Genomic DNA, 70961 nt, shown 5'->3' on the forward strand with positions numbered 1-70961 from the left:
AGGCCTAGTTAACATATTACTCAAGTTAGCTCTAACTGTGGCAGATATGCCAGTTTGTACGTTTTCAGTACAAACTGGCAGTTTATCAGTTTATCATAAACAATGTGACACGAGAAGTAAAAGAAATGCTCAACTATTTTGGCCTGATAACTTTGACTAACCTTATCCATTCAATGTTTATCACTTGCGCCTTTTATTTTGCAAGACTGAATTACTGCTACGTCCCCTTTAACTGGCGTTGGGTGGAGCTCAGAGGAAGTGAAGTGTCAAGTCTCGCCAAAATAGAAAGAACCACACAAACTCCCCTGATGAAACAACACACCACACAGCCATAGAAGGCGAAGAACACATTCCAATCTGAGGTATGCCATGTGTAATTGTGCCCAGCGCTCGGATTTGCCACTTATTTGGTAAAGAGTGGGTTCATATCCGCATAATATGAGTTTGGAGGGGTTGATACAACCAGAGTTGTACTCTACGTACGGTTGTGGGTGGGGTGGATTGTTTATCCTAGCAACGAACGGGTGCCTTGACAAAAGTATAGGGGACATGATCTACTCATGATCTGGCTCAAGACTAGTGAAACTACACACAGTTTTACGAATTAACCTGTTGATTCTGATTTGGAAAAGTATGACTGATCAGTCTAGTTGAGCACCGCTGCATTGAGTCTGTTAGCTAGTCAGTCTCTTATCCAGGAAAGTGTTTTGCAGAGGATGGGAGATATTGTCCATGATGGCTATGGTACTGTAGCCACAATTTTACTCAGTGACTATGATGACATATGATGTGGTTATGTATGTTACAAGCAAGACTGCTGTCTGCAGGGGAGCAGGGAGGCTGGAAGGGAGAAGATCTGGTGGAGTCATGTTGAAGAATGTTCCGGAAGGTCAAAAAGCGCCACAGCAGCAGCAGCTCCCAAAGTAGTGAGATCAGCACCAAGAGCAAGGTAGACCTTCCAGCACTAAACACACACACTTACTTCATCTGTCCCATATGAATCACAGGTCACAGTTGGTCTAGAGACAAAATAATCATAGTACAAAAAATACAATAAAAATGTGATATCACATATTAGTATTGGTCTTCTGTCTGTTTTTTTCCCCCTCAGTCTGTGGATTCCAGTCTGGGAGGTCTGTCCAGGTCCAGCACCGTCGCCAGCCTCGACACAGACTCCACCAAGAGCTCAGGTCAGAATATCTGCTTTAACACTATGTATACCTACATTTATGTAGTGTTGACAGACCTCTTACCCCTGACCTTTGACCTCTGGGTCCTGTAGGTAACAGTGTCTCAGAGGCATGTGCAGAGTTCAGGGTCAAGTATGTGGGTGCCATTGAGAAGCTGCAGTTTGACATGAGTAAGGTCCTCCAGGAACCGCTGGATCTCATCAACTACATTGATGCAGCCCAGGTTAGAAACAGACTAAAAAACATTAGCTTGTGCCATTGTTCCTTAATCTATTACATTTCAGCATTATGCTTTATTGGGATTCATGTGATTCTATCTAAGTGCTATCTTTTATTGACCAACCAGTGGTATTCTCTCTCACAGCAAGATGGTAAGCTGCCGTTTGTTCCTGGAGATGAGGACATGGTATTGGTAGTGTCCAAGTACGGCGTCAAAGTGGCCTCCATGGACCAGTGTGTAAGGGACTGTCTTCCGTGTCTTTATTACTAGCAAACAAAATGTTCTCAAGGGTACAAAATGTGAAAGTGACAAACTGATACTGTATGTGTATGTATTGATCTAGGATTACCATTGTTATACGATCTAGTGATCTGAAGCTGTTCCCTGTAGGATGTTCTGCATCGCCACCCACTCTACCTGATCGTGCGCATGCTGTGCTATGATGACGGCCTGGGCGCCGGCAAGAACCTGCTGGCTCTGAAGACCACAGACACCAAGCAGCAAGAGTGCTGCATCTGGGTCTACCAGTGTAGCACGGCGGTGAGCTTGTGTGGGTTAGAAAGGGAGACTAAACTGTGGGAAGCATGCTAATCAAATGCAGGCTCCTCCACAGGTAGAGCAGGAATGCAAGACTGCTGGTCAGGATATAAAATAATGACTGTAACTGAAGTAGTCCTTCTCCCCCGTCCTCTGTTTGTGCAGGAGCAGGCCCAGGCCATCTGCAAGGTACTATCCGCCTCCTTTGACTGCGCTCTGACCTCAGACAAGCCTTGAGGTGGCAGATCGCCCATTTTAAGGTACTCAACCTTCGACCTGCCTCAAGAGAGGACCTCAGCTGCCGCATTAGCAGCAAATCAGGAGCCTGGGCTGCAGTTTACAGAATAGTCAAATGACTTACCCAGCATGCCCTGCACCACATTTCCATGCACCGTCATCCATCAATCACAAACACACCCCAAAGTACAGTTGTTTTAATTTAACAAAACATAATTTAATGTAAATACAATGTGGTAACCAAGGATGTATCTTATGAGGTTGGGCTTGGGAAGTGACTGTTTGGGATTGAGGTATTTTTGATAATAATAGTTAGATCTTTACTGACCTCCTTTGTAGAAGGAAGGCAGCAGGAACAGTAGTACACTGCAGTCACTCCACCCACCAGTGAGTACACACAACCAAGATCAAGATGCTGTAGAACCCCACAAATATTGTGTTTACGACACCTCTCCTCGTCATACTCATTGGTACAGATGGGAGTGAATCATTCAAGTACGGTACAATAAAGACATGGCATTTTAATTGACCATGACTGTGTCTATTATTTGACCAGACAGCCTGTCTGGTTGTCTCTTTACTGTAGTCCCACCAGGCTGACTCTGGGGGCCCCTGCCTCCTTATCTATCCCAGCTGTGAGGGACAAGACTGGCGCCTCAAACTCTTTCTCTCCTGGTTTATGAAGTCTGCCCAGTGGGAGGAGGGTGCTGTGTGTGTGTGTGTGTAGGAGGGGGATATGGGCTACTGGCTGGCCGTATTAGTCACTGTTAGTCCTATCAAAGGAACACTCTCTCCCATACTGACCCCAACATTTCTGAGCTGCAGGAGGGCTGTTGATCCTGATGACTTTATAGGGAATTGTGGTTTTATAGCCTCAGACCTGTATTGTGATACTGTGTTGATGGATGTAGACTAAATTGAACTATAGTATCTAAATTGAAATACATAGTCAGATTCAATGTGGCCTACCTAAGTGAAGTACAGTAAGTAGTTGTGAGATGCAGTTTATTAAAGGAAAGCTAGTCTTTAATGTTTTACAGTAAATACATGGTTACTCATGTATCTTCATTTCCTGAAGTTGTCCATTAGAGGGAGCTCTTGCTGCATTACTAAATACTGGATGAGTCTGCAGGTTAGCTGAACGCCTAGGCTACAAACTTGATGTTAGGTGGGGGCCCTAGATGCTGCATTCAAACTTCAGGTGAAAAGAAAGACCACAAGCGATCAATCCTTTCATAGTTTATTATTCCAGTTTCAGTTTCCCATTTCTATGCAACCTAACAGGTTAAGAGTTAATGCTGCATTAGCTGCAGTTATTTGTGTGTGAATTGGTGTGTGCAGGCTTACACTACCAAGACTAGTCAATCCACACAGAGGAGCAGCTGGAGAAAACCAATGACCCTGCACTGAATCAAAAGACAGTTACAGCAAAATGTTAACTTCTCTTTAATTAAATATCGACAAACAAAAAAACGTAATCTATTTACATAAAGAGTAACCATCCTTTTTCCAGTGAGTTATTAGATGGAGAAATAGTGTGTGTCAGATTCAGGTATGATTCACATGCTTTGTCTCCTTTAGTCTTAAGTCTAGTGGAGTTCATTCACAATCACAACCCAAGTTAAACATGTCCAACATACTGTACATACATACATACATAGAGTTGCTCTGCAACCAAGTCAAGATATTTACATAGAAGCCTCTGTAACAATCATTTAGAAACATGATAAACACCATTTTCTTCAGTATGAGGTCTACAAAATACACTGCAGGAGGTGAGGAGCTCTGGTAGAAGCAGGGAAAGGCTCATTTGGGGTCTCTTACTGTGCATCTTCCTCATTGGATGGGGACTGCTGCCATACACATTTCTTGGCTGATATAAAAAAGTATGATTTATCTAACTCCTGTCATGCAGTGTGCTTTTACAGTCATTATTGACCACTGCACAGAAAGACAGTTTCCTGATCTCCAATAAACTGTAGTCACTCACCGAGGCGGAGGTTAAAACCCAAAACACCACGCACAGGAACAGAAATGTTTGAATGTGAGCCAGCTGGCTGGTCTCTCTCTCCTTTAGTCATTTTCTCCCACTCTCCCCCTTCATAGACAAACAGACTGTGAAAGGCTGGGTTCTCCCAGGTGTGATCTACTGAGGCCTATTTATACCCACCAGCAACCCCCTTTCACTGCCACATGTTGCCTGGTAATGGGGACAGTTGAGCGCCCCCTAGGGGATAGCACCTAGCATATTCCTGGGTTAGCACCATTTCCAACTATTGGCCTCCACTTCGGAGAACTGGAACTATAACATATTACAACATTTATATGTGTTCCTTTGAAAACCATGCATGTAGATGGAATGTAAGCACTGACCATAATATTCACATAAGTGTTTGAGGCTCTAGATTGTTATTGTTATTGTAAAAACTGTACAATTCACTCCAAGAGAAAACAATGGGCAGAGATAGGAATGACATACTGTGTGGAAGCTTCATTATATCTTCATGTCTTCTTATGTCATGATAACCATGATAAATTAGCAGAAAGTGCATTTTATTGCAAGAGGTTATTTACTACACATTCATGTTTTTTTGTGTTTTTTAAAACTAAATGTCTTTTTCTAAACATCTAAAAATAGTTCCCATGAGCCTTTGGGGCCTGGCCTTTAAGACTGCTATTCCCAGAAAGGGTCAGTTGTCACAACAACATTCATCCTGTGCTGCATCCAGGGCATTGGGACGACATACTTCTCTGTCCTGTTTCAGTTCGGGCTTGATGATGACAGTGATGATGAAGATCCCGATGAAACCACACAATCTAATGCGCACAGAGATGGTGTTTACATCCTTGGTCTCCCAGTGTGACCTCTGATAATCTTTGACCCCAATTCAGTCCACAATGAAGTGCACAAAGGTGACAGGGAATGCTCCTCTCCTCATTGGTTCTCCTTCGATGTGGCCCAACTAGGAAACAGGACAGAGGGAATGTTAGCTGACAGAACTTAGTATGAGTGACATGCACAAACAGTACTGGACGAACCGCAAAACTTGTTGAATACACAATGGTGCAGCAGGAGCAGCATGCAGTGCAGTAATGCTGGCAGTTTTTCCTGGTCAAGCTTGGCTTTGTTTCTGCCTCAGATACGCTTTTTCATCTCTACTCATGCTTACGTACGACAGAGGCATGCAGAGATCCTGATTCCTAAGACAGGAAGGCTTAGGTCTGGGATTTGAACACACATACACACACACACACTCAGTACAGCCATGTTAGCAGGAATGAGTTAGGGGGAAACAAGTTGCAGCTGGTCTGTATTCAGACATGGGGTTCGGTAGAGGAAGGAAGGCAGTCAGGGGTGGAGCTGGCCAGAATGAAGTCATCATTAGCGCTCAGGCCACCATGGTTATTGGCACAGCAGACGCTACTCTGAATGGACGAGATCTGGACTGGACCAGGCTGGACTTCTGTCATTACTCTCCAGTCTACACACAATGCACAACAAATCCGTCCTTCTTAATATCTAAACACACACGGTACTCACCCACCACTCCTGGTCCTCCTCCCCGTCCACCACGATGACCTCCCCCTCTGAGAAGGTCAGCTCATCCGGGTTGTCTGCTATGCAGTTGTAGATGGCTTTCACCCTCTTAGGCCTCTGCTTCTGACACACACACACACACACACACACAGTCACTCATATGACAGTCAAAAACAGACAAGCAAGCGACTAGAGTTCACTCTGATAATCCTCACTGCTATGGAATGTTCAGAACGCCCACATCAGGACACTCCTCTGTTATGGACATGTGGCAAAACTGCAGTCATCCACTGTAGGTATCCGGTATAGACAACCGCTCAAGTGACAAAAAATCCACCTCCTCCACACACACACACACTCACGTTCTATATGGGTTAGAGGAAGGAAACGCAGAGCCTAGCAGGACAGAGAAAACATTCAGACAATGGAGAGATACTGCTGACTGTCCGTGGGACAGTGGGACCGCACAGGATACCCAGACTGACTGGAACTCAACAGACCCAGATATCGCACAGCAGGAGGGCTCCAACATTATCCTCAACAACAGAAGAAGAAGCACGTGTCCAGGGGTTTAGGCAGGACTTACAGGATACGCCTTCCTAGGTACGGTAGCGGGGGGTAGAGATTGACCTGCCGAGTTCTGGGGGCGGCCCGGTACTTCCTTAGCTAGAGGAGGAACAGGAAATTACATTGAATGGAAACAAGCGTTCTTTTGACGCAGCACTTCCTAAGCTGAAATTTATTAATTATGCATACACTATACTGACATACAAAAAAAGAAAAAAATTATACATTGACATTACTTAGACACTACACGACACGTTTACAGAAGGAGTAATGCTGGCGTTTCATGCTCACCTGGCCGTTCAATGGACCCAGTCCTATTAGGAGGGCGATGGTTGAAGCTTTTGTCTGGGCTGAAAACCACAATCAAAGTCTTTCATTTAGCTGCTGATTGGCAGGGTCTCTCACATTCACATAAACACCCAGTCATCTACGCTTCAGTCTATCTGCATCATCCCTGCTGGACCTGTGGGATCTCACTCTGCATGGTGAGGAGCAGGGCTGAAGCTCAAGCTGACAGCTGCAGATGAATCAAGCCAAGCTCATAGTGTTAGTTCAGTGTGTGTGTGTGTAAGTGTGTGAGTTGGCTCACCCTGATGGAGATTTGGGTTGTGGGCCTCTGTGGTGTCCCTGTGTGCTCCCAGGCGGTCCGGTCTTAGACTGCAGATTCATGGCTTCCATCACACTGGCCGTCTTAGCCACGGGGGGAGGCGGGTTCAACACGCCCCCAACTGGCGGTCCCAGACCTGGCTGGGTTAGGCCCTGGGAGGCTAGTCCCAGTGGACCTAGACCTGGAGAACAAAGGACCAAAACAAGCTCACAGACTGTACTTGCTAATACCCTCAGATAACAGCGTTGTCTCCATTTGTGTGTGTACATGCCTGTGGTTGAGGTGATCCTCATAGGGGGGACTGGGGGGTGCATGTTGGGGGGGTCGGAGGAGGACCTCTGTCGACCCCCCAGGTCTATTGAGCCAGGCTTCCAACCTGAGGACCCAGAGGACTGGACTATCCCCCCCAGACCAGCCAACTGAACTACAACAGAGGAAGAGAGAGAGAGAGAGAGAGGCAGGGGGGAGTTATGCTTTGACAGTGAACATGTGGTTAGAAAGTGGACCCACCTTTATTGAATGTAACTGAAACAAGACAGAGAGGAAGAATGTGTAGAATGCTGGCTGCAGTGTGACCTCTAGTGCTGTTTTGGCTAAGCGAATGAGCAGGAGGATAAGGAGCAGGAGGAAGAGGAGCAGGAAGAAGAGCAGGAGCAGGACCAAGAGGAGGGGGAAGAACAGCAGGAGCAGCAGGAGGAGGAGAAGGAGAGAAGTTGAAAAAGCAGAGAGCAGATCTGGAGATAAAACGAGTGAAGCCTTCCTAATGCATATTGAAGGTCCAGGACAGTCAGGGCCAGAGGGGCTAGCATCACTAGCCTGATGAAGGCTGCAGAGTTTAGTTTTCTAAAGGAAATTGACTAATTCAGACCATGAACTGTAAAATGTCTCTCATGTCTAGGGGCTAATCTAGTCTAATTAACTAGGTTGCAATGGAAGAGTAGAATTTTTGTACGGCAGGGGTTCTGAACTTTCTGGAAAAGTAGCTCACCCCCCCCACTCACATTGGTGTGTGACCACACACACACACATCAGAGCCCTCTACAGCTCATATAGGTCAGAGCACCACACCAGTCATTCCGGGCCCAGGCGCTAATTAGAGAAGAGCCATCGTTATCAAAGACACGTGGCCCAACATGCGTTCTCCTTCTGACACGGTCCTAGTGGGCTGCTGTTATAAATATGACTCCTAAAGCCAGCCTGAAGGAGGGAGAGTATGGACCGAGAGCTTCCATCCTTTCAATAACCATCATCTCCCATCATATTTATTTCCCAGTAATGTGCGCTACCCAATAATGTTTTGCTAAAAGCGTGGGCTAAGCCCTACCTATATTGCGGGGAGGTAAGGGGGGTGCAGAGGTGTTGTTGGGCCCCCCGGTCTGGGCTGAGGAGGGTGCGGTGGCGTTGAGGATGGTGCCATAGGTCTCGTTGTTCACCAGGTTGGGGATGTACGCCCGCTGCTTGTCCTTGCCCTGGCTGGGGGCGTCCCGGGACAGGGATGCCGGGCTGGGCTGGAGGTGTGTGCTGCTGCCAGGGGTGTAGCAGCTGACTGGACGCTCCTCTCGCCGGTGGGGGCTGGGCTGGAGGGGACCATACCGATAGGGTCAAATGGTCATGTTCTGGACCTGCGTTGCTGCCCTAGGTGACTTTATGCATTGTAAAGAACTGAGAAGCATAGGTGTGCATGTGTGTGATGTGAAGGGTCTTCACCCTCACTTTCTCATCCAGGTCCTCGTCACTCTCGTCCATATCTTCATGCCGCAAACACCACTCGTACTCCACGTGCACGTGGACATTGAACTTCCCTGCCAGGGCCTGGTTCAGCTGCACGCACACATACACACACACACACACACACACACACACACACACACACACACACACACACACACAAGCGCAGACACAAAAGGTCAGTAGGATGTGGAGGAGTAATAACAGAGTGACAGTGACGGACAGAGTGACTGACAGTGACAGACGTCAGATAGACAGCGAGACAGAACTCACCAGTTCTTCACACTGCAGGTGCTTTAGTCTCCTCGCAATGTCCAATGGTGTCTCCCCAGATTCATTAGCTGCAGGGAGACCATGTTTCCTGTTATGGACTTGATATAAAGTAACACCTCCAGACATAACCCCAGTCCAGAGGCCTCCACACAGCCCCTCTCCTGAAGCACAGCGAGACCCACTGGGTCAGGCTCTGTCGGCATCCAACAATAACATCGCAATTCATCTCTGTGGCTGTGTTTGTTCCTTACCGATCTCTATGGAGGCCTTGCCCCTCAGCAGCAGTTTGAGGCACTCACTGTTGTCTGTCAGACAGCAGTAGTGGAGGGCTGTGCTGCCTTTAGCTGTTTGCTTGTCCAGGTTTACACTGGTAGAGGTGGGGAGAGGAGAGGTTTATTACTGATATACTGTAGTTGGTCCAGGTCACATCTTAGGCTCTTTGTTGTGGCTTCTGCTACAGGGGCCAGTGGAAGGTTCCCAGTGTTACTGAGCAGTTTTGTCCCTCCTGTCTCTCCGTACCTGTTCTGAGTGAGGAAGTCCACTATGTGCAGTGAGGTCCTGTCCACCAGGCGGACAGCCAGGTGCAGAGCGGTCTCTCCATGCTCCTGTAACCACGACGACACAACAAACACTTAACATGTAACCAGTCCATGAAAGGGACCTCTCACGCTACACTGTGTGTGCGTGTACATGTCGGGGTGCGTGTGTGTGTGTGTGTGTGGTACTGACGTGACCGTTGGCCAGTGGGATGGGCTCCATCAGGTCCACCCCCTCTGCGTAGACCTGGATGAGGGAGAAGATGTCTCGAGCCTTGACGGCATCGCACAGCGTGTGCAGCTTGGACGCCCCGTCTGGACACTTCCTCCTGGCGAAGCGCTTCTCTGTGTACTTAGCAAGGATGAAGTCCTTCCTGGCCAGCCTGCACGCAGAGGGGGAGAGAGACTTACTGACTACATGGCACACAGGAGAGAGAGAGAGAGAGAGAGAGAGAGAGAGACAGAGAGAGAGACTTGGAGCCTACATTACATTTCAGTGTTTCCGTATGAACCTTGTAACATGTAAAAGGAAACGATCAGTCCAGGAGAGAAAGGGAATAAAGTCTAGGGTAGGAGAAGATGAAGACAAAAGAAGAGGAAGGAAGAGGGGGAAGTTGAGGGAGGTGGAGATAACTTACATGTCACTAGCAGGGTTGGGTTTGACCACATTTTCAGCCGTCAGACAAGCCTCCATGATCTCGTTAAAGCCTGCATTCCCCACGTTCTTGGCCAGCTGCATGACAGCAACACATGCACACACACAAAACGGTCAATCCATCAAAGTGTAAATGAGTCTTGTCTCTGAGAGGTTTTCTGTGAGTATAACTCCGGCACATTTCCCCATTCGCTACTTCAGCAGATCTTACAGTCAATGGAGTGGAGAGTCACTGATTCTGTGTATGAAACTGCCTCAGTGGGAGAACTATGTGGATGACACCCATTTCACTGTGGCCAGCACAGCTCAAACATTACAACGCATAATGAAGCCAATCACTCAGAATTAGCCACAAAAACAGTTCAGCCCAGATCATTGAGTGGTGATAAATCTCTATACCAAACGGCTATTAAAGAGACCAATAAAATGTGGAGGATTTAGAGTGGAGCCAGTTCCAGTCCCACAACCCTTCATCCCGGGGGGGAGGATAGGGAGAGGCTGAAGGAGAGGCTGAAGGAGAGGCTGAAGGAGAGGCTGAAGGAGAGGCTGAAGGAGAGGCTGAAGGAGAGGCTGAAGGAGAGGCTGAAGGAGAGGCTGAAGGAGAGGCTGAAGGAGAGGCTGAAGGAGAGGCTTAAGGAGAGCAGGGTTTTAAAGAATGAGGCCAAGGGTGCTGGGAGGTCTGTCTGAGGCCTCCTCTCCTGTCCAGAATGTGGGTTACCTCCTCTCAGTGGACCTTCCCCAGCAAAAACACAGAGGCCGAACATGTAGGAGGGTTTGCTCACCAAGAGCTCGGAGGTACTGAGGACGTCCAGAGTGAGGGACTGGATCCTGGAGTAATGGACACCCAGCTCTCTGTGGATCCCTGAACACTCGATACAGGTGAGGATGCCCAAATTGGTGGACAGCCAGGTAGGGTCTGGGAAAGGGGGAAAGAGAAGAGAGGGAGGAGGGAGAAAGGAAGAAAGAGGGAGGGAGGGGAGAGATGGAGAGAGAGGACAGTGAGGGAAAAAAACGAAAGAACAGGTAAATAAAGAGGTTCCGCAACGTCCTTGAGAATGAAGTGCTGGAGGGTGCAAGCTATTTTTTAATACACATTAGTAATGTAATGTCCTCTGCAGGGTTGAGGCTCTGCAGATCTGGAACCTTTATAGCTAGGCCCAGAGGCAACTCTGCTTCCCGGTACGTCCAACTGACCACTAGGAACTGTTAATCAAGTCCTCAAACAATCATATGGGGAGTCATTTTCTTGAAACAAAAAGGTGTGTGCATGTGTGTGCAGGCATGCTTCTCCTCTAGGTGACCCGTGCTGCAAGTGAATTTCTTATAAATGTGTGTGTGTTTGTGTCTACATGTTTTTCCGTGAGGTGACTCACTGGGAGCGCCGCAGTCGCAGCAGACATCGTTACCGGTCATCCTCTTGACCTCTCCAAGGATGGCCTTGGTCAGTTCCTGGACTATGTTGTTTTCCCCAACATGCTGGTCGCCTTTGAAGGCGTTGTTCAGCGCTTCCTCCTTGCTGTTCTGCAGTACTGAGATCCAACTGCAAGGGGGAGGGTGTGTGTGGGGTGTGTGGGGTCAACATTGGGTGAGAGGAGGAGGGAGGTGTGAGGAAGGAGGTAGAAGGCAGAGGATACAAATGCAGGAAGCACACTAGCATATTTGCCTGCGCGTACACACGCACAACAAACACACACACACACACACCCACACACCACAAACACAAATCACGAAAGGAAGGAACTGAACACTTACATCTGACAATCGGGGTCGTCCTCAGCTTGAAAGTGATAAGTTCTGTCGTCTACAAAAGAAATGGAGCAAAGGAGAGAGGGAGAGGGTGTGAGAGGGGGGATGGGGAGAGGACAGGAAGAGGGGAGTGATTGGGGTGGGTCAGAGACAGACAGAAGCATTTGAAGTCCTCAAAGGAATAAGAGCAAAGCTTTGAGCCTATCAAAGCAGCAATCTGACAAGCCTGTGTGTATGTGTGTGTGTGTGTGTGTGTGTACAAGCATAAGAAAGTGGAAAGAAAGAGATGGAAGGGGTGGAGTGAAGAGATGAAGAGAGAGAGACAGTGAGAGTGAAGGAGGGGAGGAGTAGGAAGGTGAACCTACGAGAGATGAGGTCAAAGCTTTTCTTCTCCTCAGGGTTGTGTTTCACCTGACAGGTGAGGAGGTTGAGTTTAGCTGGTGGCCGATTTGCCTGAGGGAAGAAAGGAGGCAGAGGAAGAGAGATAGAAAAGAGAGGAAAGAATAAGAGATGAGAGGAATACCATTAAATAGGAAGACAGTGAAAACAAGCATCCAGCTGCATTGCAGAATGACAGAACTGTAGAAAACATACATGGATTTACTCTCCAACATCACATATCTATGCCCATCAGTCAGTGAAACAAACACCACGAACAAACATAAAGACAACATTTGTTTTAATTTCTCTGCTAAGTAGTAAACTATGATATACTGTATGTGAGAAAGAGGGTCAATGTGTTTGACTGAGCAAATCTACACTAATGGGGGTTCTTAACAGAAAGAGAGGGGATCGATACTGTATTATGACCCTGGAGGTTGTAGAAGGTCTGACTGGTGGAGATAGACAGTGCAGACACACACACACACACACACACACACACACACACACACACACACACACACACACACACACACACACACACACACACACACACACTAATGAACATAGAGGTGTTGGGATGTCTCCTGTTACCACTCCAGAAGCATCTCCTCAGCCTAGGAAGAGACTGAGAGCTCAGATAAACCGCTTTGTATCTGATTTGTGTCTGAACATTGTCAGTGAGGAGGGGGGGGGGGGTTAAATCTCCATTCGGAGAGAGCAGCAGCCAGGGTGAGACCTGCCCGAGTGGATGTTAGCTGGCAGGGCTAGCTGAACGCTAACTGCTTGGCTTCTCTCCTCGTCTCCTTGTGTGACTGTGAGCAGAGATAATGAAGGGGAAGCTGATGGACAGGATGCTAGGAGGTGACAGATGGCGGGCTGGTGGGAATGACGCTCAGAGTCATGACATATTTGTATACAAGGTAATGAGGGAAAGATGTGAATGCTTGTGTGTGTGTGTGTGCACTCCAGATGACTCACAGTCCCATGTGATATGGTGAGGTATCCATTCTTCACTGTACACTTTCTCTTCTGCCATACCTTCCTCAGCCTGGAGAAACACAGAGTACAGTGAGACACAAAACAGATATGGGTGATCAAATATTAAAGATGACCTGACTACTGTGTATTCTCATTAATGACATGCATTAGTAATGACCACCTAGTCTTGTCTGCCTGCTGTGTAAGGGATTACAGTTATAATGGGCAGACTGGTTTAATAATGACAGCAGCGTGTGTGTTTGTGTGTGTGAGAGAGATTGCAGGAAAACCCACCCATCACTCTTCTTGTAGAGGTTCCCACAGCGCTCGGTCCCGTGTTCCTTGTTGCCCTGCGGCTGGTGCAGACTGTAGGTGGCGCTCTGGCGCACCTGGGAGTCCTTCAACAGCAGCACACCCACACACACCCACCCAATCATAAGCATCTAAACAGGTCTGGTGTGTTAGATATCAAAGGGGCTCCTCTCTTCTCCGTAACTACTCTACACCTGATGCAAATCTGAACCGACAGGAGAGAACTGTTGACCCTTTCGGCCGTGTTTTCATCTGGGCTTTACTGGGAGTGGAATGTGAAGGAGAGGAGACACACACAGGGAAGGGAGGTGGTTCTAACTCCTGAGATGACTCCATGGTGTCATCACACACAGTGAGAAGGAAATGCTGGGATGGTGCATTCAAGGACGTCACATCCACACAGGAAGTGGTATGGAACGGTGAAGGGGGCAGCAACAGGAGGGAGGGGGCACATTTAAAAGGAATAGCTTGAGAGGTTGAATATTTTCCAGCTACCGGACAAACTAGACCTTCATATGACACATTCTGTCCAAATGTTATCTCCTTTTGAGACGGTCTACAATGCTTCTCATGGCCATCGTTCCTATCTGTAGTGTCTGACAATTATAAAAACAGCAGGACAGACAGTAGCAGACAGACAGGGTGAAGTGTAAACCACTTACTCTCCTAGACTTGGTTCACAAAGTAGTGGACGCAGCAAGGAAGAGAGGAGAATGCGGCACAAATAAGACAGTGTTCTTACACTGCCGACCCAGAAGACGCTTTAAACAGTGTTTAATCAAACTGAACTGTACAGAGGCACAGACACAAGCCCTCCATTAATGAGCTTAATTCTCAGAGAGCATGCGATTAGATGGTTTACATCAGGGCTTTATGCCTGTAATCTGATCCCAAAGCAGGATCAGAGGAAGGCTGATTTTAGATTGCCACCAGGGTGTCACATGTGTGTTTGTAAGCGCGTGTGTATGTGCATATACTTCTGTGTGTATGTGCGTGGGAGTGTGTTACCTCCTTCTGCTCCACCTGCAGGGCCGTCTTCAGGACGTCACGTAGCTGAGTCAGCTGTTTCCTCTCCTCGTCCTGGACCTGCTTGATCTGGAGTCAGAGGAAAGTGGCAGTGTTTAGATCCAATCTGCCCACAGAACGGCATGTCGAGATCCTATCTACCCAGGGAACAGGACATCTACATCCTATCTACCCAGAGGACAGAATATCTAGATCCAGTGTTTACAGAGGGCAGATCCAATGAGGACAGGACATCTAGATCCAGTGTTTACAGAGGACAGATCCAATGAGGACAGGACATCTAGATCCAATGTTTACAGAGGACAGGAGTGCCATCTCACCGTGTGTAGGTCTGTGGCCAGCTTCTCTATGGAAGGTTTCAGGTTGTCTACGGCCTTCAGGCCGTCCTGGAAGAAACTGTACAAGTAGAGATACATAAATAAGAAATCTTTCACTGCTGACTGTGTTATTAATTACTGTGTGAGTGTGTGTGTGGCCACTCACTTGCACTGTGCGTGGAAGTATTTAATTAGGTTCTGTAGCAGATCCACACCTTTCTTGATCTTGATTTCATTCACTTTCAGCAGATACTGGAGAAGGAAGTCAAACCAATTACCGTTACACACAGTCAGTTTCTAACAGGTGTTCACCCAACCTGGCAACCCTGGCCTGATTAATATATGAAGCATGAGACACATCTAATTACCCACGAGTCTCTGCATATTTTGCTCATTGACATTGACATGGGGCCAGCTTTGGCTAACTGAATGCATTACGGTGGATGGCAAGATTAGCTATATTTGGCCCAGTGTATTTACCACATAGTTGGTTGTCATAATGTAGAATTTTACAAGTGACAATTCTCACTGGATTACAGTAATTCTTTATAATATATTGTGTGATATCTCGCATATCTTTCTTAAGTGAGGACAGTTAGCAACCGGTTTTAGCTAACGGTTTAGGTTTGCGTTGCTATAGGTGACAGGTGAGTTACAGCTGGTCTCATGAAATCCGAACTTCTCCATTGTGATGAAGTTGTTGTCTCAACTCCCCCCCCGCCCCCCCCCCCCCCTCCACACACACACACACACTTCCTGTGTTGTAGCTCCCCCCCTGACTGACCTCACACATCTGCAGCTGGAAGAAGCGCCTCTCCTTCTCCATCTCCTCGGCCACCTCCGCTCCGCTGATCTCTGTGCGGATCATGCCGTGCTGCCGGGCGTGCTCCTTCTTCTCCTTCTCTATCTTGGTGCTGGCAGGAAGTGACATCACAGCCAGGGGTCAAAGTGTGTTTTTATATAGGGGTGGGGTTGGCGTATACGCACACGACACGCAAAACAGGAAACACACAGAGGGGGCACCATTCCATGCACGGCATTCTTTTCCATATGCTGGAGCTGCAGCATATATCCCCCTTGACAGACGTACAGACAGACACAGATGCAGCATTTCCCTCTTCTGTAGGAAGAGAGGGACTCCTGACTGTCTCCAATAAGGTCAGAGGCTAGGCCAGGCCAGACTAAGGCAGGCCAGGCCAGACTAGGGCAGACCAGGCCAGGTTGGTTGTGTAACCAAGGTTACAGAAACCAAAGTTGATCATTCCCTCCAGTTGTCTGCACCTCTGAGCCTGCAGCCTGGCTCAGAAGAATCAACACACTGAATCAAGGTCATTCCAAATCAAAACAGAACAACAGAACTGGAGCAAACCAAAACAGACACGCAGGGGGTGCGGTGGTCAAGCTGAGAAAGTGATGCGTATGCATGAGCCAGCACTGTGGTCTGCTCTGCTCTTCAAAAGGCCTGAGTAGGCCACAGGGGGAACATGGTCCTCCAACATCATCAGTGGGCCTCAAATCTCCCATCAGCCTAGTGACTCATGGTACGACACCACTTTGATTAAAACAGGTTCTCAGAATAAGAAGAGGTCACAGTTCCTGTCTAATCTCCTTCCAGCAAAGTCCTTTAAGCGTGACCGTTCAGACAGCGTTTATCTGCTCATTCCTGGGGTCGGAGCCGCCTCTGCTGGCACAAGGAGCTGCGGAGAGTGATTTAGTAGGGGGGCATGTGCCTCGCTAGCTTGTGTTAGTCCTCAGCCAAGAAGCAATAGTCTGACTGAGACAACGGCCACATGAAGCAGACACTAGCCTGGAGCCTACCAGAGAGTGCTGTACAAAGACAGGCAGAGAAATACATCTACAGAGAGCAAGAAAAGATGTAATAGAACTTAAACTGTGTCAGTAGTGAGGACGACGTGGACAGAGAGCTGGTGAACCAGTTCAGGGCGGTCGGGGCGAGGGCTGCTGCTGTGTTTGGGCCAAACTGTCTCATCTCTCTCTGTCTGCAAATATGAAAGGACTGGTTATGAATGTGAAAAGAGATGGGAGATAGGACTGGTCATTTAACTAGGGTCAGAGCAGCAGGCCAGCCAGGAGAAGTTAGGCCCCAGCTTGTGTGTGTGTGTGTGGAGGGAGGGGGGGGTACAGATGGTCTTGGATCACGCGGAGTAACTGGACCCCATTGATAGCTCGGCAGACAGAGAACATCAATGGAGGGTAAATTAAAGGGTTTGGCATGGGGCAAAGGGGGGCAGGAGCAGTCACATGGCATCCGGTTGAACTTTGTAGTACAAAGTCAGCACTGTCTCTCAGCAGACTGGTTCAGAGAAGAAAATGCATTACCCTTTCAGTAAAGAATGTCCTTTGCAGCTTGTAAAATATATATCACAGTCCTATGACATTTCATCAATCTTTACATGTACAGCCACAATAGTGAGGGGTGTGGAGTAAAGGTGAGGTGGTGTTGATACAAAAAATGTATGGATGAACCCTGAACGGGGGTTGGAGTAACAGTGAACAGAGAGACAACAGTCAAGACTTGTCACAAATATCACACCGCAAATATTAGTTCAAATGCAAATTAATTGTCATGTAGTACATCACTCACAAGCTTTGACAGCATTACCAAAATAGCCTTAAGGCCACAGAATTTAATTAGGTTCTGTAGCAACACAGAATATGAGGATGGGCCAAATTATTATGGGAAGACTTTATGGCAATATGAAGCCACAACATAACAAGCAAGGATCTGAACTTCAACAAAGTTCCGTTCACAGAAATATATTTTTTGTAATACTTACACTTTAGTTTCATAATCCTTCCATGCCTTATCAAAGGGCTTCTTCAGGTCCTGAGTTGGAGAGAGAGAGATAGACAGAGAGAGAGTGAGATAAGAAAGATGGGAATGAGACTATTGTGTGAGACCACATCTGAGGATCTCTATAAGAGACCACAGAACAGCATCAAGCTGGCTCGCATCATCATGGATGTACATCAAAACATCCAACCCCTCTAAACCTAGTGTAACTATTTTATTTGTATCAAGGGGTGATGGGAAATATCCCACACGACAGGGAAAATGATGACTTTTAAATTGGCCATCTTACCCTAAGCTAGCTAAGCATGTACACACAAAGCATGTTGTCAGCATAAGTGTGACCGTGTGTGTGTTTGAGAGAAAGACAGTGTGTGTGTTTGAGAGAAAGACAGTGTGTGTGTTTGAGAGAAAGACAGTGTATGTGTTTGAGAGAAAGACAGTGTGTGTGTTTGAGAGAAAGACAGTGTGTGTGTTTGAGAGAAAGACAGTGTGTGTGTTTGAGAGAAAGACAGTGTGTGTGTTTGAGAGAAAGACCGTGTGTGTGTTTGAGAGAAAGACAGTGTGTGTGTTTGAGAGAAAGACAGTGTGTGTGTTTGAGAGAAAGACCGTGTGTGTGTTTGAGAGAAAGACAGTGTGTGTGTTTGAGAGAAAGACAGTGTGTGTGTTTGAGAGAAAGACAGTGTGTGTGTTTGAGAGAAAGACAGTGTGTGTGTTTGAGAGAAAGACCGTGTGTGTGTTTGAGAGAAAGACAGTGTGTGTGTTTGAGAGAAAGACAGTGTGTGTGTTTGAGAGAAAGACAGTGTGTGTGTTTGAGAGAAAGACAGTGTGTGTGTTTGAGAGAAAGGCAGTGTGTGTGTGTTTGAGAGAAAGACAGTGTGTGTGTTTGAGAGAAAGACATTGTGTGTGTTTGAGAGAAAGACAGTGTGTGTGTTTGAGAGAAAGACAGTGTGTGTGTTTGAGAGAAAGACAGTGTGTGTGTTTGAGAGAAAGACAGTGTATGTGTTTGAGAGAAAGACAGTGTGTGTGTTTGAGAGAAAGAAAGTGTGTGTGTGTGTGTTTGTTGATTCAGAAATGTTTATAGTGCTACTGCCGTCTCTCTGGGGAGCTGACGAGGTTCTGCCTCAGGCTCTGGACAGAGATCTTGCTCTGTTTACTATCAGAACACGATCTCATTGGCCGCTTCGCTGAGCAGATTAATACATTGCCCATCATTATGGGGGTGCGTTCAACAGCTGCTTCATTGAACGCTTAGATTATGCAACTCCTTTCAACCCCTGTCCCACTGATTAAACAGTGATTAGGACAAACAAAAACAGACATTAACTGGTGCAATTGTCCGTGTCGTTCTCTAAAAACACCACAACAGCCATCATTGCCAGTGCCAGGGACAGGGGCTAGGGAAAAGGGAGAGGGACAGACAGAGGAACAGGGAAAGGGAACAGGGGCACGACACAAACATTTGGTTTTACTGTAAATTAGCAGTTGATTTAGTGTTCATTCTCTGCTTATGTGCCAGTCACAAATTGCAGGGGACATCTGTTGCCAGGTCTGAAACTGCTGTTAAAACAGGTTTGTTTTAATTTACACAATCATTGGGTAGAACAGATCTGCAGTCTGGTTCTGAAAACATCTAACAGATATGGTCGCTCTCGTGTTCTCCGACAACATGACTGAGTGACAGGCAGGTAGGGGGAGCTGGGTAAGGGGGGACTGGCAGGCAGGCAGGCAGGGGGCAGTCAGGCAGATGGAAGTCCCATTGGATGATGGTGTGAACCAGTGTCCAGGAGAAGAACCAGTCAGCCTTTAACTAGACAGGCAGTGGCGAGAGATGGAGGCCAGGGAGGAGACAGAAAGGAAGCATGAGAGGGAATAGACAGGGAGATAGAGGAAGGAAGCATGAGAGGGAATAGACAGGGAGATAGAGGAAGGAAGCATGAGAGGGAATAGACAGGGAGATAGAGGAAGGAAGCATGAGAGGAAATAGACAGGGAGATAGAGGAAGGAAGCATGAGAGGGAATAGACAGGGAGATAGAGGAAGGAAGCATGAGAGGGAATAGACAGGGAGATAGAGGAAGGAAGCATGAGAGGGAATAGACAGGGAGATAGAGGAAGAAACAAAGAGAGGGAAAGGCAGGCGAAGCATGAGGCAGAGAAGAAGCCATGGAAAAAAGGAGAGGGATGGCTAAATATACAAGGTCAGGGTAGAGACAGGCAGGGAGACATACAGACAGGCAGGCAGACAGACAGACAGAAAGGTAGGCAGACAAGCAGACAAGCAGGCAAAGTGGTGGCTGTGTCATGCCCTACACAATGGCCAGTCCTCAACAAAGAGCCACTTTCATCTGCATTTGCCTCAATTAAGTTGTCTTTCAATTGGTTCGTGTCTGCATATAATTGTATGTATTTGAATTCTGAGCACATTTCTAGTAGCTATGTAGTTTCTGAGCTGTTTCCTGTGGTAGGGAGTCGTCCTTCTGTGTGAGTGGGTAGGTTTCACACCTCACTGAGCCACTGTGGGGAGGCTATACTGGGCTCACACTACACTGCAAGTGCACCAGACCATCCTGAAACACATTATATACACAGACACAGGCCCAACACACACACACGTGCAAACACACACACACATTGTTTCACACACACACAGAATACAGATGGGTTGATATGACTCATAGTTGGTAAAACAGGGGGGGGGGGTTGTGAGACAAGGAAGAGAGGGGGGGATATATAGACAGGATGAGAAGGTCCAGGGCTGGAGAGAATGACATCATAGCCGCTGTGTAAATCCCCTGGCTGGCCAATCTGGTGGGCTCAGCACTTTCCAACCCTCTGTTGACGATGGTGTGTGTTTTATAATAACACAGGGCTAACAGGGTCATAATGGTCTTGCGGAGATAGACAGGGACACTGTTGTCATAATCAAACCAGACCTCCCTAAGTTAAGATAAATGGTGTTTCAGCTAATCATAACAGACACAGTGGTTTCCACGGATAAATGCAGCACTGGGTCACTGCAGCGTTAGTTACTTTCCTCTATCCTGTACCAGTCACAGAGCACAGGAAGTTCACACAAAATGACAGGAAGTGAAGAGGAAACTTCAATTGACCGGGTCATTTTGTGCCATAACCTTGCAAAACAACTTTTTTACCTTTTCCTCTCTTTTCCTCACCTGTCAAGGTCAAATAGTTGGAAGTGACAAGTGGGGCGTGAAATGACCGTTTCTAGTGACAGGTCTGGTTTTCAGAGGTATGTGATCTTACAGCTATTAGCATCAGCCTTTCACAAGGCTCTTGGTGTGCACACACCACACACTTGCATGAACACATACAATTATAGCCATAGTTACCTTAGACAGTAATAGCTCCCTCAGACATAAACCCAGTCAGACATTATTTTTACTGAATATCAGCATTTACTGGAACAGTGAAATGTAATATCTCACCTCCATTATGCAGGAGTATAGAGTTCCCCATATAGAGGGAAACAATAGGTAATAGTGGGGAGGCAGGGTGGGGAATTTGGGGAAATGTTTAATTCAGCTACTAGCTTGATGTGTCTGGAACCGGAGCTCCATTTCAATCCCTTCCTCTCTCCCTTTATCTCTCTCTCTCTACACATCTCTCTCCCAAAGTAGATGAGTGACCTTAGGGTGTTCAAAGAATCTCCAGCCACTCTAGTGGGGTCTAGACCCCCCCTGGTTCCTCCTCTCCAGGAAGAGGAGGGAAAGGAGCAGGAGAAAGGGGAGGAGGACTAGGGGAAAGGGAGGAATAATAAGAAAGTGCCTGAGGCTTTGTAGGTGAGATAGTGGTGTGCAGTACTGTGTGTGCACACGTATGTGTGTGTGTGTATCTGGTAGAGGGTGCCCTGACTAGAGCCTCATTAGGAGGAAATCAGCAGTGTGATTGGCGTTGGTTGTGGGGTAATGAGCTGATCTACAGCCTCACTACAACTGGTATTCCCATGATGCATCACATCTCCCCTGGTACAGCACTGCCTGAGGAGCAGGGAAGAGAACTGGCAGGGAGGGAGGGAGGGAGAGAAGAGAGGATAGAGAGAGTTAGTAGAGATAAAGCTATGGTCTCCATAAAGACACTTGGCACATGGAGAGCGAGACGGAGAGAGACCCACACACAGAAACAGAGGGAGACAGAGAAAAAGTCTCATTAGAAAATGGTAAAACACCTCGGGCAACAGCAGCAGCTCTGACCAACCCTGTATCAGGGAGGAAAGGTTAGCGCTCTGAGTGGCAGGACTGGGACTGATGGGCATGGTATCTAGATTTGGCTGACGGCACTGACTGATTCCGTAAGAAAGTCTTGGTCTAGGAGTGACGCCGTATTAGTGGTTCTTTCCACCTCCAAGAACATCTACGAACACCCAGATTGTTACGACAGATGATCTTTAATCACCCAGACTCAACATCTCCTCGTCTCTAAAGTCAGGCTGGCTAAGGGGGAGGCAGGTTAGGCTGAGAGGTCATGCTTCTTACCCCTTTTACTCCCTTCAGGTCTCCTTTCAACAGGCTGTCCAGGGGAAAGGTGATGATGTTGTTCATGTTCTGGAACTGCGGACAAGCGAGCGAGAGAGAGAGGGGGGGGGGGAGTGGGGTAGAGAGAGGGGGAAAGAGAGAGAGAGCGAGAGAGAGAGAGAGAGTGGGAGTGGGGTAGAGAGAGGGGGAAAGAGAGAGAGAGAGAGAGAGAGAGAGAGAGAGAGAGAGAGAGAGAGAGAGGGGGGGGTAGAGAGAGGGAGAGGGAGAGGGGGACAGAGAAGACAGGAGGTTACATCACAGGGTTTAACACTGAGCCCGAGTAACAGACAGAAATGATAGGTGGTAGCTGAGGAAATGTGATACCCTCTGCTGCAGGGATGTGTGTGTGCCCATGTGTGTGTACTGTATGCATGTAGCTTTACAAAGACACACACAATTCCTGTAATAACATAGTTATGTCCTTTCCGTAGCATTCAGTACGTTCTATATGGGGCAGGAAGGAAATACAGATCCTAGCTGGACAGAGAAACCACTCAGACAAGATGGCCGCTCACGATACAATCTCTAATCACTGAGCCCTGAGTGTTCATGGACATGATTTCTGTGGGGTAGCAGGTGGTTCTAATAAAGCTTGGGGATTGTTTCAACGTGGGCTGGATTCAGAGTGGGAGCCTGATCAGAGTAAAGTAGATCCAGCTGAGATGCTGGTGGTGGAGGAGCATGCTAGTCGCAGCAGTGGGGAAGTGATTTGGCCCTGAGGATGGGTTTCCAGAGTGTTCTGACCCATTGGGATGGACACATTCAGGACGGGACGGAAAATCCAATCTGCCGTCACACGTACGTGCCTAGTACACACACACACACCACTTATGCCATCTCACCAGATTCTTGAAGAGGGCAGTAAGCTCTTTGGTGAAGACTGAGAACTTGAGGAAGGCAGAACCCAGGTCAGGGTCATCTCTGTAGACACAGTTCTCCCCAAACTTCTCCAGAGCCTGCGTGTACTGCTCCTCGTTCTCCACATGAGCTATGGGACAGAGAGACAGGCAGGCAGACAGACAGGACAGACAGGTCAGACAGACAGGTCAGAACATGGGAGACCAAGACAGAGAGACAGACACAGGGCATGGCAGCCAGTTGATGTGTCATGGTGACAGTAACATTTCACCACTTTCACAGCTTTAGGCGAGAGCAGTCAGCAAAGCACATACTGTCTTACTGCACACCAATCACACACACAGTACCCACACACACACACCAAACACGTACACACATACCCAGATACACACAGACAGGCCTTTTCTGATCTTTACAAGGTTAAAATCAATCCTCCTGATAAATAATAAATGATGGCCTTCGTTAGAGTGCAGTGTACGTGATATGAGATCCAGCTCTTCCTTTCCCTTTCTTCCCCCCCTTTCCCTCTCTCTTTCCCTTCCGCACCCTCTCCTCTAAGCCTCATTTCTGCCTGCAAAGGACACAGGGAAGGACAGGAAGAGGGCTGCAGTGTCAGAATAGCGCAACTCCAGAACAGAAGGATGAGACAGAGAGAGAAAGAGAAACAGAGAGAGAGATAAAGAGAGACACAGAGAGATACAGAAAGAGAGACAGAGAGATAAAGAAAGACAGAGCAGTCATTCTCTGTCTAGGTCAAGTAAAAAACTGTCTCATGAAGTCAAACGTTGAGCAACACTGAAGGTATGACTCACCATGGCTCTGTGTGTGTGTGTGTGTGTGTGTGTGTGTGTGTGTGTGTGCAGTGTGCGTGTGTGCATGCTATCACGTGCTTCTCATCGAAGTGAGACTAAAGCTGCAGAATATGGGCGCGGTTCTGTTACAAATACAATCACAGAGAAAGGAAAGGCTCCATTCTAGCATGCACCAGACCAGTGTACACCAGATCACCCCACAGCAGCCAGCCAACCAGCCCTCTAGTCCAACAGCCAGCCAGTCATCAAGTTGTCAGCCAGCCATCCAGCCAGTCACCCAGCCAGCCAGCAGGGGACAGATGCTCGAGTCACACAGCAGCTGATGCATGTTAAGCAGGGGAGGACTGGGGGGACCACCGACCACAGCAGCTCGTTTAGACACCAACGGGCGTTACCATGACGACCCTGCACCCTCCCCTCCTCTGAGAACTGTGTGGGGACGACAGCGTGTGTGTGTGTGTGTGTGAGTGTGTGTGCGTGTGTGTGAGAGCCTGCTTCATTAGAACCCAGCTCAGCTCCAGCGAGCCAAGCGTCTAGGGAGCAGCTTGACACCAGAGACACACCGCGCTCAGAGAGACACAGCGCTCACACAGGGAGAGAGAGACGATGGCCAGGGCACTAGTGGAGTGTGTGTGTGTGTGCGTGTGAGTTTGTCATAACTGAAGGAGTGTGAAGAAGACAGACACCCCCAGACACCTGCCACCAGAGAATGATTCATCGCACGCACGCCCGTACGCACGCGTTCACACACACACACACACACACAGGTACAGAGCAGAGAGAGAGAGGCGAGAGAAGGTAATGATTGGGAGCTGGAGGTGGAGAAGGTTAGGGCTGGAGCCAGCAGCTAGAGGGGAGGTTTGGGGAGGAGGAGCCGAGAGCTCACGACCTGCAGGAGCCTTCTGGAGATGAAACGCTACAGCTACTCTGTAGGGAGGGGCTGTTGCTCACTGTGTAATAGGCTGCAATGCTGCCATGTCAACAGGACACACACACACACACACACTCTGCTTTGACATCACACACAGCTGCCTTATCTGTGGCACATGGCCAGGGGGGGTGCTTTTTGTTTTGAAGAGAAACAGGAGCTCAGGAACGTACCTATTCACCTGTGACTGGCATCATGCAAGACTGCACACACACACACACACACACACACACAGCATAAACCCCCTGTAGTTAGAGAGATCAGCATCACATAACTCTTTCACTGTCTGCCTCTCTTTGATAGCAGGGCACTGTGACAGCAAAGGCGGTGTGTGAGTGTGCGTGTGTGTGTGTGTGTGTGTGTGTGTGTGTGTGTGTGTGTGTGTGTGTGTGTGTGTGTGTGTGTGTGTAGTGATGTGGATAGAGCGAAGTGGAGGGGTTCCATCCTGTCACTGTCCCTCAGGAAACACTGTCCCTGTGTTCTGTGTTTAGAGCAACAAATGGAGACACGCACACACACACACACACACACACACACTCTTGCTTGCTGTGTATTATCTAAGAGCCCAGGGGGTGATGGAGGTTGTTATTGCAGCCCTCCCCGTCCCTCACGCACATACTGTTTAATCACCAGATAGCACACACAACTGCTGTTTCCTCTCTGCCATGCCTCCAAATGTCTCTTTATCTCCCTTACACAGTCAAGCACACTCACACACACACAATTCATTCCTGGGCCTACTAGCAGTGGCTAATGTCAACACCCCTATCGATTTACCAACCTAAGGCCGCTCTCTTTCCGGTAAACACTGGAGTTACATCGCTTTAACAAGATGGCCGCCCGCGGTCCTCAGGGTTGTAAAAGTTTACCCAGAGGACAGAGTGGTGGAGGGGTAGATATGGGCCATCGTTAAATTCCGCCGCATGATGAGGTATGGGAGATGTACTTAGTGAGGCTTGGCTCGCCTCTCTCTGTGGTCTCTCTCTCTGTGGTCTCTCTGCTGCCTCTCTCACAGACACATATACATCCACTGGGTAATTACATTAGTGCTTATGGGAGCCTCATTCTCTTGGTTACCTGGCAGCAGCAAGAATGCCTGTTTTGTGATTGTGTGTGTGTGCGTGCGTGTGTCGTGACTTGTGATGGAAAACTACAAATCTGGAACAGAGAGGCAGGGGAATAACATCCGAGAGATCTTCATGTCTATGCGTGAGCAGACAATGTGTGTGCGTGTGCGCATGTGTGTCCCTTGTGTGTGTGTGTGTGTGTGTGTGTGTGTGTGTGTGTGTGTGTGTGTGTGTGTGGGCATGTATCATACGTGGGGTGGCTCAGATTCACAGCAGCAGGGCACCCGCGCAAACACAGAAACAGCCCAGCCCATCCACCAGGCTGGAACCTGGGTGCTGCTGGGCTGCAGCTTGGATGCTGCAGCCTTGTTAGAGGACAGAAGACTGCAGAGTGAGACAGCAAGAGAGAAATAGAGAGAGACATGGAGATTTATCAGGGCTCTGTTGAATAATGCAGTGATATGCCAACATCTCCCTTCCACTGGCATAGAAAAACGAACACTCACCCCAGCAACTACACCACGCACCCCAGCAACTACACCACGCACCCCAGCAACTATACCCCTCACCCCAGCAACTACACCACTCACCCCATTAACTACACCACTCACCCCAACAACTACACCACGCACCCCATTAACTACACCACGCACCCCAGCAACTATACCCCTCACCCCAGCAACTACACCACTCACCCCATTAACTATACTCCTCACCCCAGCAACTATACTCACCGCAGCAACTATACTCCTCACCCCAGCAACTATACCCCTCGCCCCAGCAACTATACCCACCACAGCAACTATACCCCTCACCCCAGCAAAATGAGCTGTTCTCTTTAGACCTCAGCATATCCAGTATTTGTTATAATAATATAGACATTAAGGGATCAGTTAGGTTGTTTCCACACCAAATAAAGCTAGAGACAAGCTTGTCCACCACCGCAGATAAGAGAAGGCTGCTTTGACAGTGTGATAAAGCGGTTAGAACCATTGTCAATGGCTTCCAGATCCCCCGCTGGCCTCCCCTTCTACACCCTAACCAGGGCCTGCTCTGTCCACCTACCTGGAGCCCATCAGCCTCCTGTCCCTCCACACACACACACCTCTATGATGGAGTTCAGTCTGTGTCTGTGAGAGGAGCACAGACAGGTGTGGAAGCTGTCACACACAAACCAGGACAGTATCAACCTCCAGTATCTGTCTGTTAGGGAAATACTCCCAAACCTTAGATGTTATCAAGGAAACGGCCCATCAAATGCAAATAGGTGGATTTGTACTGCAAGCAGGCTTAATTTGTTATGGAGACACACACACAGAAGCAGTTGGAGAGGCCTTCACACCGGTGTCCACTGCAGTTATGTTGTGTAAGGTGACAACTATTCCAGTTCTTCAGAATGAAAGGAAGGAGATGGGGTCAATGCTGGGAACTTCTAGGAACTTCATTAGAACTAAGTATAAAGGAAAACACACACATACACAGAGACACACACACACACAGGCAGGCAGGCAGGCAGGGCGTGCCCTGAGACAGCTGTTCCTCTATGGGGGTCTGGAGCAGACAGCTGTCCCCCTGAACAGAGGAGCACTGTTCCCAAAAAAGACCAGCTCAGCATTATGTTCCCCTCCCTGCTCTCTCCCCCTCTCCCTTTCTTTCTCTATCACTCTTTCCATATTATGTCTTCTCTCCTTTTATCTTGTTCCTCTCTTTCAATCTCTCTTTTCTTCTCTCTCTCAGCAGGGTTCTGTCAGACAGGCCAAACATTAAGCAGCCCAACAGTCAGAGCCAGCCGCAGTGACATACACACACGTGCTACTCACCCAGACCAGAGGTGTAGATGGCTTTGACAGACTTCTTCATCTTGTAGAGGACACTACGATCCACATCCAAAGCCTGCACAAAGGGAGGGAAAGAGGGAAGCAAGGGAAGGAAGGAGAAGGACGGAGGGTTAATAAGCAGTTCACCGTTTCTCATAACAAAGCACAGGGGAACACCCACGGTTCATTAGGCTGCCTGATACTTCTCAGCAGTGTCTGAGAGGAAAACTGGACCGAGGCTGTCACCGCCTGAGACCACTTTTCCTGTTCTATAAACCTTAGGAATATCTAAGGGATGGAGAGAAAGAGGGATGGAGAGACGAAGGGGATCTCTTCTCCCAGGAACATTGGCAGGCATCTCCCACCACTGGCCTCAGTGGACTCGGGTGTGTGTGGCACGGTCTGCGGGTAGCAGGTGTGTGTTTATGTGTGTGTTGAAGCTGGCAGCATCCATTCTGTCTGCTGCAATTCATTATTCAGGGCAATGCTATAAATAGATTTGCTACACTCCCTTCTCCATCAGAACCAGGAAGCCTACAGTACAGTGTTTGTGTGGGTGGGTGTGCGTGTGTGTGTTAGTGTAACAAAGAGAGCGACAGCAGGGTGGCAGGCTGTCTGAAGAGGCCAGAAGGTGCACATATCCATGCTCATATAGCTTTAAAAACATACACAGGCAAACATTCACTTAGTGACTCCCTCACACAAACATCCACACACACACGCACCATGCTGAGACAATGCACCACTGTACTACCAACTGATGATTGGAGGGGATCTTTGGGGATTTGGGAAATGAGTCCGGTTGATGATTAAGTAGCCCACCCCCTCCCTGGTTTCGGCGCCAGTCCACTCTACCCTCCTTCCTTCCCAACCTCAACACATCAGATCAGACCCCCCCCCCCCCCCACCAACTTACTGAAAACAAAACCAGACATCTACAAAGGCTTCCTTTCATCAAATACAGTACACACACATCCCCACACTAGTTCCAATGCCAAACAAGTAGCCATGTTACAGAAAATACCAAAACATCGAAAACCCCCAGTGCTAATGAGTCAGTATGCTGCGATGTTGTCCGTCGCCGGGCTGCAGTGTCTGCGCGGCCCTCGCTGTTCTGTGGTGTGCTGTTACACACAGCGCCCGAGCAGCCAGCTGACAATGTACTTCTTCATGTTGACCAGGCCTGGCCCCTGGCTGACACACACAGGCCCACCTACAGGAGCGAGGAATGAGACGGCGAGCCGTTATTAAAAAGAGGTGGGAGAACAAAGTGACACTTATCTGGGTGTCACTGGCACTTAGGAGCTCCCATGCGCTTCCCTGGCAAGGTTCCCAACGTGTGGAAGAACCCTGAGAGCATGGGAGGCTTCTTTAGTGTCGTTTCGGTGGAAGAACTCGTAAAGAAAAGATGAATCACAGGGCCGGTGCCTTGTTCTTGTGAGAGTTCTTTTTTCAGAAGAACCAGAAAGACCTCCTCTTCTGACCTGAACTTGCGTCAGCCAATCAGAAGCGGTGCAGCGGTGCCAGGGATAGGGACCCTAGCCGGCCTATTGTGTGAGAGCTTATTCCCTTTCCTTTCACAGCCCCAGTCCGGACATGTTTGGTTCCCCGTGCCGGGTGGCTGAGATGTGGTGACTTTGCAGTGTGGCTAGTACAGACCATTCCTTAAATCTGACCACAGCAAATACTGTTAGAACTCTGCACTTCTGATCAGTGATATTCTGCTGTATTTTCCATATACACTTTGTATAAAGTGTCAGATAAATCGATAAAATGTATGTAATGTATGTAAGAGCAAGAGAGAGGAGTGAGAAATTCGCCATCTTCTCTCGTTAGCCAAGCGCGCTTAGTCATCGTTAGCGCAGACGTTAACAAGATCTCCACCTGGCCCATCCCACTCAGTCAGCTGGGCTGTGTCACAAAAACAACAACAACAGACAGCATACTTCTGTTATCTATTAACATCCAATTTACAGAGTACCGGTACTACAAGTTAAATGTGCAGTGGGTTCCGGCGCTGGTGTTCAGGATGACTGACTTTGGTGTAAACTAGGTAGACAAGCACGCACGCGCACGCATGCACACACTCACGCTCCTCTTAGCTGTTCAGTCCTGGAGAACCTGTGGGTTTAGGCGAACAGTTCTAAAAGCTTCTTTGCTGACATCACATTTCTCCCAGGGTAGACCGGCTAATCTCTACAGCAGATCTCTAATTGATCTAGCCTACAGCTTTACCTCTCCTCTGCACCTCGCTCCCTCTTTCTGTCCGTCTTCCTGTCTCTGTCGTCTGTGTCTCTCTCACACTCTCTCTCTCTTCCTGAAGGACAGGAGCCCTGAGCCTGGGCAACAGTGATGTCACACTGCAGCAGCAGCATTCATTAAATACAAACTAAGCTTCAGGAATCGTCTTTCTGGTCCTGGAGAGGGAGAGTTCATCTGAGGCGGAGACAGAGGAACCGATCCTTCTACATCAGAGCGGTCTTGGTCTCTGCTGCTCACCCTGCAGACGCCATGCCTCGTGTTCAGAAGAGAGGACCAGGGGCTCAGGAGGACAGCCCTACAACACCCTGGACTGGACAGAGAGGGAGCCCAGGGAATGCTGACCTGAGTGACAGCCCTCCTCCTCCTCCTCCCAGCCAGACAGTCTTCCAGCCAGCCAGCCAGCCAGCCTCCCATCCAGCGGACAAACTGACATCTGCAGCAGGAGCTGACCACCAGAGCACTGCTGCTTTGCTGGACAGGTAGTCTACGTGGAGAGAGGATTTATAATGTTTGGACTTCTGATTCTGGCATACACACATATGATCAGAGGTGCTGATGTTCTCAACGCTGCAATCTTCTAGTCAAGAAGCAGTCAAGCTAGACATCTTGGAAAAGGTGTGATTGGGATGTTTTACTGTGATCGGTCCAACACACATACACACACATGCATACACACACACACACACACACACAGGCACGCACACCACGCCTCAGCAGACCCCTTCAATCTGAGGAGAGTGCTCTGTCAGGGAGCTGGATGAGAAGGGGACAGACGGAGGTTGTAAACCAGACCCAGCTGAACACACACACACACTCCTACTCCTATAAGTCATTGTCACACATTCTCTCTCTCCTACTCTTTTAGTTACTCAGCCAAGCATTCAGTCTCAGACAGGCTTTCACTCATCCAGTAAGTCACATACAGACAACCACACACACACACACACACACACACACACACACATACATTCACTCTCCATTTAGTATTCAGGGTTTTGCTGACTCAACTCCAAGAACCAGGCCAGCCTATTGTGTGCCTTCTTGTTTGAAGAGTAACCATTCTAAAATTAAACACTTTTGACCCAAAACTACTTAGAAAAACAAGGGGGGACTTCCAGGGCGGTGAGGCTGCAGGGCACTGCCTCTCTCTCTCTTTCACACACACACACACACACACACACACAACAACAACATAATAGATGGCCTGAAAGCATGAAGGAAATACATTACAATTCACTGCACACAGCCATGTCCAATCAGCATTTTGTTTGGTTTCCTAGAAGACGATGTTCCAAGACTCACTGGTACTTAGAATGACCCTGCTTAGGCGAGATGCCGGTCCAGCAAATTAATGAGTCCTTTTAACACATGACATCATCAGTGGGCACCAGCTGGCTCTGTCTGGAGGTACAAGAGCACGATCGAGGATGCTGGGGCAAGTCCTAATCCGCTCGCTATCCTTTAGTCATCATCCCTCAGACTGGCTGACCAGGGTCAATGGCGTAGGCTAACCCTCTGCTGTGCTGTCTGTCTGGGCAGCTAGCTGAGCCTCGCCCAGGCCTGGTCACGCCCACACCCAGGCCTAATACCCCAGGGCACTTGGCCCCGCATTTGCCAAGGTCTTTCAAACCAAAACAAGAGCGGAAATGAGCGAGGGGACGAGGGAGGGCCATCCATATTTCATGAGCTTTTCATAGCACGCCCATTGTTCCTCTCTCCTGGTGGACTGCACTGCTTTTCAATGCTTCTTTCTCCCTCTGGGACGCGTGCAAAGAATGAAGGGGGGAAATCTAGTAATAACAAGACAGGCAGATTTGTTTAAACTTTTCCCCTAAAAAGAAAGTGGTATTTTTAGGCCCTGGAGTAGCCTAACTGGATGGAGAGAGAGTGGAGCTGGTCCCACCCACAGCCCTGAGGCCCTGGGTATCTGCTGCCTCCAGGAACGTACTGGAAGACATTCCTGGATGATTGCATGCTACACGTTGGACTGACAGGGACGTCTCTGCTTCTGGACTAGTCATGGAGCCGTCATGCGATGACAGCATGTCTCGCGTGACTGCCGCCCCCCTAACCTCTGCCTTCAGCACGTACACGCGCGGTCCAACACAGGCGCGGTCTAACATGCACAGACGCATTGGTGTGGCACGGGCTGGGCTGCTCTCTTCGTGACATTCGGGAAGCTAATGTGCACTCTCAACGCCTCTCTTCCAATCTCTTTGAACCGCAGAGGATCATGGGAGGCAGGAACACCCATGGTTCACAAGTCTGGTTCCTTTTTGGTGTCACTTTAGAACACTTCGCCCCCCTTACCTCCCCCTCCTCCCACCCCCAGCCTCCCACCTTGATTAGAGTCTGTGCCACACGTTGGATCTCGGCCAGCAAGAATGAGGCAGTCTGGGATATAATTATCCACTTGAATTGGGAAAGGGGTGTGTGGTGGTGGTGGTGGTGTGTGTGTGTGTGTGTGTGTGTGTGTGTGTGTGCAGGGGAGGCCTGATTCTAATCTAAGTTTCACAGAGACACCAGATGTTGTAGTTAAAGCAAACAAACACTCCATGAAGACAGAGAAAGATGGAGAGAGTGAGAGAGAAACAGCAACAAAAAGAAAGAGAGAGAGAGAGAGAAAGAGTGAAAGAGAGATGGAGAGGGGCAGAGCTCTGGTGTGGTGGCAGCTCTAATCCATCTGCAGGGTTTCTTCTTCATCACCCCGGTCTGGTCTGATGTGAAAGAAGGAGACCTTCTCTCCGTCATGGGAGAGAGCGCTCTCGACCTCCCACACACATGCTCACTTGGCTACTGTGTGTAAAACACTCCCTCAGAAAGACAGGAAAATGACTTGTTATGTGGTAAGGGGCTGCTGCAGTGCACTGCAGCACAACACCTATGGGAAGACCCACAGGCAAGCACTTATCCCACACACACCCACACCCACACCCACACCCACACCCACACACACACACACACACACACACACACACACACACACACACACACACACACACACACACACACACACACACACACACACACACACACACACACACACACACACACACACAGTTAGTAGCCCTCAACAAGACCAAAAAAAGTGAGGTCGGAAATGTTGATTCTAAAAATACAAGTCAACCCCCTTTGAAACACCCCATTGACACATATGAGCCATTTTGAGCTACAGAGTCAACATTAGAATAAGGCTATGTGCCGTTAAGCAGACCGCTAACTAGCCGTGGTTCCAGTATTTGACTCTGAGCAGTAATTCATGCAGCTATGCTGACTAGCCCTGGGGCAGAGTGGAACCTTTAGCCGGCCCTGACTCATGGTCCTGGAGTACAGTATGAAGGGTTAGGAGAGCCATGAGGAGGGAGACCTCTCTTTCCTGGTACCATGAGAGTAGCCCCTGTAGCTTTGGTCCAGTCTGAAGTAAACGGACACAAACACATGAAAAAACAAAAGCTCTAAACTGTAGACCTATACAGTCTTTTACATAAGTGTCCTTGACTGAACACGAGCGCAATGACGAACGCAGCACATTTCCCTTTGTCAGAGACCGAGACAATCTCAAAGACAACATTCTTTCTCCCTCTCTCTGACAATCTGGTGAAATATACAAGGTACCGCCTGACTTCTTTAAACACACACCTCTTCACCCTGTCCATGCCGTGTTGCTCAGAGTGGTTAGGCCTCTTTACTGCTCCTCAGATAGAGGGGAAACAGCAGCCCTGGACCACAGCCCTCCCTCCCCACCTGCCAACTCACACTCACACTGGGCTAACGACTTCAACCCAGGTACTTAAACTGCTCAAGAAAACAATCTAGGGTTTAATTGAGAAAGTCACGCAGTGCCTTAACCATGCTAGATCTACAGGCTTCCCACATGCTCTTTTAGGCTGTATACATCAATGGTTTATATATGGCTCCATTTGTGACCAGAGGAAGGCAACCATCTGACTACCCCTGCTACCGACCACTTCAAAGACCTGTCTTGTCTGAGTCCTTCTTTTGTTTTTGAAGGCTGTTTATGACACTAGGACCAAGATTTTTAGTCACTGGGGGAGGGGGGGCATCAACATTAACCCTTGTGTTATCTTCGGATCATTCTGACCCATCAGTCATTGTGACCCACCGTCGTATTGCGACAAATTTACCTCATACCCAAACAAAGTGAAGCATTTTCTTTTAACCGTTGGGCTGTCTCAGACCCCCCACATTGCAAAGGTTAAAAGAAAATTATTTTTATTTGTTTTTGTATTGGGTAAAATTGGGTAAACACAACAATGGTTCGTTATGAACCTTTGGGTCATGTGACCCGAAGGCAGCACAAGGGTTAAGACATCAACTCACTTTCAAGTTGTTTAAAGGGTAAATTAACAGGTTGATTTGTGCTGGATGGGGTTTAAGTTTGTTCTTAGAAGTCTGTATGATAAAATAAATTATTGACGTAGAGGTTAGCTTTTTGGTTTTATATGCTGCACAGCATGGGCTACAGTACACAGATAAGGGCAACTTCTTTCAAAGAATATCTTTTAAGGGAAACTTAAGGGATGAATAACTGAAAAGACCCAGAGGCACCAATTTAAAGACTGTCTGAGTTGTTAAGTGGAGTACTACTTAATGAAATAAGTAAATTAGCAGGGGAATGAGGAAAGGGGGCTGGGGAAATGAAGACCAAATGTGGCTTGGTTTCTTCACTGTAGTCACTCCTGTCTGAAGATTCTGGCGTCTTGCGTCTGCAAGCATGTGTAAGCATCATGAGTACAGTAGAGTTTAGTCGAGTCCTCATCAAGTACTCATCAATGATGCAATCCTATTTTTGAATCGGTTTTCAACTTTTCAAACCTTTCAAATCTTTTTTCGAAACTTTTATATTGAAAATATTTTTTTCAATAGAAAGCGAAAGGAGGAGAGGGGAGAACAGAGAAGCGTAGAACAGACTAAAGCAGAGCACAAGAGTCACGGCGGAAACGTAGCCATGCCAAGGGTACAATGCTAGAGGTGCGCACAAGAAGCAATCTGCAGACAGTTTGAGGGAGAGAGAGACATACGTTCACCTGGAAATGATCATCTGGAGAATGTGGAAAACATGTGTGCTATATGGAGGGACGTGTGTGTGTGTTCTATAAGACTGTGTGTGTGTGTGTGTGTGTAAGGGGAACGGAATACCCTTCTAGTACATGGCTCCTTTGAAGTCCTCTGAAACTTTGATTATTTCTACCGAGTCTCCTCCTGTGTGAATCCTGTCTCCAGAAGAGGCAGATGAGCTGTGAGAGGAGTCCCTGTATTACTGCCCCACAGCAGGTTAGACTACTGTACCAAGGCATGAAACATTCAGCGTGGTAAAGGTAAAAGAAAATAGAGCTTATGCTCACACAGCTGAGGTCAACCAGCAGCATCATATTTTTGTAAGGTTTTCAGCACCCGTCAGTAAAGTTTTCCAGCTCTGGACTGAGTTGAGAGAGAAGGGCTACTTTGTGCCTTTCCTGCTCCTCCAGGGGCCTCCCAAGCCTGCCTACTGGAACTAGTCAGAGGACAGACTTCGAAACAGGCTGCAGGTGAACTATATGGTATGAAACAGAAAAACTGAGATCGATCATACCTGCCATGTTTGTTACATGATACATGCTCCCATTTTTATAATCAATGAGTCATGCATGACATGAGTCCTGACTTTGAATCTCGCCCATCTGCTCCGACATCAATCTTGTTAGATGGCTTACGGTTACATTAAGCTTATAAGAACCTGACTAAAGCTCCCCTGAGAGTCTTAAGGAACACATCTGAGGGCTGGTCCTCTGAGGGAGGAGGGATGCCAGCAGCAACTCTTAAGTAAAAGTGACGGCCCAGCAACGTTATTAGGAGGATTCCTGAGGAGCCTGCTGTCGTCATGAACAGAGGCCAGCGCTGCAAATCAATGAGGGAGTTCATTAATGAGGAGGCATAGCCTGTCGTGGAACAAAGACACTGAACAGAAGATGTCCCAGGCAATCTGGGGCAGGGCTTCAGATGGGGCACCTCCACACCCCCCACCCTGGACCCCAGACTCCCAGCTAAACAAAGGCCAGTGCACTCTTGACCTCCTCCTCAATAAATGCCCCCTCCAGTCCTCTGACATCGTTTTTAGCATACTTCTTCATTCCGATGTCTTGCATTGACGGCATGTGTGTGTGTGTGATCATACTGTAACATAGCCCAACAGTCAAGTAGCATCACACGGAACCCACTCGATTGGGACAGGACTCCCCACCCCCACCCCACCCCACCCTCCAAACACAACACACCCTTCCATCAGCAAGCTCCATGGGGAAGCCTTTTCATATGCGTGGGAGCCCAGTCTTAACCTGGCTGATACAGAAAGGGCTTGTAGCCCCTAGATCATTGGAGGGGCACACCTCATGCTTCAAAGATAAATCCTGAAGGAAAACACTGAGGGAATTCCATCTCCCAGACAGGAAGAAAGGATTTTAGTTTTTATAGTAGGGTTAGTGTGACATCTAATACGCTGAGAGGACATGACAGCACTATGCCCAGTTTTATACGTCTCTCTTACCAAATGAAAGAAGAAAAAAAATATTTTGTAAAGAGAACAAAAAAAAACTGCATACATTTGCATCTATTAAAGTCTGACAGCAGACCTCTAAGGAGTACACCAGAAGAGAGGACAGACTAGGACACTGTTGATCCTACCAGCGACCTCATTTCAATTACAGAGAGTACATTAAGCCTCTTAGGACAAAAAAACAGGCCAAGGTGGCCGGCAAACAGGCCAGATCAGGCTAATAGGTCAACGCCCTCATAATGTATGTGAGTGTACGTCTGTGTGTGTCCACACATTAGGGTCCTAAAGCCATTATGCCTTGATTGTCATAGCATCTAATCCCTATGAGGGCTTGTTAAAACTTCCCTCCATCCAAACCACCTGTTCCAGAGGGCAGCTGTTCCCTCCAGCCTGGCCATAACCCCATCTTATTGGAGATAAAAAACTATTACTCTTAGTGAAAGGGAGAAAATGAGTTGAAGTGTAGGAAGGCTACTGCTGTTTCAGCTCATTCACTCTGATAACAAACTCTTGTCTGTTGGATAGGCCAGTTGGAAACTAAACTACTGATATCATCATCAGTTTACACAAGATAAGGCAGGGATCCAATTCTCTGAGCTGGGGCAAAGAAAGAAACAGAACAGCACCAACAACAAATGGTTGGGTTTTAGATTTAAAGTTCCGCCGAGTGTTTCCGAGAGCATGACAGAGTGTCTTAATTGGTAACATTCTCACAATGCAGCCAGCCTTGACATTCACCCAAGCTTTGCCCCATTTCTTTTCTAAACTCCTGAGTTTCTGTGAGAATCCACTTGAGTATTCTAGTGGAGGCTCATCCTTATTGTGTAACGAAGCCAGGAATCAGTCCCTGAGAACCAGTCCTATAGAGAGGGTGCAGGGAGGGCATGGCTAAAGCTAGCGCCAACAGTTGCCACGGATTCTAGGAATGCCAGCACGATCCCCTTGATACTTCCCAATAATCTCCCTCCAGAATCATGCAGTCTTGGACAACATGCCTTAACAGCACATTGCTGGAATACCAACGTGAAGGACTTCAGTTAGGGTGGGATTAAATACCCCCCCCAAAAAAAATACAGGACAAAAATGTCCCTTGCAGAGCACCGCCTATAAATAACCCTGATTCAACAGTAAAAAATGAGGAGAGTGAATGAAGGGAAGCTAAGGCCTGGTGTGCCTGGTGTTGGCCTGGTTATGGGGGTGGTGTTTTTGTCGGAGGGATGTGTGAAGAGGCTGGGGCCCCTGGGATGCTCACAGTCCTGGAATGTCTCCCTGTGAAAGGAAGGCCTGTGGTGGTTCGGTTTGGTCGGTTCAGAGAATCATTCAAAAGCCAGCACAATGGAAATCCTGGGTGGCATCTTGACAGCACACTGTGCCTTTACATTCTCATGGGCTACCATGTACAGCATAAATTCATTTGTTCAAACTACATTGGGAACTTTATGAATAACCGCAATGATGGAGTTATAACTTGGGAAAAAACATGGTGATGTAGCCTTCTTCCCTGTATCCCAGCAGTACCACACTGGCTAGACAGAATGCTGGCGTCACAACAACAGTAATTACACACACCTGTTAGGCCATGCTGACAGTAAACCAAACCAGTCATCTACTAACTGAGTCATAGGAGGCTTCGTTCAAAAAATGACAAGACTGGCGATGTTGTTTCTGAACTGTATAGAGACGCCATGAAACAGACCTAGTATTGACTTAATACTGCCAATGTTGCAGCCAACAGGGAGGGTGATAGGAGCACAGCTATTAGTGAAGTAGAACATTAAGGGGTCAGGGGAATACATCTCCTGTTTCACTAGGCTCTGCTCTGAGCCAGATCTGGAAGTGGATGTGGCAGATTAAGGAATATTGATTCCATTCAGATCCCCCATTTAGCTCTTCATCTTCCCTTTGGCAGAGACTTACAGAACCATGGGTAATGCCAGTGCTTGGCAGCTCCATAGCCTAGAGAAGGAGGGCTCAGGTGAGGGTCATTCTCAGCTAGGAGTATGAGGGACTACCTTCACCTGGGGTTTCCTGATGTCAACAAAGGGATGGAAGTACTTTTACTTGAACTATTACTACTCTAAGGGTCGGTTTGACCTTGGTGTTAAGTGCATTGTCTTGAGCTTTGAGGTTTCCTGGTAATCCCAGACAATGCAACACTGTACTGCACTGGCATCACCAGTCACATGTGGAGCCAGGGTCTTATAAAATGAGGTAAGTGCTGAGGTAAGTGCTGAAGAAAAGGCCCAGCTTGGAGGAGTTGCCATGTTCCACAGGAACCCAGAGGGGGGTTAATGACACCAGGCACAAACATCCTCTCTCTGGACAAACTGGTTTTATAGTCGTGTGGCTTTAAGGTCACACACACAGTAATCTGAGAGGCTTGTAAACTCCCATCACCACCACCCCCCCTACCTCTCTCTCTCTCTCTCTCTCTCTCTCTCTCTCTCTCTCTCTCTCTCTCTCTCTCTCTCTCTCTCTCTCTCTCTCTCTCTCTCTCTCTCTCTCTCTCTCTCTCTCTCTCTCTCTCTCTCTCTCTCTCTCTCTCTCTCTCTCTCTCTCTCTCTCTCTCTCTCTCTCTCTCTCTCTCTCTCTCTCTCTCTCTCTCTCTCTCTCTCTCTCTCTCTCTCTCTCTCTCTCTCTCTCTCTCTCTCTCTCTCTCTCTCTCTCTCTCTCGCAATAAGAGACGAAGCTTTTATAGCCACAAGGCTAATTAAGGTTATGTCCACTGTAATGGGTTTATATAGAAATAATCACACTATAGACTGGGGTCCATTAAGCCCTAAGAATTATCATGTCTTCTCCCCAGACTCGATACAGGGTTAAAAGACTAATATATAGAGAACAGATAGAGTCCATTTTATATTGGTGGATGGTAAGGGATGAGAGTACAAATCATTTCGTACCCCTAAAGACTAGACAAGCTTTTCATTTGTTTACCATACTGCCACAGAGTTGGCAGTATAGTTGACAGCCTGTTTCGACAGTCCTTCGTACGAATCAGCTTGCAAGCAAAACGAGAACTCTGACCATCTGGTCAGACAGGATTTTCAGTGAAATCTTCCCCTCCCAGAATGAATCTAACTCATCTGCTAGGCTAGTAGTTCTCTGATGCCAGCAGACTCTCTAGAAAGCTGCTACTGTGTGAGTCACCTCAGGTCTCTATCACTCAAGTTATAACACATTGACACAATTGTCAAAACTGAGAGCACTATGTATGCTACTGGTGAACAATGCACATCCCAGTGCTGCTCTGCTAGCCAGGGAATTCCTTTTCCATCCAGGATGTTCAGCTGTCAGATGAAGGAGGAAAATGGAGACGTTAGCACTTTTATACCAAACAACAGCAGCCGCATCAGCAAAATGCTAGAGATTTGAACTATCACCAAGTCCTATCATGTACTCTATTCTACATCTGCACAGAGGTACAGTATCCTTTCAAAGCTGTAGCCTAGCTCTAGCCTAAATTGCTATCATTCATGTGAGGATAATAAAAACATACACTTGTCATAATTCAAAAAATCAAAAAAGGTGTTTCTATTGAAATGGCAACATTCAGTCTGTGCTATAACAATACAACGCCTTATGGACTTGAATCACAGTCATGTTTAAAAGCATTTCTCTTGAAAACTGAAGTAAAAGAGCTCGGCCTGGACAGCTGCATGAACACAATACATGGAAGTGTTCCTAGTCCACTGCAGTCTAATTGGTCAAACAGACGCAAGGCCTTGTTTGGCTCTAAAACAATGGCTGTGTGTTTTCTGGGCCTCAGAAATGGGAGGTCATCATAAGAAAACAGAAGTTCACACACAACAGTTCCACTCTCAACTAGGAGTTCCACTCTCAAAGTCTCACTATGCACAAGTCTGCCCAACTAATATTACTGAAAAAGAGAAGAAAAAGAAAGGTTCCATCTGAAGGTGTTTGTAGACATGTTGCACCTGTCCATTTGAACAGGTGCCAGGCTCACTCATAACTCCTGAAACACAGACTTATCTTAAAGGTCTTCATTGTGCCAAATGTGTAACGTCTCAGCCCCCCTCCTACTGTCAGGGTGTCATACTGACAACAACATGCACATGCACCAGGCACACACAAACACAATGTGTGTTCCGTCGTGTATAAAAGTACAGTTAAAGTATAGGCCTACACATTTCACATACTAATTGAGAAATGGTCGTTTGAAATTAAGTGTTGCCTTTACTGTGCTACCCTTAGTCATGAATGGAAATGTAACGATCTAGGATAGACCATGAGACTGTCCTATAGGAACACGGTATGGGCCCCCCATGGTATGGGATTCACGGTATAGGCACAGAACTTAGAAAGGGGTGGTCGGTTTTTCACAGTAGCCTACTACAAAGCGGAAGTCTATGATCTGCAAGTTCGTGGAACTAACGCATCGGACAATGAATAACATATTCAGACAATGCAGCATTTAGACAAAGAATGTATCCGTTTCGTTGAAACAGGTGCTCCGCAAACTATTCTATTCCCTGTGAATTTAAACTATAGAGACCTTAATTACTATAGTAATAAATGGCGTACAGCCCTTAGTCAACCTCATTTAGCACTTGAGGTCTATTGATATTTAGTTATGAAGTGTAAAATCAAAGACCAAGAGAAGTTTGCTCTCCTCTGCACATGGTGCATCTATTGAGAAAACGCCCAACCATTCAGAACTATGACAAAGCTTCGCCAGTTAGGCAATTATTATGGTTCTGCATGGCAGTCTACAAAGACGTAGTAGCCTGTGAAGTCGTGATAAGCCGTGGATCAATGATGCTACCGAATGAGGACAGTGAAGGGTCTGCTAGAGTCTCACCTCTTCCAAGGCAGTGACCGTATTCCTGCAGTGGGACATTCGGGTGGTGAAGTTCGAGGCTGTGGGCGCCTTGTAATCTTCATTCGTCTCTGCCACGAACTCCGAAACTGTTATTTGGTCAGGCATAATTAATCCTTTTTTGAAAATATTTAACACGTTTTCCTGCAGTCTTCCCGTGGTGCTTGTTGGAGAGAAAAAAAAATCACTAAGTAAAAGTCAGATGAAACGCTCCCATGTTAACCATTGGCAAATGTTGGTTCATTGAGCGCTCTCACTGAAAACCCAAGTGGAACTACGATTGAATTCTACAGCTACTCAGCAGACGGTAACGACTCCGAGCGCCTAGCGCTTGTGGCTCTATCTGTGCTCTCCCTCCAAATTAGTGTCGAGCTCGCGCTGCAGGTAGACTTCTACTGAAAAAGCGGCGTTGTTGTGCTTTCCTATACTCTTTCTAAGACAATGCACCGATGAGTCCAGATAACTTCAGTATGGAAAACACCAAGACACTTCAATGAAAGCGCAGAAAGTGACAAAGGTAAAAGGAGGGATTCAATGGTTGTGCGCTATCCAATGGAGAACACCAGCTGGTCGTGGCGACCCAATCACAGCCTATGGAAGGCGTGGTGTTGGGCCTTATCACGGCACCAACGTAGCTTTAAGGATTGAGCACCACCCAGAGCTTTTTAGAAAGCTCAGTAGAAATGGACAACTTTCGACCGATCACAACATACATCCTCCTACTCCATCCAAAATTATATTAGATAACATTTGCCAATTTGTCTATACAATATTCTGCTGTCACATAGCAAAAAGACAGTTAGGCCGACAGTTATTGTTTGTGACAAATATTTTGGTAAAAAATGATATCTTGTAGAGAAAGCATGTGTTTCTGATATGGGACTTTTGTGAAAGTTTAGCTGCTCCTTTGAGATTTTGCCATTTCAAAGAAAACCTTTATTCATAAGTGGTTGAATAAAAATAAATAAAAAAAACGTTATCTTCAGTTGTGCAGCTGGCAATGTGCGTGACTGTCTGCTGGGTGTAAACTGATGCATGGCATTCAAAAATGTATCAAGAGTTGTGACTTGAAGTTGTATTTTCTACAGGAAACAGTTGACTTACTAAAATCCTATTTCTGAGATTGTGATATGGTGTGCGAGTATCCTGTATTCACCTTTATCCATCTTAGGCTCAAAGGGAAGGTAAGTGTGCAGAGACGACAAGACATCCTCAAAAATTAGGACGTATTTATAACAAACCAATGAAGCATAACCAATAATGGGAGTCTCTCCACTGTAGCTCTGCCAGAAGGACCACACCCCAATGCACTGGAACAAAAGACTAATTAGAAGGATAGTTAAACAAGGATTGCCATCTCAATCTTTGTGGTATGTGCTATAATAAGGAACAGGTTAGCAGCATTGTGAGATACACACAGTGTCGTGAGATGAAGAACCGTATCCCCATGAGAGTAAACATAGGGTTGTTGTTTATGAGGCACAGAAACAGAAATAACGTTTCTTACTCTTTGGTTTCACACTTTGGTAAGAAGTGAGTGAGAGAGAGAGAGAGAGAGAGAGAGAGAGAGAGAGAGAGAGAGAGAGAGAGAGAGAGAGAGAGAGAGAAAGAGAGAGAGAGAGAGAGAGAGAGAGAGAGAGAGAGAGAAAGAGAGACAAAAAGAGAGACAGAGAGAGAGAGAAAACCATCCTATCATTAAACCAAGGTTTATGAAGACTATCCTACGCTTACGAGAGCCCAAAGGAGCGACACACTCAGCTCCCAAAGCGCTACTGTTTTTCCTGGGCTTTGTGATGAAGAATCTGCTGACTTCCCTTGGTTCATTCAGCCTCGGTAGGACAGCTAAAGGTATATATAGCAGCTCAGCGGTGGGCTGAAACCCTGGGCAGGATCTAAATCACAACCCTTCGGCCTGTGTTCAGCACTCCTCTCTCCCCAACACATTCTTTCAGGTCCATGCCGTCTCCTGGCTAGCTGCTAAATGAGCAGGGCCAAGGCCAGAGTTGACCCTGGCCTGACCACCCCGCTGCAAGGCTCTTTTTCCATCCAGATGTAATGAGATGCTCCACATCTTTGCTTCAGAGTTACAGCAGTAAGGCTAAGTGCAGCAACATGCATCCAGACCGACTAACATGTCTTCAACATTTCTGGAAATACATCAATTATTGGAATGTGGTCCATAGCTGCATTATTCGTTCAAGATCATCTTAGGAAATATCTAACGTTTTTTATTAAGGCAACAAACACCGTGCAAAAAAACACCAAGCGACCATTGTATTCCAGTAAATGTTTACAACAAATGATACCCGGGATATAAAACCACAATGCATATTATTTCATTATATAGTAAAACTTGTTAAATGTGTTTTCTTTTACAGCAAAGTAGTTGCCACAGCTCATAAAGAAATGCCAGAGCAGACTGAGCTGTCAGTCTGGCTAATAAACAGCTTGTTTGTGAGTCAGCAGGAATCCTCAAAATGGACCCTGGCAAACTAAGACTCCTTTCAACATCATGCCCAATTCTATTAGTTATTGCAAACAAAACAATGCTTGTCATAAATTAGTTCTGCAATGCTGGACAAGAATGTTGATGAATTGAAATGAAAGAGCACATTGCATATGTGTATTGTATGCTAAATTCTTTTTTCTCTACACTCCTTGGCTTACAACCATTTTAATGGTCATAGAGGCTAAGACCCAGAGACATCTAGAAAGTGTAAAATAATGGACCTCATGGAAAATATGGGTATTGTTTGCATTGAAAGTTACAGTCATGGTAAAGAAAGACTTTGAGTGGGGCTTCTCCAGTACAGTTTAGACTTGCTTAGTCCAACCAAGAGCCACATACATCCAATATATCCAACATGGTAGCTTTTATTGACTTGGCACTTCCCTGTTATTGGAAACAGACACTATATGCCAGACCACTAAGAAAGAAGGTGGTTTCCCACTCATTTTTTCCTAACTCTTGTGCCATGACTTCATGCCTAGTATTGTGTAACAGGTGGAAGAACCACAGAAAATGTCATTTCTTATATTTCCCATCTGTGTCGATCAGTTGATTTGGAACCTGTGTCCCTGTGTTCATCTGTTGATAATCATGATTTTTTGTATTTATCTTCCGAGTGTGTCCTGTACAATCAAATTTAAAGGACAATGTTGAAACCAATCATGGCAGAACATAACTACCACCAAGGCAAATTAAGAGATGAATGTTATTCATAACCAATGCAGCTGACTCTGATTTCTCGTCTTGTGCCTCTCTAAGAGGCATGAATGAGTCTGAGTGGTAACATGGCCTTGGAAAGAATAGGCCTGTTTGAATGAGGGAATCAATGAGCTGCATACAGTATGTACCTTTACAGAAGCTGTCTGACATGTGAGGTCATTGGCTCATCAATGTATCTGCTTTTTGCTTTTTAGCTCTATGTACTGTAGGATTGAGGAATCAATATGTTTTCTTTGGCCAAGGTGAAAACATCAATAGGGTCAGAGGTCAGCTGCAGTTGTAGCTAGTTCGGTCATTAATACAAATTCAGTTATAAAGTGCAGAAACCACATGATTTGAAATAGAATTCCAACCACCCTAAGGATTTGCCCTTGCATTCCCAAGCATAGAATTTCTGTTTGTTTCATTATTATCAACAACTAGACATGGCAGCGAACCTAATCAGCTCCTGGTCTCCTAGTTACGTACCAAAAGTCACCCCCCAAATGTTATTATGCCTCAATACTTCCTAACCCTCTATCAGAAAAAACCCCCAACAACAAAAAACCCCATCATATATTATACAATGAAATAATAAAGAAAAGCGGTTAATGTAATATAAAACAAGTATCACAGCTCAGTAATGCAGGGTCTGGTTTCTGAAACATTTTTCTATTCCATTTACCACCTAGCAAAACTCAATTTTCTCCCTGTCACGTTCCAGAGGTCACTGTCAGTGTCACGGAAAGATAAACGGTCTGCCAGCCTGCCAGCCTGCCAGCCAGCCTGCCTATCTTTCTGTCTCTACATCTATGCCTCGAATGTCGCTATAAATTCATTTATTTCTGTAATTTCTCATCGGCCCTCAGGTAATGGATTGACCTGTTAGACAGTATGATGTGTACACACATCATACTGCACCTGACACAAGGACAGTCAGGACAGTGCATTTAAATGTAGAGGTCACGTAAATTACACAGATCATCACACAAACAGAATATTCCTTAATCCACATGAGTAGGTCGATTTAACACACATGCAGGAAATGTGTTTAATTGTGTGTCGATAAATATTTTTTTATATGATTTATTTAAGAAGAGTCGTCACGCAGTTTTAATATTTTCATCAATCCTCCAAGAAGTCTGAACTACATACTCTTTTTAAACCATCTCTTAGCACATTGGATGTATTTACAGGAATGGGGAGAAGCAGGTTCAAACTGATCCTGTTTGCTCTCTTCATTCCAATCAATTAGATGCTGTTTGGAAGAGTGGAACATTCATGCACTCAGAGTGTCAAAGGTAATGTACTGTGTCAGAGAGAGAGATTGAACAGGCAGAAGCTAAGAAGTCTAGTCACGTACTGAAGCATCCGTACAATGTAGTACATCTCTGTGTTCCATCAGGCCTGGTTTGGGCTGATGTGCCAGTGCAGCAGTGCAGGGCTCCCTGAGAACAGACCCTTTCACATACTGTCAGTTGGCTAACATGCAACCAATTGCAGAAATTGATAAGACCTAAGGGAGGGACTCTACTCTCAGGGCCTAATGGGAAAAACCATGGCAGCCATTCACCTTAATTTGATGTAACCCTGGGTTACCCATTCAAAGTGGATTGCTTTCTGGATTTCCACTTTCTACAAGATCAGAATCAGCATGTAGACCTGACGTCAGCCCATTGACAGTGCCGTGAACCCCCTAAATGTGTTTTCCTGTCACAGGGAAAATTCCAGTAAGCACGTCTGCCACTACAAAAGGAGTGGAGGACTGACATGCATTTGAACTGGGAGCATAAATCCACTGGATCCACTGAAGAGATGATGGCTGTTGGACATAAAAGATGAGATGAGTACCTCTGGGGCATTTTCTTTAATCTGAGACAAGATAGGGTAGCACTGCTAGGAAAAGCGTCAGTCAACCATTTGCCACTTTACTCAGGTCACCTGTGTTTTCTTACAATACCATGGGTGTGTATGGACTGCATTATGTGTGTGGCATCCACTTCCACTTACATTCTCGGTGAAAAGGATCACAGAGGGGTTTGTTCAGTCTTGCATTCAAAGTGAGGTGGGGTTCAATGAGTAAGCAGGCAGGCAGGCAGGCAGGCAGGCAGGCAGGCAGCCTTGTGGAAATGTCAATCATATTAAAAGCAGCCACAAGGTGCTACATGATTGATAATGTGGAAGGGTTAAGAAATATTTTGGGGAGATAAAAGATTACACACAATATATATATACAGTAATATAGAAAGAGTGTAAGAGTGTGTAAAGAAAGATTGCTATAACAGAGCATCCATTACTTCATAATTAAAAGAATCAGGTTTGACAATCAATATTTTTATTAGGTTAAAACCATTGATTCAATGAGTAACACGGAAGTTAAGGTAAGGTAGATTTTGTAGGATAGACCACAGTTGTTCATTGATTTTTTGTTAGAAGTCACCTTGGACAAGATTTAACCTGTCATTTCGCCTAATCTCTTCATCTGTCTATATGATAACACTAACTTGACCAATACAACCCCAATAACATGCTGCCCAGGACTCTACACTCTCCAAAACTCTCATTACTATAACTATCACACTGAACACACAGTCTGTAAAACCAGCAGAGGTGGTACCTATTTAGTAATTAAAGGTACTCTCACAAAAGCAGTAGAAGTCACAGTAGCAGCAATATTGCATCACACAGAGGATGTTTCTTTGTGGTGATGAACAGAGAACACACCTTCTGGGAAGGCTAAAAGACACTCAGTGTGTTATTGAATTAGCAAGGCTAAGAGAGAGGCTTGGAAGATATACAGGGAGAGAGAAAAAGAGAGAGAGAGAAAGGGAGAGAGGGAGAAAGAAGGAGAGAGAGAGAGAAAGGGAGAGTAGTCAGGCTGATGAAAAGTAAACGCCCTTCCCTTCCTCTGAATACTACGGGCAGAAGCCAAGAAACAAAGATCTGAAAGGGCTCATATTTCCTTCGCAGAAATAGATACTGGTATAAACTATGGATCTGACTGACTATGCAGAAATGGGTGTATTCAAGCTCTTTGTATAGTGTGGGAACGCATGCTAATGATTTAAGAGGTTCAGTGTTCCAATCCTCTCCCTTTCTCCTCTCTGACTTTCTTTCTCTCACTCTTTTCTGTGTTTAGAAAATGCAATAACAAGGTAAAGACAGACAGGAGAACCAGGTTTCAAAGCGTCTCTGAGGTAATGCAACAATATCCATTCTTATCAAATGTTACATTCACTGTGAGCCAGCTGCTGTACTGGACATAACCATGCTACATTATATGTAGCACATGTAAGTAGGATCATTTAGTGAACAAATAGCTTTTTTATTGGATGACACTTCCCTGACAGGTTCAATTGGCTACTGGAGGTCAGACAGAAAAATGTAAGTGATTGTGATTGGGTTAAAATCCACTCAGAGATGAAACAGCCATTAAAGTGGCCAGCCAGAGAGACAGTACTAGACAATCGATGACATCATTGCTGTGTCTGTGTGTTGGTGAAAGTGAGAGAGAGAGACAGCTACAGAGGGAGATAGGCCAGGGTTAGGAGATGAGTAAACACATGCGTAAGTCATAACAGTCACAGGGATGCAGACTGTAAATAAACATCGAGTGTCCGTATCTGTTGTCTCTGGTCTATTTCCATATGAGGTGCAGTGGGTGAACTCTGGCTCGACCTTCCTACACAAAGACACTTCCTGTCTCATCTTTATAAAAAGCCATTCCCCTGGAGAGGCTGGGTTTGCCAGAAAACCTCTCTCTAACTACTACTATATAAGGACTGGAACTGAACAACTTCTTTCCTCCATGAAAGTCCAGCACAGGCATGTTCACAGTATAGGCCACTGATATGAGATTGTGGCTGGAGTTTAGGCCTGATGATGGGGAGTAAAACATGCATAAGCATGAACACTTACACACAGACACAAAGACATACACAGACACACACACACATTCTGAAGTAAATAAGTTCCTAGCTCTTTGTCAGGGTGTGGAGCTCAGCCTTGTACATCAGTGTCCTCATTCTATTGTGTGGGTGAGAGTCTGAGTGGGACTGTTGTGTAGCCCGTTCATCATTCTGACATGCCATGGTCTGGCCTTTTGAAGTTGAGGAGCCAACCCCCCTTCTCTCTTTCTCACTCTCTCTCTCACTTAGGAAGAGTATGTAAAAACACACTCAGATGCATTGAAGGCGATTGGTGCAGCAAGGGGCTTGGTGGTGTTGCCATGGTGATGCCAACTTGACTAACGTGGTGTCTCTGCTTGATAGATTTTCCTATGTTCCTAAGATAGACTCAGACAAAAACCAGTAGCAGACTGGACTGACAGGAATAGATGGTGTTGGTCTCCTTCTTAGTTTTTTTCTTTGTCCCTTTTTTCTTTTGTTTGTCTTTCTGTCTGATTATGGAGTTGTAGAACCACAGGAAGTTTATCACAAACTCACAAGGGAGCACATATCTGGGTGGGGAAAATAGATTTTTGACTTGAATAATTAATCTAGACACAATTCCCAAATTATTTACACGTTGCGTTCATGTTAAGATGTTTAAAATTAGAGTGTGATAATAGAGATAGGGTGCTGGAGCAAAGGATCTCATTATGCTCATCATCAATTCATTGAAAAAGTATCACTGTCACTCAAGAAGCCTGAGGAGTCATTTAGAGTGGCGTCCTTGTGACTCTGACTGACACAAGGATACAATGAGCAGATTCTCGTGTCCAGATGGAGGCCCAAGTCAGAAATTCTGAAAGTTTACTAAGGTGGTCAATTTCATAACCAACCATGCTAAACAAGGTCCACTAAGAGATACCGCATAAATAAATATATAACATTACCTCATTTAAGGGTAGAGACATGGGTGACTGTCATAAATGTCCCCTTTCCATCAGTTGGTCAAGTTCCTAGGATACATCAGCCACTGAGCCAGCCAGCCAGCTCTGCCAGCCATGCCTGTCTGAATGCAGATTCTAGTAGTGATGCCTTCTGCTATAGTGGGTGATAACTATCTAACTATAGGGCTTTGAAAACGTCATGAGGTGTAACAGCAAAAAGACATAAGTAAGGGGTCAGCAGCCCAGTGGTACACAGAGTCAGGCTCAGGTCATTGTTGGAGACTAAGAATCTACATGTTACTTACTGCATAGTGCATAATTAGGCTACGTTAATTTGTGTGTTATTATTTAATAGCAATAGGCAAAAATAGAAAGTCTATTATTTGGAATCATAACAAAATATTCACAGACAGCGCCCTCTGGTGGATTGAGTGGCTAAACACAGTAAGGGCCTGGCCGGCTAGGACTGCTCTCAACCACTGGGTGACGCTCTTAGATTGCATAAATATTGCTGTCAAAGAGTCCGTCTAAGTAGCCTACTGTAAAATTAAATTGAAGTTGCTTTTTAGAAGAATAGTAGACAACCCATCATAGAAAAATGCCATGACCATACGGGGAGTAATGATACAACCTCAAACACGGCTTGAAAGCAATCAAATATGGTAGTCTACATGGTATTTTACTACACTTTCACACTCTCAAACATCTCCCGTCCACTGAATTCTCTCGTAAAAAAAAGCAATGTTTTTGTTCTGAATAAGTTTAATTAAATACAAAAAACACCAAATTTAGATTCTTTGTTTTAAAGGGACAGTTCACACGTTACTTATCATGCGCGCTTCCTTCTGCGAGGTGGTAAGGTTGACAGGTTTAGTTCAGTAGAAAGAAAATAGTTCTCTCATGAATCTGCTCACAATAAGGTCTGTGGATTATCTTGAGTAACCGGGTCATGATTTCTGGAAAGAGACAACACTGTTGAGTTTTTCAAATGTATTTTTGTAGGCTTTGGGCACCATAAACAAAGTGGCATCTCAACTCACACCAGCTAAACAATGTAGATTGCCCTACAGGTAAAAGGAAAAATATGTATTTTCGATTTTGGGGTGAACTGTCCCTTTAACCAACGTCAGAGTTCTTGGGCGAAAGGAATGTCATCAATGTGGGTGGAGCAAACATCAGACGTTTCAAATATGATTTGTCTCAAAAACTGTAAATCATCGTTAATTTGTTGTCTAGCAGTATCTTATTGGCTATCAGAAAACACTTTATCCACACTATAGGTCGAAATGGAGGGACGTTGTAGAGGATGGGGGATCTCTCCGCCCACATAATCTTTGTTGTCGCGCTATGTGGCTTTCACTGGTCCTGTATCGCGGAGGATAGACTTCTAACTTGCTTGGTGTGGTAGCCTGCAGCAACAGCAGCCTGCGGTTTATCTGCGGAGGAGAAACGGGGACAGCGACGCGGAGCGAGAACTCATAGACTCAGCCATGGCTACTGAAACAGCGTCGACTTGCACTGGTTCTACTTTACTGCAACCGATTAGCGATATAATCAATCTCCCATTGGACCAGGTAGGATATGGTCTTTGAGACATAACATAATTTGGTTATTTAGTAGTTGTATGTTCCCTCAGAGATGCCACTCAGAGGGTGTCGTGTGTTTTTTTCATTCGGATTGCGCATATTATGTCATTGTACATTCGGTCACGTGAAGGCAGCAAATCAGACTATATAATGTAAACTTCCCAAAATGGGCTGCAACGACTCCAAATGAAGCTACCTCGAGATGTCTTTGTTGTAGAAACTTCATTTCATTCATTTTCAAGGTGGCAGTGTGCGTCCGGGTTGCGTATGAGTGGCACGCACGATGATTAACCATTTTAAGTTGGCTGATTTGGTCTACGAAGTGAGGATTTGCTGTTCTGAACTCTGTTATAAATTTGCTTAGAGGACTTATGGAAAACTGTCTCAAGCCTAGACCCTTAGCTCATCCATGTCATTGTCCTCCCGCGAATCAATTAAACTGATACCGCCGTCTCCTTGCAGCTAATCACCTCTCGTTTTAATCAGATGAAACCCATAAATTCTCTCTCAGCAGGAGCTGTGACGTAGCCTGCTCCCGGTTGTGTAACGAGGTGTGGTCCATGGACAATCCTTGCAGAAACAAATGAACGTTTGAATGAAAACAGATTCCCCATGACCTTACCTACATGTTCTTGCATGCAGTCATGTTTGTTCAGGCTTTTACAATATAACACATACCTTACTCTTCATCTCTCTCTTGCTCACCCCCCCCCCCCACACACACACACAAGCACACAGTTCCTTCAGTAATCAAATCAAATCAAATTTATTTGTATAGCCCTTTTTACACGCAAGCATGTCACAGAGGGCTTCACATATGCCCATAGAACTGCCCCTCAACCAACCTAAACCCTCAAGGAAGACAAGGAAAAACTCCCAAAAAAACTCTCAACAGGAGAAAAAATGGAAGAAACCTTGGGAGGAGCAATTCAGGGAGGGATCCCCTCCTCCAGAGACGGTTGGTGAGAGAGAGGAGCAGAACACAGGCTAAACATAGTCATACAGTGTTGATGGGTTTTAGTAATGACACAAAGCTGCCTCTCCAAGGAGCTTAAGGATAGGTAGCCTATGTAAGTGTGTTCTGTGGTCAGATTTTTTTTCTTGTGTCAGTTATAACTTCAGTTGGAGAAAGTTTCCCTGAGGCCTGCCAATCTGCCAAACACTAAAACCTAAGTTAATGAATGTGTTATTATCATTGTACATTTTAATTGCAGTTGTTAAAAATGTCCTGGCTTGGTGACTATCAGGTTGCTTGCATCATTTTAAACATTTATAAGGTGGTAACATTCACATTTAATTGTGTGATATCTGTTGCTGTAGCATAAACATAAAGTGTTGCCTCTCATCCTCTGTTTGGCAACAAGTTATCTCCAGAAGAATGACGACCATGAAGGTGTTTGAGATAGTTTGCATGTTGTTCACCCCTGCATGTTTGCACTCCTCTCTATCTCACCTTCTCTCTGGGATACTGGCTATTTGCTAATGGGGAAGATCAGTGTGCTTTGTAAACACCTTTATCTCACAACGGACCGGCGACAGATCGGCTGCCATGATGACTCAGTCTAACACTACACCCCATAATACTATTTTAAGGAGGTGGCCTACAGTTGTGGAACTACCGTTCATTCATTCGTATGTAACTTTCTCCATTGCAACACCACAATGGCATGGGTTATAAGTTATCTCCAGATACCATACCAGTCCCTCCTTCCTACACACATGCAACTTCGGTTTCTTCGGTAGGCCATAGACATTTGCGTGGCTAGGATGTCATCCATGTCAGCCTTGGCAACTAATGTGCCATGTGTGTGACACGATATTAACAGATGTTTATATTGAAAAGGAACAAAGTGAACATTGATTTGGAGCAGTGTTATAGTTCAGTCTACTAATGAGTTGTCTTCTAGCTTTTCGCTGCAGCTTCTGAATGAACCGATCAAGTCTTTGAATGGCGTTCAGCAGACACATCGTTCAGAAAGTAGAAACCATCTGCATTTAGGTGTTGCGGTTATATTTTATTTAAGTAAATATTGGAATTGGCTGTCTGAGCCTCATGCTTGTAACGTTTCTCTCCTGTACATCTCGTCAGAGGTCAGTAAGCTTTGAATCACTGCCTTTTTTCTCTGCTGTACCCTTTACTTGTCCTTTTCCTTTATGGAGGCAAGTGACCAAAAGTCCACTTCAGTTACAGGAAAGTACATGAATAAGCTGGGCCAATGACATCACCTTACCCAGACTCCCTGCTGAGGTTTAGGAGGAGGGGCTACCCTTCATGGTTAGTACCCTTGCGAACATAGTGCCCTGGAGTGTGAGCAACGCTGTTAATGTGACATAAATCAATAAAGCACTAACTGGTGACATGCTTGTTTCTGTTTCAATTACACAGACAGGAAAACGTGTTCATTTCATAAATTGTGTTAGTGTGTGTGCCTGCATGCATATTGAGTGTGTCTGTGTATACTGTACACTGTATGCCTACATTGGTACAGTATGTCCCCTATAAGACTGGGCCTGTGTACTGGCTTGTATGGGAGCTGTGTAATCTGAGCAGACTAGTCAGCTCACCAGTGCTGCCTCTCTTTCTTTCTTTCGTTCTTTTGTTCTTTCGTTTGTTCAAACTGAACTAGACTTTATTGTATATGTAGTCTATGTGTTGAGATGAGACAGGGCTTTTATCTAACACCCTTGGCAGCAGTATCATTTGGGGTATAGAAAGTCTGTGGTCTGTAAAGGTACCAGTCAGACTGGAAAGTTTTGCCCATGCATAAAACTAAGATCAGATTTCAATCACATACCATACACCTTTCTTTTATAGTACTTTTGTCATGACTGGATTGCATATTTGTAGATTGTAAAAGATTTGGGTACTTGTGAGAACCAGGTTATAGGTAGCATATAAAGAAGCATTAGACTGTGACTCTCCCTATTTGAGTCATTTTACCAATATTACTCCCTTAACTTTGTGACTGGTTTGCCTCCTCCTATCACGTCTCTACCACAGTCCTCCTACTGTTCCCGAGGCCAAAGTCACTTGCCGCTCACCCACTGTGTAGTTCATAACCTCCATTTCATTGTCGTGTGTTGGAGGCAGGAAGAAAGGGGGGATGATTTGCAGGAAATGGCCCGGGCCCATGCGGCAAGGCCTCAACCGATGTAGTACACACTCTACCCGGCGAGCCACTGGGGTGCCCCTTTCCTCTCTTTTTAATTGGCACTTCTCTGGGGAGTCTCTCTCCAATTGATTTCCCATCCCTGTGGATTCCCAGTTGCAGTGTGTTATGAACCACAGCGCTGCGATGAGCAAGTGTGATTACCTCAGGGAGTATGGATACTCGGTCATAATGAAGTAGGTGGAGGGAGTCCAATGATGGAATTGGTTAAGATGCAATGAGATCTATGGACTGTGCATTGGCATCAAGCAGGAGAATCCGAACCGACAAGGTTTCATGCTTCAGTTCTAGGAATCTGTAAGTAGTCCAACTTCAAAGGGAAAGCTTGTGTTTACTCTAAGCAAACATCATTGTTGCACTTGGGGAAATCTATTGGGGATGAGATTAAATAACCTGTATTGATCAGGCCCTGGACCAATACATAAGGCGGACATGATCCTTGTTCTGCTGCTGCCCTGAATCAGTTGGTCATGGCTTGCTGCCATGTTTCATGTCTGGATGTTTCTGCTCTGCTGTCTTCACAAGGTTGACTTGGCTTTTTTTCTCAGTCAGGAAGGGATTTGAAATAGCTGTTTTTATATCTTCCCTTTTACTCTATATCTTTGAGACTCAGCAGGAACATCGCGCATCTTGTCCTAAATCCTATGCATGATCATACTAAACTTAAGCTAAATCATGCTAAAATGTCGTGACTCATTGTGAGATCTCATCTCGCTATCGCTACCGATTCCAACTCATTCATGTCGCATGAATGAAAAAGCACTCGTTCTATTACAGAATAGGCCTTTAAGTTTCCTCTCATTACCCCCTCAGGTGTTAGCCCTGCCCCTCACAATGGATATCCAAACCGCCACCCATGTGCTGGGTGTCCATGGCATGGACTCCCCTGGCTCTGGGTTTGGAATGCAGAGTTCACTGTTGTGTAAGCTGTCACTGTAGCCCACTGTAAAGTGTTGGCGTGCCAGACGAAAGAATCCGTCCGGGACCCTCGTCCGCTATTTGAGTCTGTTGCAGACTCGAGTCAATCGGACACACATCTGCTGTATGTGATGTATGGATCCTTGATTTGACCAGAACGGTCCCACTGTGTTCGGTCCCCATCACGAGGAGATAATGTGTCTGTGGTTCTGCAGCACCTGCTCATGGTCATCTCTCAACGCCTCTCTATAGCTGGAAGTTAAACACGTCCAACACATGACACATACTGCCAGCTGCCTCATGGCAGGGCTGTCCCTCGGTCAGCTGGCAGTAGATTGAACACGTGTTACTAGCCCCTCACTGCTTTCAACTGTACTGTTCCTTTCTAGATTTACATTTAGTAATTTTAGCAGACACTCTTATCCAGAGAGATTTCAGGCTTACTAGTGGTCGACCCAGGGGTATTGGAGAGATATATTACTGAGAGGCCCAGTGTTTTTTGCAACAGAAAGTACAAACACCAGCGATACGTCTTTGCTCACTCACCTTGCCTCAGATTGAAAGGAACTTGAAGATGTAGGATACTCAATGCTATAAATTCACATGAATAAACATTTTTAGTGTTGTTGTTTAAAGAGCTGCTTTGGATGCAGTGGTCCCTCAAAGCGACCAGGTCGGACATGTGCGTCCAGGTTTCTCCCAACTCACATAGGTCCCTGTAATGCCTCTCTACACCAATAGCAAGTCAATCTCAGTATCGATTCCTTTAAGTGCAAGTTGCAACGTCATCTGAAAACTTTGTACATGCTGTGTCAAATCAATTGAAGGTGTTTGTACCTCAGCCTTCCATTGACTCAACTGAACTGAGTCACCTGTGCAGTAAAGGAGAACATTTTCATCCCTCTTGGCTGTGCAGAAATAACATTCTTAGTAAGATTCTAAGGCTTGTGCTTTGGTTGGATATAGTGACAGATCTGCCTGTGAACTGCATAAATGGTAGAACCTTCACCCATAGAGCAAACGTCAGTTGATCAATGGTCTTAGATAACTTAACCATGTACAGCCTCATCATGACATTACAGTAGACTTTGCCATGAGGTTCAGCACCCTTCGACATTGTCAAAGAGACATTGCATTCTGCAAATCATCTGTGCAAATGGATGGTTTCCAGAGTGTGTGGTACTCAGGACTCAGTGAGTGTTCTTGTGCTCAGGCTGTGTGAGATGGTTGTGTGAATGAAAAAGGAGAATGTCTGGTGATCACTGTTGCCACCTTCCAGCCACAGAGCTTGGGTGTATTCTCATCCAAGAGTGAGATCTGAGTGAAAATATGACCACAATCATATTACTTCTCTTCTAAATCCATGATGCTGTAGTTTGCACTTTCAGTAGGTAAACTGCTGATCTTAAAGTTGGAGGATTATGTGGGCCTCCACCAGCTTCTTACAGGCTTATGGTTGTTAAATCCATACTACTTCTGCCCTGACAGCCCTCTCATTAAAGAGCTCTTACAGTCTGACTGATCCACCCTGAGCTAATTGCTTGCGATCATCCTAGTTAGTTAAATACTTAAACCCTGAGACTTGTCTGTGATGTAGTGTGTGTTGGGTTTGGCCGAAGCCCAGACCATGCAAATCTCAACCCACACCAATTCCCACCTTCCAACAACTTCTGACTGACTAGCTCTCAGATTTGCTTGTCTGCTTTAGGAAAAAGCCTTTTTGCATATCGCCATCCTGACACACAAATCAGCCTAAACACAGAAAGTTGTGCGGCTCAGCCAGCTGCAGCCTTACCCAGAGTAGTAGTCGCACGCAGCTTCCTGCAAGGTCACGGAGTGAGCTGAAGCAAGATTCTGAGAGCAGAGATCTGCATGGAGGAAAGAAGGACAAGAAAGGCTTTGGTTTCTGTTCTGAGGACCAGAAAGAAGAGCTGGTCGGGTCTTCGGGAGTGTAAATGACCACCCAGATGGTCAGGCCTGACTGAACTCTGAGCAGTTTTACTGGTCGACTGGCTGCTGGGTGAGGAAAGCAGGCAGCGCTGCCAAACGGCCCTTCTTTGTACCACTCTGCTGATTCACTACCAGGATTCATGGGGACGACAGAGGTCTGAGTGAAAAGTGTGTGGTAAAACTGGGGTTATGTATTTCAAACATTAGCACAAAGAAACCAGCTGTTTCTTACGTGTAATTGTATTTTTGTTCCACAGCATTGACTGTGAGGGGATGATTTGAGCAAGGGCGACTCGGCAGAACTTTAACATCTCCCCCGTCCCTACCACAGCTAATACCTTCAAACAGTAATACCACTAGGCCCAATATGAGTAAGTAGAATCCAAAATGGTAGTTCTGGTGGTTAGCTGGCAGTTTTGACTGCCCAATAAAGACATCTTCAAAGTCATAGTCTCTCTCTGTACTGCTCCTCGTGTTTACTGTCTGCATTAGCTGTCAGCCAGGCAGTGGACTAGATCAATGTCAGTACAGTAAATCATATAATCTATTTCTGAGCATTTTCTGCTTAGAGCACAGCTCTAGCTCAGAAGTCGTCCAACTGCAGCTTGAGGAAGGCTAGTTGTTGGAGGGGACAGAGAGGACAAAGAGGGATATTGACCAAGTACACAGACACACTTGTTTGCATCTGAACAGACCGTGCTTGGCTCTGTGGGCCCCACTAGGCCTACCCACTGTACACCAAGACACTGCACATTCACAAACACATTGTCCATCAATGTTAATGGAGGAAGGAATATAATTTGAAGCAACCCACAAAAGAATTTCTCTCTTTCTCTCTTTGTTCTCCATCTCTGCCTCTCTGTTATCTCTTTTGCTCTCTTTCGCTCTCTGTCTTCATCACTTGGTAATATGCCACTCTCTCCAGGCTCTGTCTGTCTCTCGCTCTCTTTCTCTCCTTCTATGTCTCATTTCCTGATGTGTTGCTCTCAGCGGTGGTGTTTGCTCTCCGTTGCCATGGTAGCACAGTGGGCACTCTATAGAAACGCTTGTGAACAAACCAAGCCGAATGCTTATCCGTCCAACTCTGAAATCCATCTCATGGTTGAGTCCCATTTCGGGCTAGTCTATAATCCAGCCAGACTTGACGTCCCGTGCACCCTCCCATGAGAGACATCACTCCAGACCAAACAGCGTAGCCATCACGCTGTATGCCCTATCATTCCTCTTGGCTTGGTTTAATGTTACATATAGTCTGCCACATCAAAGGTGATGTGCTGTGCGATGATAGAGGATGTGTGTTGTTTCTAATGAGTCAATGGGAGCTGGGAGAGGAGGGAATTTGTGTTATAGTAGTGATGACCCGTGTCGGTGTGTGTGTGTGTATGTGTGTGTTTGTGTCCGACCTGACCCTGTGCTGGCTGTCCTATGAGGAATGCCTGATTGTCAGGCTATTAATAGCCTGCCTGACCGCAGAGCCTGTCTGGGATATGTGGTTCAGCAGAGAGAGGGAGAGAGAAAGAAAGGGAGAGACAGAGAGAGGCACCATGACAGGGGAGAGGGTGAGAGAGGATGTGGAGAGAGAGAGAGGAATGGAGAGGGTTTAAAGGGAAGGGATAGAGAGAGGGAGCCTGCTTACATGCTCCAGGGGAACAGGTGTGCTCCTCTGCTGTTGTCTTAGGCTCTAGAGAGATGTTTTCTGGTTAAACCACAGCAGCCCAAATGTCAGCGGAATGCTCTGTTTTGGTCCAGACATTTGACATTTGGATTCTTTCTTTCTGCATTGATATTGTCAGTATTTTACCAGGCTTGGGTGTTTGAGCTGAGGTAGTGCTTTAAGTCCTCTCCTTTTATTCTGGCGCATTGTTGTACAAACAAACACACTTTGCGGGAATAAAATCACGTAATGTAAATTGCAAATGAGAAATTCCTAGAGCCCTACTCCTCCCAGATAGTGTTGATGACAGTTGGTGTCAGTCAGAGACTGCCTTGGGAAGTCACGACATCTCTGTCTCTGCAGACTGCAACAAGCAGCGACGGCCCGGCCCCCAAGTCCCTGACTCTCTGCACCGCTTTCATGTTTATTTGTGTGTGTCACCAGAGGGAAAGAGAAAGGGGGGGAGATGAAGAGACAGAGAGATGGAGAGTGGGAAAGTGAAGGAGAGGATTATATATATATATAAATATATAAATATACAGTATATATATATTTTTTTACACCTCTCTCTCTTTTCTCTGTCACCATCTGATTTTTTGCACACTGGGGAAGGAGAACGAAGGAGAGAGGTGGAGCATACAACTACAGAGGACAGAGAAATTAATCAGGCTACCTAGATAATGATTCCCTACTCTCTCCATCTCTCCACCTCTCCATCTCCTCACCTCTCTCTCTCTCGGTCGAATAGCAGATGAATGTCTAGATGTTGTCGATCAGTAGACCATCCTTACCTCCCCCACTGCCAGCTAGGTATTAGCCTAAGTATTGGGTATGAGTCATGATGAACAGGAGTCTATTGGAGAGGAGTTGTCTAGGAGGGAAGGCTCTGGGCAGATGACGTAAGACTAGGATGACATGGCGGAGCAGCTTTATGCTAATGAGGTGCTATATTTAACTTCCTGACAGCTACTTGTAAAATGAGCTGAGTCCTGGTGGGAGTGCTACCTCCTTCAAAGAGATTATTTCTGTTCGGTGGGCTCTAATCCTGGACATTATGAGGGAGAGAGCACTTTTCAGGATGATTTAATATATTTAGAGGTGTATGTGGGTGTGTGTGTGTTTAGAGCTATGGGTGGCATTCAGTACTGTTGCCACTTTTTAGATGTGTGTGTTTACATGTGTATATGTATCTCATGGGCAGTCTCCCACGGGGATGGAGAGCAGCACACTTTGTAGCACAGAGAGCAGTTCCACTCATCAGGCCAGTTTTATACATCGGCCTGCCAGGAAATCTTCTTGGTGACTATGTTCTGTAGACAGAGCAGAAGCACTCACAATAAATGATGCTTTTCCACTTAATCGTACCTGCTAGACTCGACTGTTTTCTCCTTTTTTCTGGTTTTCCATCGGGCACCTGGTACCTAGTACCTGATACTTTTTTGGTATCACCTCTGTCAGACAGAAAGAGATGACATGAAAGAGCCCAAGAAAGGAGGAGAGGAAAGATGACTGCTCTGTGTCCTCCCTCTATCCCTTCACACCCCAGCCATCTGGCTCCACACCCCTCCTACCTGACAACTCCAGCTGACAAGCTAAATTAAAACCTGAGTGAGGGAGACTAAAACACGTAGAGGAGTGAAATAGTAAGGGGATGGAGATTAAGAGGAAATAAATCATTGTAGAATACTGTGACCCACTGTGGGAAAGAAAGGGATACGGATGGAGAAATAAAGGAAGAAATAAAGAAAGTATTGGGTCGGAGAAACTAGAACATATAGAAAAACAAAGAATGCTGAATTGGATCCTGTCAAATGGGAAGACCAGTTGACAGGAGAGTAGTTTGCTGGGAGGGAGGGAGAGAGAGAGAGAGAGAGAGAGAGAGAGAGAGAGAGAGAGAGAGAGAGAGAGAGAGAGAGAGAGAGAGAGAGAGAGAGAGAGAGAGAGAGAGAGAGAGAGAGGAGAGAGAGAGAGAGAGAGAGAGAGAGAGAGAGAGAGAGAGAGAGAGAGAGAGAGAGAGAGAGAGAGAGAGAGAGAGAGAGAGAGAGAGAGAGAGAGAGAGAGAGAGAGAGAGAGAGAGAGAGAGAGAGAGAGAGAGAGAGAGAGAGAGAGAGAGAGAGAGAGAGAGAGAGAGAGAGAGAGAGAGAGAGAGAGCAGAGTGGGAGAATGGAGTATACGTGAGTGATACAGTTGAACACTGCTCTAGCTAGCGAAGCCTGAGGGGTTTGGGGAAGGCTGTAGAGCATTTGTCTCCTGTGGTTCCAATAATGAGTTTCAGGAAGACTTATTATCTGAGTGTCCCTTACCAACCAGACCCTCAACTACTCAGCACTTATTTATCTGCAGACTGCCTGTCTCTCTGACTACAAGACTGCCTGTCTGTCTGCCAACCTGTCAGACTGCATACTTGTCTGTCTGCATACTTGTCTGACTGTGAAACTGCTTGTCGACCTGTATCTGTGACTACCAGACTGTCTGTCTGGATACTTGTCTGTCTCTCAGTCCCCAAAACCTACTATTGGGACTGTTCTACTACATAGACCCATCCTGGATGTTCCTTAGTTCTGCCTGGAAAGTCTATCTTGGTGGAGGTGGAATTTGACTGTGGCAGTGCCAGATAGCACTCCCGAGATAGAACCCACATAGAGAGAACTTAGCACCCTGGCATGAGCTCCACTGGATCAAATTCACCAGTAATGGTGAATGCACCCCGACCAAGGATTTTATTGAGTACAGCATGTTTGTTCTACAGTACCATTAAAGAACATATATTAGACTTTCTTCCAACCTCGTAAAAGACGTTCCTGAGAGGATGGGGGGAGTCAGAGAGATGCGCTCTCTCACAGTGGGTGCTTCTTCAAATGATGCTGATGTGTTGCTGGTGCCAACGTGACATAGAGCTCAACTCTCTTGCGTCCTCTCAGCAGAACAATGTGATCTTGATATTGGCAAGACATGCTCACCCCTCTCTGATGGCCACTTGAGTTTAGTGTAAAGCCTTTTTATGAATTCAATTACTGGTGTCACTTGCGCTAAAGCAATTATCTTCTAAGCTGCCAGCCAAGCTCAAGTGACGCAAACACAGAGTGATGACAGATGCCTGAAGAGGTGTGTGTAGGGTGTGTGTGTGTGTGTGTGTATAGGGTGTGTGTGTAGGGTGTGTGTGTGTGTGTGTGTGTGTGTAGGGTGTGTGTGTAGGGTGTAGCCTAAGCATAATCTTAAGAGGAAAATGTAAGGTCAGATATCTTCAAAGTCTTACTTGGTGGGCTTCTTCTGAACAGGGATTAGCTCAGGTATATCAGTAGGCTACTACAGTACTTTTGTGTTAACAACTTTCTCTGTTTCCATGCTCTTTCAGTTCCCTCAATCAGTGGGTGCAGGGTCCAATATTAACTTTTTGGCTTAACAGTCAAGGTGGCTGGTAGGCTACATGAAATAAATCACCAGCCAGATAGATTTTACCAGCCGTAAAAAATACATTGCATTGCAATTTGCTATTAGTTGTTATCCTGTAATCTTGGTCTTGATGCGATTCTCAATTAATATAGTGGTCAGAAATAACGGGTGTGCGGACACAATTGGGTGTGCGGTTCGGAAAAGAATGGTCATCTTCTAGATTTGCTAGATTAGATGCTAGATTTAGCAACTTTTCAACTTCACTTGGGACAAAAAAACTTGCGACAAATCTTGCTACGTTGGCAATCTCTGTTTTTGTTGTTGAACAGCAGCAACAGGACAGTAATTGTCCTTCCGTGTTGTCATATCTGCCAATCGTGTAAAATGTACTTTTAGCTGCTCACCAAGAAATGCTGTTTAATGACTGACACAGTTAACATGCTATGGACGAGCACGACACATGCAGCGCGGCAGATCCAGCAGATTGAAGTGAAGCAAACCAGCATTTTTCTCTAGTGTAGAATATGTTTTTATACACGCCAGTGTGGCGTGTAATCTCCAAAATCTCCTAAATCTACCTGCATTTGGCGAGTAAACCGTGATATTTTTAACCCTGAGTCGTGATAAAAGCCTCGTTTGCTACTCGACAGACATGTTACATTTCATTTATGCCCTCCATTTCCCTGTCTGGCCTCCATTCCTAGCCTAGACAAGATTACTGCTAAATCAGCCGGCCATCAACAGGTGTGATTACAGCACAGCCCAGAGGACAACAGTCTGGCAGTTTCATGGTGAGAGAATCATGCATCTCATGAATCGAAAGGAGGCTTTGCTAATCTTATCAACTGGCTGCTGACTGGTCATTTGAATATTAAGAAATGCTTTGGGGTAGAGTGGAACAATGATATTTGTGTCAAATAATAGACATGTCTTTCAGTTCTTCTACAAACAACAATTTTTTACAAAAATAATTATTTCCCATCCAGACCTACAGATTGCCTGTGGTGTTGCTGAAGCATAATAGTTACCTCAACATGGTGAGGATGAAATCACTCAATCTCAAGCTTTTGCTGTGACTGGCAAACTGAAGACGCCTGTCCACCATTCCGGTCTTCAGATCCCTGTAACAAACAGCAGCTCTAGCCATCTTCCTCCCAAGGTCAAACTGTACTGCAGAGGGCAAAGCTTTCATCCAAGACTGGAGGTGCTGCCGCAGGCGTCATCACTGAGCTATCAACAAGCTACCTGTCGCCGCAAAACTGGGGCGGGGAATTGCGTAAACAACAAAGCCTAAAGAGAACGGCAAATAGTTTACTCGGTTTTCTACTGACACTTCTCCTGACAGGGACTGACAGCGGTTGTTCTCTCTGTCCACCGTGTTCCTTCAAAGGAGCGTTTCCACAACAAGCACGTTGCTTGGAGGGAAATGTTGGAGGAACCATCTTCCAGAATGAACCCTGGACAAAAGGTCTGCCTTGGAACAACAGAAATCTGAAGCGGACCAACTCCCTTTTCACACAGCTAGAGTCAGCGTGAAAGAATTCCACCCTCCAGGAAACAATGTGCAATATGGAGGAAGTAGCTGACTTCTTATCGGAATGCACAACAGTGAACCATACCGCTGGTGTTTTCAAGTCAAGCAGCGGGAGGGAAAACAGCATTTTCATCAGGGCCTCCTATACAAAACCTTATCTTCTTACTGTCAGCTGGATGTTTGGTCTTTGCCATAGCAACAGGGCTTGTGTTTAGAGCATTGTCAGCAGACCAGGGGGAAACATGCTTGTGTTGAACTCTAGACTAGGCCATGACTACAATACTCAGCATGGCCTTCTACCTCAGAGCCTACAACAGCCACTCAGGCGGCTCTGTGGCCACCTACACAAACACTGTGTGGGCCATGTTCCGTGTGGGCCATGTTCCGTGTGGGCCATGTTCCGTGTGGGCCATGTTCTGTTTGGGCCATGTTCCGTGTGGGCCATGTTCCGTGTGGGCCATGTTCCGTGTGGGCCATGTTCTGTGTGGCTTGGCAGCTGTTCCTGGACATGACCCCCCCCCCCCCCTCCTCTCTCTTCCTCACCCTCCTCCTCATTTTCCTGTTTCTCCTCCTCCTAGTCCCCATCGTACTCACCAACTGATCAATAACGCGTTGCCTCAACGTTGGTGGGTCATCACAAAGACTTCATTGTTGTTGTTGTCTGTGCGGCTGTCCATTAGCCCGCCGCGCTGCTATTTTCTCCTCTGCAGGGCCCAGATTAGTCAATGCTGAACCAAAGCATGTTATGTCAGCACAGCCTGACAGACGGACTACAGTTGCCATTTAGCTAAGAAAGCAGCTCAGAGTAATTGAAGCATCAAATTATATCTGGAGTCCTTGGTCATGTCATCACATTTAGTGTGTTTGAAGTGTGGCTAGCGGGTGAAAACAGGGCCATGGATGCTCTCTGTTTGCCTTTTTGTTGATTGTGTGATTGATGTTGACTCCAAGCTGGCTAGCCTGACTTCTATAGAGAAACACAGTAGACCCATTCAAAGTGCCGCTTGGGTGACTGTTATAAAATAACAGACCTATACTATAAAGCCCAGGCTTTTGAAGATGTTTACCTAAATATGTGTGTGTGTGTGTGTGTGTGTGTGTGTGTGTGTGTGTGTGTGAAAGCAAGTCTATAGCGATTTACAGATTTAAGCTGCATAGGTAACAACTTTCCAAGACCAGAACACACACACAAACACACACTATGGCAAGTACTCCAATGATAAAGTAGTGGTACATCTTTGACTTCTGTTTAACCACAGTGCAGCTGACACACACACACACACACACACTCACACTGTTTTGCCACAAAGCTGAATCAGTGAGCAGCTGCTGTGGGTCTGCAATGACCTGTAACTGTCAGCTGGATGAGGACAATCAGCCCGCATAGCAACCCAGCACACATGTGAAGCCAGGGGCTGTGTGGAAACCCCCTACATGGTGACAGACTTGTGGTGCTTCTCTGTACTGTACCGTTACCATGTACTGTACCTAACTGTGTCTCGCTTCCTTTTTGCCTCCCTTTCCATCCTCTTTCTGTAATGAACAGCAGTCTGTCTTCAACCAATGCATATTCTCTTTCTTCTTCCTTCAAAATGGCGTTGTTTCTGGCCTGTAGCCTGATAGGCTTCGTCTTAACTTACCTTTAATTTATTATCTGCTTGTTTGCACTGTGGGACTCTTTGAGTTGAAGGATGTCTGTACATGCTGCAGATACTGATATGATGCACACAGACCTCTGCTGCCAATGTCAAACAACAGCAGGGGCTAATTGTTGCTACGTTTGTTATGTGTCACGTACCAATCTCTCTGTCTCTCCCTCTGTCTCACACTAGATGTATTAAAGTGTTAAAGTGACCCAAAAATACACAGACAGGCCCCATATTGTTGCTCCTCAACATGTATATTACCCCATTACTTTAGTGTGTGTCACAGTCCATAATATGGAATCATGGCATCTCAGCAAACATGTATTTTTGTGTCTGCACTGACCAGTGTGTGTGTTTGGTGTTTGTGCGAGAGAGGGGGCAGGGAGGCAAGTGTGTAAAAGAGGAAATTGAGAGTGAAATGAGTCTGTCAGCATTGGGCGTGTGTGTGTGTGTATAGCACTGAGGACGCCACTACAATTGTCACTGCTGACTCATCTCAGACTGGCCTAGTGCATGTGTCCGTGCCGAGGGTTCTGATAGAGACACACACGCAGGCTGGTAAACTGCCTGGGTGGGCAGTGCTTGCCGTGGTCATTACCAAAGCACTTAATGGCTCCAGATGTGGAGGGAAGGCAGGGCCTCTCAGAGATGGCTCTGAGACTGGTGACATGAGGTGTCACCTGACTAGGGATCTGAGGATGTGATACCCCTCCCCCAGCTCTCCATGGATCCCAGTGTAGCACCGCATGAGCTCACTCATCAATCAGCAGAAGCTTGTGTGGAGTTCCTCATCTAGCTTCTTGCTCAACTCAGTTTTTGCGTCGCAGAGTTTTCCGTAAGCAACCGCTCAGGGTGATTAGAGGAGTAAACAACCTCCCACGACAAACAAGCAAGACACACCCTCGCGACCGTGCAGACAGGCACACATACACTCACAGAGGCTTGGGGGGGCGGGGGGGGGGGCAGGTGTTGTATAAGAGCAGATGTCTCATCTGAAGTAGAGAATAAAGAGGAATAACATCCAAATGCCTTTTGGCCTTGCTGAAATTGTGCTTGTTAATCTGCCCATGCTAATGAATGAGATTCACCATGGGAACAATCTGTGGGATTGCACTCAGACTACACACACACACACACACACACACACACACCGAAATGCATTACTGATAAGTATTCAAACTGCTCAGCACTGAGGGCGTGCTCTGTGCAGAGTAGTTCTACATTAGCTTGGCTTCTCTAAACCTTTGCGTTGTTGTGTATGTGTTTGTAGTGTGGGTGTCAGACTCTTTATAACAGGAGTTCATCTCAGTGGGCCGGAGGTGTGTGTGTGTGTGTATGTGTGTACAGCAGTGAGTGTACAGTTATCCCTGTATACTCTGTGTGATAAAGAGGGGACAGGAGAGGGGGTTGGAGGACCACTGATAGCATGTCCTCCCTCAGACTCCGACTGCTTCCATGAGTCTGCCTGCACAGGAACCTAGCATGGAGAGGGAGTCTAGAGTTGAGGAATTGAGATGTAATTATTGCACTGTAGTATTAGTACTTTTGTTCACCATAAATTAATATCTAGTTAATAATAAAGACGATTTAGCGTCTGCTAAATGAATACAACATCATTTTTATCATATGTCATTGGTTGACTTTGAATATTTTGTCCTACTCAAGAAGAGAGTAAAACAGAACTGCCCTTTTGAACCCCATCCCATCTCTGTCTCTGCTCCAGGTGAACTTTGTAGTGTGCCAGCTGTTTGCCCTGCTGACGGCTGTGTGGTTCCGCCTGTACCTCCACCCCAGTAAGACCAGCACCTTCGTCAGACACGTGGTGGCCACACTGCTGGGCTTCTACCTGGCTCTCTTCTGCTTCGGCTGGTGAGTCTCTCTCTTCTGTCGCTTCCTCTCCCTTCATCTTTCTCTCTCCCTCTTTCCCTTCCTTTAATCCTTCCGCTCGTTCTCTCACTCACTCTGCAGATTTCTCTTTCTTTCGCTCTTTCCTTCCCTCACTGGCCCTACATCTCTCTCTCTCTCTCTCTCTCTCTCTCTCTCTCTCTCTCTCTCTTTCCCCTATTAGCCCTCTCCAACTCTTTTAACCTAACATTTCCTTAATTTTATTGTGACCCTCATTCTCTCATCCATCCATCCATCCCTCCGTTTTCCCCCTCTCTGTCTACCTTCCCCCTGCCCCCCTGTCCCCTACTCCCCCATCTCTTCCTGTACACCCTTGGCCAAGGTAAACAGGTCGATGCATGTGTAATTGATATTTATTTACAGATTCATTGCCTGTAATAAACGTTCTGCTTTTGGCTGGCCTGCTGCCTCACAGACAGACTGGTCTGTTCTAGGGTAGCAGAGGATGGATACGTGTGTGTGCGTGCGTGTGTGAGTGAGAGACAATAAAAACGCTAGCCAGCTATTGATCTCCCTGTGTGGATATAACAGTGAAACAGGAACCCTGGGATGTGTCACTGTTCCAACACAGCTGCAAGTCTGATAGATGATATAGATTATGGACCTGGATTGTACATGGTAATATTGAGACTGCTGTGGTCAGTTGATATTGCAATGTGGTTAGAAGTGCAGACTCTTCACATCAGACATTTCAGTGTTTACATCACAAGGCTGCACACATTCATGTCTGGAATACTAAGTACCAACTAAATAAGTTGTGCCGTACAAGATCCTCGGTTCATGAAGTAGGGCCTAACACAACGACAAACACATGTCACACTCACTGGCAAGCAAACACATTTACACACACACACACATGTACACACACACACACGCGCACACACAGTGACTAGTGTTCCTCAGAGGGCACACAGCCCTGGGGGATCTCTCCAGCAGATGCTGCATTCTGTAGGGTTATTTTAGGATAGTTTGCACCCCCACCTCTCTCAAAGATATTTTCATATCATTCTTGAGAGGAGCAGTCTCTCCTGAGTTCCAGGCGTAGGTAGTTCTGGGCCTAGCTTAGGAGGCTAGAATGGCATTTTCTTAGCTGCAGGGTCAAGCCTGAGACATACATTCAAGTGTGACAGTCACATGAGCAGTCCCTTCCGTTAGCATATTCTAGACGACTAATCTGCAGGTGGCACTCCTACCAGCAAGACTAGGGCTCCTCTTGTCTCTGACGGAACCTGCTCTCTGCTTATCCTCTAACACTGTAATGGTGGAAATTCAAGCGGCACTGTGTAGATTTGAATAGTCAAGAGATGGCGGTTACAATAAATTTATTTTGCTTATACAGATCATGATTTAACAAAGTACTTTGTGATCAGTCATAACGAAGGAGGTGCTAGCCACAGGTCGTTCGCCAGAGTGATACAGAACAACCCCAAAACCCTGCCTTATATAAACTTTAGATCAAATGGTTTTTCTGAACTCTGTGATTGGTCAGCACTGCTCAGTGACAGTTAAGACAATATAACCCCCCAGGTCAAGTGACCAAAGTCTTTTGATGTCACGGCTCTTTCTCTAAATGAGGACAGTAAAGATACCCTTAATGAAACACAAACAGGACACAGGACACAATCTCCTTGGCCAAAAGGTCAGGGCTGCTAGATCAACTGAATCCATCTATCCATCTCCCTTTAGGCCACAGAACTCAAACATCCCCCAACCTCTGTGCCCCTAGCTTCTCAATCAGGCATCATAAACCAATACCATAAATACCTTAAGACCAACTGCAACATCCATTTGTTTAAACACAACCTCAGTCTATTAAAAATACATTCTTAGTAACTATATCAAAAAATGCCATTACAAACACCCCCTGCTCCTCCTCAAACACCCCCCCCCCTCTCACCGCCCTCTCCTCCTTTAACACCCCCCGCCCCTTGCTCTTCCTTAAACACCCTCCTCTGACACCCTCCGCCCCCTGCTGTCGTGTTGCTGCTAACTCGATATGAACCCCCCCCTCCCCCGGAAGGGAGTGTTGGATCATCACAGACCTCCTTCCTAGCTCACAGGCTGGTGGGTCTGATGAGGGTGTGAGACATGTCTTCTTCAAAGGAAGGGCAATACTGTCTATAGGACCAGACGTAGCAACAATAGAACCGTCTGGTAAACAGCTTCCTAACAGAATGTTCCCCGCGCCTGTAAGACCACATACAGAACTCTATTGTAGGTCGGAAATAATCATTCAGGGTTCCACCCTGCTGAAAATGAGAGAGGTTCTATCACTATAAATGTTAAGATGTTCCATCTTTCTAACTCCTCTCCCCTCTGTTGTTGTTTCTAGGTATGCCTTACACTTCCTGGTGCAGAGTGGGCTGTCCTACAGCATCATGATCTTCGCTGGCCTGGAGCACATGCACAAGTGAGTATCTACCTCCCTCTCCTCAGGTCACCATTCCTCCAGCTGGAGAGGCAGCTCTCTGTGAGGGTGCCTCATAGAGTCGGGCCGCTGCAGTGTAGAACTGGAAGGGTTAGGGTTGGAGCAGTGGTAGTAGCATGCTGCGTTGCTGCGTTTCTGCGTGCTGCGTTGCTGCGTGCTGCGTTGCTGCGTGCTGCGTTGCTGCGTGCTGCGTTGCTGCGTGCTGCGTTGCTGTGTTGGGGCTGGAGAGTGTAGACTCCTCACAGTGATGGCTTTGCCCCCCCCAAGGCTTCCATCTGTGTTCATGACTCATCAACACATGTACACTCTTAACGCATACACACTTATAAACACACACATGTACACACAGAGTTTTTCCGTATCTTCTCTTGGGGTTTAGGCTGGTTATGGATGCTGCACTGTAGGCATATGTGAAGCCCTTTGTGACTGTAATAGGGGCTGTACAACACATTTAAACCGTATCCATTTTCCATCCGTTTAATTTTTTTCTTCTTCTTTCTTTCTTTTCTTTCTTTTTTTTTTTTGACCATTCAAAGCAATACTGTGTTTGTATCAGCGGGGTAATTTTTTTGTGGTGTTCCTGGTAGACACAAGGTCAGCACATTGACTAAACTGTAGTTGAAGGAAGGTGACAGCCCTCCAAGCCATGCCAACCTTGCCACAGTGTTCAAGGGTCAGAGGTCAGTCTCGGAGTTCAGAAACAGGGAGAGGGGGGAGGGGTGCTGTGTCATAATTAGCCTGGAATGGCATTGAACCGCAGGGAGGTGGGAGGTTTATGTAACTGTGTGTGTGTGGGTATCTGTGTTTGGTTATCTGGACCAGGGGTTGAGCATCAACTCACGCTGTATGTGCTGAAATTGCAGATGGCCCTGCTTCTGTTTTCTGCTCTGTCATCCCTCTCTCCCCTCTCTCTTTGTCTTCCCCCCCTCCCCCATCCATAGAGATGAAATGGAGCAGAACAGATATGTATTTACACTGTAGCCAGCTGCTCATCCTGTCGTGGAGGGCACTTAAACAAATGAGCTTGCCATGCAATGGGGAGCAACTGGGCAAAACACAGCTCTATTTCGGGCACAGGTGTACAGTCTATGCGTGTCAGATACATGGTAAGTCAGTTGAAGGGAGGTGATGAGTGTTCCAGAGAGTGGGCCAGGCACAGCGAATCACAGGATTCTCAAACTCTCTTCCTGTTCAGAGGTTGGCTACATACCTCCTGTCAGTCATTGGCTAGGAGAGCAGGGTAATGTCCTTCTGAGTAATGTTTAACTGTCTCTCAGTGGATGAACAGGTGCCTTGAATGAATCAATGAATGTTCTAGAGAGTATGGCCTGGTCTCCAATGTAATCCAAGTGCCTCCTACTGGTGGTGGAAAACCCACGTCCACAGTCTTCAGACTGACTAT

The 70961-nt window shown here is 46.4% G+C and overlaps 3 protein-coding genes across 11 annotated transcripts in view; 2 read left to right on the forward strand and 1 right to left on the reverse strand.

The window, feature by feature from the left end:
• The first annotated feature begins 230 nt into the window (after window positions 1-230).
• On the forward strand, window positions 231-2713 carry itgb1bp1 (integrin beta 1 binding protein 1). 3 transcript variants are annotated; one of them, XM_062469264.1, is made up of 7 exons: window positions 231-362; window positions 828-949; window positions 1112-1190; window positions 1283-1413; window positions 1555-1647; window positions 1801-1950; window positions 2113-2713. In XM_062469264.1, the coding sequence occupies exons 2-7, from the start codon at window positions 878-880 to the stop codon at window positions 2182-2184; spliced, it is 597 nt and encodes a 198-aa protein (XP_062325248.1). In that variant the 5' UTR covers window positions 231-362; window positions 828-877; the 3' UTR covers window positions 2185-2713. The 3 variants fall into 3 exon arrangements, with proteins under 3 accessions (XP_062325248.1, XP_062325247.1, XP_062325249.1); XM_062469263.1 differs by having other exon boundaries at window positions 236-362; window positions 814-949; XM_062469265.1 differs by having other exon boundaries at window positions 237-362; window positions 810-949.
• Window positions 2714-3614: 901 nt separating this feature from the next.
• On the reverse strand, window positions 3615-41888 carry asap2a (ArfGAP with SH3 domain, ankyrin repeat and PH domain 2a). 7 transcript variants are annotated; one of them, XM_062468879.1, is made up of 29 exons: window positions 41316-41888; window positions 27682-27754; window positions 23039-23184; window positions 22158-22232; window positions 17650-17699; window positions 16744-16851; window positions 15636-15765; window positions 15018-15103; window positions 14855-14930; window positions 14517-14603; window positions 13491-13594; window positions 13197-13266; window positions 12200-12287; window positions 11841-11889; window positions 11462-11628; window positions 10871-11004; window positions 10072-10166; window positions 9627-9816; window positions 9417-9502; window positions 9149-9264; window positions 8898-8965; window positions 8604-8717; window positions 8221-8473; window positions 7168-7320; window positions 6879-7077; window positions 6581-6639; window positions 6309-6388; window positions 5726-5842; window positions 3615-5147 (listed from the first exon to the last, which is right to left on the reverse strand). In XM_062468879.1, exons 1-29 carry the CDS (start codon window positions 41439-41441, stop codon window positions 5073-5075), a joined length of 3174 nt encoding a protein of 1057 aa, XP_062324863.1. In that variant the 5' UTR covers window positions 41442-41888; the 3' UTR covers window positions 3615-5072. The 7 variants fall into 7 exon arrangements, with proteins under 7 accessions (XP_062324863.1, XP_062324862.1, XP_062324864.1 ...); XM_062468878.1 differs by having other exon boundaries at window positions 5726-5845; XM_062468880.1 differs by having other exon boundaries at window positions 5726-5845; window positions 8610-8717; window positions 41316-41887.
• An 8779-nt stretch (window positions 41889-50667) lies between these two features.
• Window positions 50668-70961, forward strand: part of mboat2a (membrane bound O-acyltransferase domain containing 2a) — a 35253-nt gene continuing 14959 nt past the window's right edge. Inside the window, exons 1-3 of the mRNA XM_062469219.1 lie at window positions 50668-50949; window positions 66950-67095; window positions 69464-69541. Coding sequence (XP_062325203.1) covers window positions 50866-50949; window positions 66950-67095; window positions 69464-69541 — 308 coding nt within the window. The 5' untranslated portion in view covers window positions 50668-50865. The remainder of the gene's footprint in view (window positions 50950-66949; window positions 67096-69463; window positions 69542-70961) is intronic.

The sequence above is a fragment of the Osmerus eperlanus genome, chromosome 9, assembly GCF_963692335.1.
Source record: "Osmerus eperlanus chromosome 9, fOsmEpe2.1, whole genome shotgun sequence".
NCBI lineage: Eukaryota > Metazoa > Chordata > Actinopteri > Osmeriformes > Osmeridae > Osmerus > Osmerus eperlanus.

Coding starts and splice junctions, on each gene's coding strand:
- asap2a (XM_062468878.1), bottom strand. CDS start 41,441: ATGCCTGACCAAATAACAGTTTCGGAGTTCGTGGCAGAGACGAATGAA. Junction 17,700..22,157: donor ACCTGAAGGGAGTAAAAGGG/GTAAGAAGCATG, acceptor TCTCCAACTCAG/GACCTGAAGAAGCCCTTTGA. Junction 10,167..10,870: donor TCAGTACCTCCGAGCTCTTG/GTGAGCAAACCC, acceptor GCTGTCATGCAG/CTGGCCAAGAACGTGGGGAA.
- itgb1bp1 (XM_062469264.1), top strand. CDS start 878: ATGTTCCGGAAGGTCAAAAAGCGCCACAGCAGCAGCAGCTCCCAAAGT. Junction 950..1,111: donor AGATCAGCACCAAGAGCAAG/GTAGACCTTCCA, acceptor TTTCCCCCTCAG/TCTGTGGATTCCAGTCTGGG. Junction 1,414..1,554: donor ACTACATTGATGCAGCCCAG/GTTAGAAACAGA, acceptor TCTCTCTCACAG/CAAGATGGTAAGCTGCCGTT.